This window comes from Chlamydotis macqueenii, chromosome 2 (genome assembly GCF_036417535.1).
Source record: "Chlamydotis macqueenii isolate bChlMac1 chromosome 2, bChlMac1.mat, whole genome shotgun sequence".
Taxonomy (NCBI): domain Eukaryota; kingdom Metazoa; phylum Chordata; class Aves; order Otidiformes; family Otididae; genus Chlamydotis; species Chlamydotis macqueenii.
Window position 1 is genome coordinate 129,274,462 of NC_141557.1, and position 72,089 is coordinate 129,346,550.

The 72,089-nt window shown below is 37.4% G+C and overlaps 1 protein-coding gene across 1 annotated transcript; it reads right to left on the reverse strand.

The window, feature by feature from the left end:
- Positions 1-9,899: 9,899 nt before the first annotated feature.
- TRPA1 (transient receptor potential cation channel subfamily A member 1) lies at positions 9,900-46,365 on the reverse strand. The gene is made up of 27 exons (XM_086742402.1): positions 46,246-46,365; positions 43,465-43,627; positions 41,930-42,105; positions 40,068-40,175; positions 39,124-39,232; positions 38,617-38,762; positions 37,031-37,167; positions 34,756-34,804; positions 30,923-31,022; positions 29,919-30,019; positions 28,456-28,625; positions 28,203-28,367; positions 26,855-26,969; positions 25,927-26,093; positions 24,996-25,089; positions 24,286-24,345; positions 22,799-22,897; positions 21,878-21,948; positions 21,259-21,406; positions 18,401-18,490; positions 18,028-18,197; positions 15,863-15,992; positions 15,552-15,734; positions 14,525-14,593; positions 12,483-12,593; positions 11,864-11,961; positions 9,900-10,131 (listed from the first exon to the last, which is right to left on the reverse strand). The coding sequence occupies exons 1-27, from the start codon at positions 46,363-46,365 to the stop codon at positions 9,900-9,902; spliced, it is 3,381 nt and encodes a 1,126-aa protein (XP_086598528.1).
- Positions 46,366-72,089: the final 25,724 nt, after the last annotated feature.

Consider the following 72,089-nt stretch of genomic DNA (forward strand, 5'->3'; position numbering starts at 1 on the left):
CTAGAGTTGGATGGGCATGATATCCCTCCCTATGACATGCCATGGGTTTTAAAAAAAATGTTTTTATAGGCCAGATCAAGTCAATAAAATAAAAATCTCAGTCCAAAATAAAAACCATGAGGCTATATTTATTTATCTTCTCTTTTTCTTTTTTTTTTTTCCACAAAATACTGTCCCCTGATAGAACAAGGGGTAATTGTTTTAAATTAGAAGGAGGTAAATTTAGACTAGATATATGGAAGAAATTTTTTACATTGAGGGTGGTGAAGCACAGGAACAAGTTGCCCAGAGAGGTGGTAGATGGCCCATTCCTGGAAACATTGAAGGCCAGGTTGGATGAGGCTTTGAGCAACCTGATCTGGTTGGAGATGTCCTTGCTTCTTGTAGGGGGGTTGGACTAGATGACCTTTAAAGGTCCCTTCCAACCCTGACTATTCTGTGATTCTATGATTCTATAAAACCCTCAGATTTCAAAATGAAGATCAATTAAACCTAATGGTTAGCTCTTTTGACTTCAAACAAATAAGAAAATAGGATGTCTTCACAAATTACCACTTTTTTGAAATGTTAGTTTTCTTGTGAGTTTTTTGATATTTTGATGAATAATTGTTTTTTGATAAAAAAAAACTTCCTTCTGTAAAAAATACTTCAAAACAATCCAATGAGCATGTGCTGATGTTTCCTTGCTTAGATCAAGCAGTTAGAAGCAGCAGTCTAACAAAGATGCCATGAAGTAGTGTCTACAAACACTAAGCTTCCTGAGTGGAATTATGTATTTCTTTAAGCATTTTTTTTTTAAAGAACAAAACAGAAGACTAGTAATTGCTGTCTAAAAGACTTTTTCAGGCTGCTAAATTAACACTTGTTATAATTTAGCATACAATAGATGTATCCTGATTAATTGAAACTCAGATTTTTTTTTTTTTTCACTAGCAAGTAAGAGTCTATTCTTACTGTCCTCTCTAGCAGATATCCAATTTACATTTCTACTGAACATTGAGAAGGGGAGAAGAGCATCCCAGGGTCAGTGGTATTGTCTTACATGGGTTGCAGTAGGGAGGCCTTTTATTGTATTTGGTGAAATCCTTATAAAAAGAGAGAAAACTCCTTTTTTTTTTTTTTAATGAGACAAGGAGAAAAACAGTAAACAGAAAAGAGTGCCACTGCTAGGAAATAAAAAATAGCCACAGCTGTGAGCCACAGTGACAGAGAAATATTCTAAGTGGTTTTAATTGCCCCTGGAGATTGTCACACCAAAATGGTGTGGGTGGGGGAGCTGGGTATGGACAGCTTAGGTTTGGCCCAGTCAGGAATGACCTCACCAGCCAAAATCTGTGGTTAGGATAAATTCACAAAACAGAGAACAATTTATTAAGGGTTTGTTTCTACAGTTAGCGAAGACCCGCCAGGGCTTGACATTATGGGTTGACACAGCAGGAGTGGGAGGAGGGCTGGCATTCCAGCTCATGCTCTCATAGGGTAACTCAACCTGCATGGTCAACCAGCTGCCTACTTGAGGCTGTTGTGTGGCTACGGGAAGGGGAAATTGGCTTCCCTGGGGCCTGCCTTAACCTTCTGCAGGTGAACTTTAATGTCTGAAGCTCCCTGTGAGCACAGTGAGGCTCTCTGTTGGGTGTCACCACTCTGGCCAGGGACGAGGGACCTTTTGGCAACCTGGAGCCTGGCCAGGGTCAGAACAGCAGAGAAAGAAATTAGGTGAATCTTCGTCTGCACTGACAACTGAACTAATTTAGGACTTATGAAGAAAAGGCTGCTGTTTTCTGTCATTCTGTCCTTCTTCATCAAGACTTTCTTTCCTTTAGGCTAGCCATGGTATTGACTATGCCTAAGTCGCCTTCAAGTTGCTGCCCACATTGAGCCACAGCTGGAAGCTAACATCAAGCTCTCTGAAGTAAAAATGGATCTCTCCTTTGCTTTCAACGATTTGTGGGACTTGCTGCCATGGTTGTCCCAAAATATGGGAGGGGAATTCAGAGTCACTGGCAGGTTTGAGGGCAGCTACACTGTCCCTCCATTCCCAAAGCTGCGAGCTGTTCTACCAAGTTGAACAACACCCAACGCCAAGTGCCAACACGCGACGTTACAGAAAGGACATCCACAAGGCTCTGCGGCTCTGAAAGCCTCTCAGAAACTACCATATGGCTTCAATTTGGGAAAGATCACACACCACCTGCTATGCGCCACCTGCTATGCATTCCTTGCCAGTCACTGCCTTGCTTTGCCGGTTCTCGTGTAGAAGGTGATCTTGAAAAATTTTCCTATTTTGATATCAGTACCACGGTAAGACATATTCTTCTCCTTACAAACATCCTGAGGGAGTATTGCAGGAAGAGCACAGGTCACTGAACGAGCAAAGCCAAAGAGTTGGTAAAAGTTCAGTTTCTGCAGCAGGTTAGGGCAACCACTTGGGCCAACATGGCTTTTGGAGGTTATTTTTATCCTGGAATACATAACTCGTGCTGCAGCACCTTTGATTTTGTTTTCCCAGCTGCTGCTCTGCCAGCGCACCCCATGAGCTATGCCAGGGAAGTCGGGGGGTCCCCTCTGCAGCACCAGTTGTGCTTCACAGCCCCACGTTTTCTGCTGGTCCTGCTCATGCTGGATAACCTGCTGCATGCCAGGGAAGCACCCAGGGATAGCAGCAACGTCCACATGACACCGCAGATGCCCTGGGAATAATTTTGTGCCATGCCACTGCTGACACAAAGTGAGCTGCCCCCAGCAAGAGCCCAACCAACTTAAATTATGGATAGTGGGGCATTAACGTAAGATGGATGCCACTGACGACAACAGTAATGCTGCCACAACCAGGATGCCTTGTGTCTCACTTCCCTGGGAAAATGATCTTGCTGATAGAAACTGAGAAACAACTGCTGTGCTTGCATGGAGGTCCTGGCAGTACACAGAAATTTGCTGTATTTTGAGCAATGGGCCATATCCTCTGCTCATGCTTTGAGATAAATAGAGGTTTTCTGCTCCTTTGTCTAAGTGGATGGAGCACCTCTCCTATGAGCCCAGGCTGAGGGAGTTGGTGTTATTCAGCCTGGAGAAGAGAAGGCTCTGGGGAGACCTTATAGCGGCCTTCCAGTATCTAAAGGGGGCCTACAGGAAAGATGAGGAAACACTTTATACTAGGGCCTGTTGTGACAGAACAAGGGGTAATCAGTTTAAAATAGAGGGAAGTAGATTCAGATTGGACATAAGGAAGAAATTTTTTTAAATGAGGGTGGTGAAACACTGGAACAGGTTGCCCAGAGAGGTGGTGGATGCCCCATCCCTGGAAACATTGAGGCCAAGTTGGATGGGGCTCTGAGCAACCTGATCTGGTTGGAGATGTCCCTGCTCCTTGCAGGGAGGTTGGACTAGGTGGCCTTTAAAGGTCTCTTCAAACCCAAAACATTCTATGATTCTATGTTTCTAAGAATGTGCTCAGTGAGGGGATTGTGTAACACAGGGCAAAACATCGCTAGTAGTTCTGTTCGGGATGTGTTTAGATACCCCACACATGCTCTGAAAATTGGCATAGTTTGCTGGAAGGTTTACATGACCCTTTCAGGTATTTCCAAACTTTTATGCTGGGAATGCCACACCTGAACTAAGGTGCAACCACCCGTGTGTGTCCTCAGGCAGGGACCAGGATTGTCACCTGCAGTCAACAGGCACTTCAAGCATTTTCTAAATTCCTAGGTGATGTGAGGGGTGAATGTGGCAGGAAAGTAGGGAAGACTCACTGCAAAAAAAAAAAAAAAAAACCAACAAAACCCTAATAAGATAAAAATAGAGTATCTGAAATAAAGGACCCTAAGGCTGTCTCTTTCCATTTGAGTAAAACAGCAGAGCAGGAATATCTCCTACTTGGTGGGGATGCAGGTGAGCAAATGGGCCTGAAGAGCACGGGGGAGGGCTCGGAGCAGGTTGCCTGGGCTGGGTCAGGACTCAAGTCCCAGCACGGTGGTGTGGCGTTCAGCGTGACTGAACAAGAATTACCACCCGCAGATAAGAGTCCCAAAGGACTGATCACCTGACAGAATCTGAGATCTCATGGAAATCAACAGTAGATTTATCACTGAGGCCACTATAACCAGGTCTTTTCATTCCCTCTTTTTATCTGCTATTGTCTCACACAGCACTGTTTAAATGCATACATCAGGGCAGACCAGGAGTTGGGATGACACAAAAGGATTTTGGATGCTGAATCTAGGAATGACCAATCCTGCTTTAATTTTGCTTTAGGCTCACTGAAGCATTTTGCCTTTCATGACCCTAAGTGTTTAGATAGATCATAAAATAAACAAAACATCCAAGCTTAAGTGATGTTTATTTTTATTTTTGTCACCCTCTCTTATTTCCCTCTAGCTAGATGTTTTCACTGTTTCTAAAGCCTAAGAGGAAAGAAATCCACAGGCCTAGAAATGTATTATCACTTGACTTCATAATTCAGGAGTAAATTCTTTACCAATCATTTGGTCTTTATTTAAAGGTTCTTTTGTAAAGTAGGATTGTAGGCATTAAAAAGCAGACTTTTACATCAGAAAATGTGCATGCTGAAGCTAGGAATCTATTGTTTATCTCTAGAGTCATTAAAATATGTTTTATGAGTTTCTCAGGAATACTTTGTGCATTGTTGTGTTTATCCAGATAAGTGGACGATGCTTTTATGACACTGCTGGAAAACAAACAAAACTCCCTGGTGACTCACAGTCCTTGTTGTGGACTGTTGCCTCCATCCTTAATCCCCCAGCGGTCCTTGCCTTTTCTTTCACCAGTTAAACTTAAGAAGCTTTATAGCATTGAAAACTTTGCTGTCCCAAACCCAGGCATCACAAGTGCCCCACAAGCTACCTACACCACAGCACCTTTCATATTGTCTCATCTCCTTTTAAGTTCTGCCGTAAATGCCTATAGCCCCCAGTTTGGGTAAGATATACTTTACATTTGCACCTCCTCCTTCTCCTCATCTTGCCCTCACTACTCTACACTGATTTTTCTTAGCCTCTTTGCCCATATCTAGAGGTTATACAGTTAAGAAAACAGCTCTTTTAACAGTGCATGTTCAGTTGCTTGTGCTCCCCAGAGAAACCCGGCTTGGGCACCTGAGGGGAAACCTCAGCTGTGCCCTGGCCAGAAAGGGGTACTGAGGGGTGGCATCCTCTGTTCCACCCTGTGTCTGATCTTTCTCCATGGTGATGTCCATCACACAATGGATCTCAGGCAGAGAAGACATCACAGATCCACCTCAACTGCTGCGAAGCAGGTAGGAAAGCAACATTTTGGTTTGGTATAAAGGAGGGACAGACACTGGGAAGCATTGGGTCATGGAAGGCTTCCCAACTTCAGGCCACAGCTGATGTAGCTTGGAGGCAGCAGAGATGTATTCCAGTGGTTACCCTCACTTTCTAAGATCCTTTTATAGCATTTAGCAATGCATATTTCTGCCTTACCTTCCCGTAATAAGTTTTTGTGGGAAACACTTGCTTTCACTTCTCCAGTGTTTTTTCCTTGGCTGTAGCAGCCTGACTTTTGGATTGCCCTCAGCCCTTCCCCAAGACCCCCCAGCCTGTCTGATGGGCAGGAGGCTGAAGGTGCAGGCTTCTGATTGTGGTCATCTGTATCTCTTTCATCTGACGTACTTGTAGCATGTATTTTTACACCCCCCAGTACTTATTTGCTTATGTTACAGAATAACTGAGACCTTTTCAAAGCAAAATATAGTTTATTTGAGTCAGGTGAAGGAGTGAAGAGAGTAGTGAAATCTTTTGGTTAGTTTTATATTTTAATAAAGAAACATGAAATAACTGAGGGTTTTTTTTTTTTAACATGTCCAGAAAGAAAGTCTCACTGTAACTAGCAAGGGAACAAATTGTAATGAAATCAGTCCAACACTATTAATTATCCAAGTTTGTTGGGTTGAGGTTAAAGGCTGAAGTAATGCAGAACTCCCTAGCTTTTCCTTTGTGTGTGAAACTCGTTCAAAAAACAGTGCATGCTTTACAGGCATACCAGCTAGCTTTCTTAAGGCAGAAATAGTCAGTATTTAAACTTAGACCAAATTTCCAAAAGGTGAAATGATCTTAACTCTCCCTGTTCTCGATCTCACATGGCTGAATGCAGCTGAATTTGACTTTTTTGTGAGGACCATCATTGTACTCAGACTGGGCCAGTGGTGTCTTGGGGCTTTCAGTCCTTTTTAGCATGATCACACTGATGTCAATGTTACTCCCTTCGTTTTTCCCCAAGTTATTGGCCTGTTTGAACTTTCTGGTTTTGTCAATCCCCGATTTCCTGCTACCAATTGATTCTAGACTGCAGTCACCTCTCTGGATAAATAGATATTAAAAATACTATTACTAATTTCTGAAATGAATAGCTTTAAACTTTCCTCTCCTTTCTAAGCTGTGATTCTCAATCACGAAATGACATAAAATGCATTGCTTCCCATCACTTGCATTACTTCCCATTTTGACTTCTAAACCAAATTGCTGAGATTTCTCCCCGCCTGAGCTACTTGCTCAGCCATCTGAGGCACCTTATCTTGTGATTACTGTCACATTGTCTTTACTGTATTTCTGTAAGCATGCCAACATCTTCACCTAACAGGTTCAAACACGTTTGAGTGGCCTGTGCACAGAGCTAGAAATACGGTACAGAGACGTACAGGTTCACATTAAGCTCTCTTGTCCTTCACATGCCAGTGCCAGTTTAGACTGTGGCACCACCCAGTATCTTTGCACTGCCTGGAAAATGCTGCCTTTAAGCAGTACTTGTATTTCTGGAATAAAAGATTTTCTTAACTCTTGTGCCATCCTTTATAGCTTCTCAATCACTTCAAAAGGAAAGCTCAAAAAACTCTCCTGCTGTCCGTAACTCCAGGGTGAGGTTTGCTACGCTCTTTTGCTTTCTCCATTCATTACTGATAACACGGGCCTAATTCCTGCCCACAGTGAGACCCCTTCTATCAGACAGTCAATGTAAAGATATCTTAGAATTGGTGCGTGCTATGCCTAAATGATTCCTTAGAGTGACAAGGTAGGGTAAAAGGACATTAACCTAAAGGTAAATCTGGCTCTGATTTCTTCTCTTGGGTCCTCTAACACAGATTAAAGATGTTCTCCCCCCTCCCTTTGTTTCTCTCGCTAGATGCTTTGTTTACGGGCATTTCATCTTACAAACCAAAACCCTAAGCAGTTACGACGACCACTTTGTTCATATGGATTTCTCTTCTTCCTCAATACTTGTAGACTCCAAGGGTTTTAAATCCTTCCTGGCTGATTTCAGTGAGGGGCTTCTCCTCTACTCATCCTCTATAATCCAATTTTTCACATAGCAGGTCCTATCTGGAGATCCTAACGGACGACATTTTCAGGTGAAACATTTTACAAAGTCACATCTTCAGTATGCTTTCTGTAAGAAAATTGTATTATACAACAGAGCAACCAGAATGCAAGGCTGACTACTTCTTTGGAGACAAAACGTAGGTCAAAAAAGGACGGAGTCTTACTTACAGAGTGGCTCTGACTTTGTTCCAGCAGCATAAGATCATATAAAGGACACCCATATGCACACTAGACAGCTTGAAGGAGGTTATTTCCTGCCTACTGGGTATTCCAGCCCTCTGTTTTCTTTGAGGAATTGGCCAATTTTGGTTGTGTAGCACCATGAGAGTCCTGCTCTGAAGGCACCCAAAGATGGCTGAATTATCAGGCACTCTCTATATCCCCAACCACCATAACTTTTTCTTCTACCCTTGGTTTGTATAGTCCCACTGTCACCACAATGGAAATGACCAGTTCTCTGCCAGTCTGTCCCAATGGTCATGGTAGTCTCAGAATGCACACCAAACCCAGGAGCAACTACAATGTAACTAAAATAATGTATTGATAGATATAAATATCTATTCAACTATCTTTGTGCAAACTACCCAGTACAGAATGTGTATTTGGTGATTTTTCCTTACATCCTTGAATGCATTCACCTTTATAAATGGTATTACATCACACCGTGGAGTTTGTCAGAAGTGTTTGCATTACCAAAACGACTTCTGTATGCAATGATGTGTGTTCGCTGCTTAATCATGAGCCAATACTGCATCTAGACCCACACTGGAGGTCCAAGCTGTCCAGTCACACTAATTTGTGGAAGTGCATTTCAGCTTTAACAGGCTGTGAACCTGCTATGGCTAAGTCATAGAAAAGAAAATAAAATGAAACCATGCAGCCGAACTATGCAATGGCTTTAGGGTCAGCTTTGGATGTGTGTGTGGGAAGGATGGATATAATCACCCATACTTCCCACCATAAAGACAGCTGCTAAATGAATGAAAGAAGCAAAGCCTGAGAGAGAGGGAGGTGAGGTGGAAAAGGAAAAAATTCTCAAATAATAAGTTAAATGCTCAGAAAACCCGAGAGGCTGCTTTCTATAAATGTCTCAGAGTTCTGTTTAAAGAGGCCTGAAAGGCTCAAACTGTAGAACTACAAATGCTGACTGCTCTGCTTCTGCTGTAGCCATACTGCTGTTCCTCGAATTAAAACTATGCATTTAAGCCCAGCTTACCTATTCAAAAATGTTATCACTCACTGCCATCTAGTGTTAATTGTACAGATTGTCAGGAATTTAAAATTACTTTTCTGGCTTTAAGAATTTAAAAAAAAAAAAATCTCTACATTTTTCAAGTGTAGCCTTATCCTGAGAATCTGGACATTCTGACATTCCTGTTTCCACAGACAGAGGGAGCTGCAGATGTACAGTAACTCAGAAAATCCAAACAGATTATTCATAGGAATAGATCTGAGTTTAGAGGCCAGAGTGTGATTTCAATGACTACAGTTACCTTCAATTTTACTTTCTTGATTCTGTCTCTGCTTACTGGTTCTCTCCCTGTTTCATTGTGCCACGCCAGACTTGTTCTTTACATGAAGAATTAACATATATTAAGTTGTCTTAAAAAAAACATTTGAATTCAAAAGCAGATCATAGAGCGTTACAACCACATATAGTCATGAATAGTTTATTAGCACTTTTTTGAAACAAATATACTCAGGTACTTAAACACAGTTTAATTCATGTTTATTTCCACATTCGATATATTACTGTATATTACATGATGCACTGAATATCCAGTAAATAAATAATAAAACCAAAGTGCAAGTTGAAGTAGCAAGGTCAGGTTTTGGGTTATCAGGAAGGTCAAAATCACATTAGCAGTATAAGGATAGTGCAATATAAATGACTAATATGTAACATGTCATTCTATCATTGCTATATGCATGCTAGTACAAATGATCCCTCTGAGAATTGCATATAGTTATCCACAAAAGAAAACAGTCCTTCCCTTACATTACATTTTCATGACCTTTTGATTTCTTACCTTTCAGGCCTGATCCTGCAGTCCTTACTCAGTAAAATTTCCAAAGCAATCTGTCAGTTTAGTGCCACATTTTTTTCTTTAAGCTACATAAAGCCATCAGCTCTCTCAAAACATCTGAATACTAAATGATTACGAGTTTGAATTTCTAAAAATTCTGAAATTCTAAAAATACTCCTAAGAGAAAATAATGTAATTAAGTACAGACCTAAGAGTATTAGGGCCAAATCCAGGAACAGACCTAGACAGAAGCCTTGGGAACTGCCAGGACAGCAAGGTTGGCATTTGGTGAATTAGGCACTTTCCTGATTAGCCAGCCGCCTTCAGGATCACAGTTTTGGATGTAGGTATCTTCAGTCTTCTTAAATACTGTTTTGGGCACCTACATTCTTTTTTCGGATCTGGCCTTTTTTAATGTTTGAATACATGATGTATCACATTAACATTATGCACAAACACTAAGAGAAGTGACTAAAGTAAAATGAAATGATAATACAACATCGTATCATAGCCATGTCTAGAAGAAGGTATTGTTCTTTTCTGTGCTTGAGTTAGGCACATTTGTTTTAACAGCTTTTAACACTGTATCCCATTTACTATTCTTGTGCTCTAACTGCCTTTTCCTAAACTTGTGTTGAAATAAATCATTGCTGTCTTCATCCTCAGCCTCTGACACTATCTCCATTTTTTGTATAATCAATTTAATGAGGTCATGTTGCTTCTCCAACAATGTTGATATATCTTTGAGCCTAAAAAAAAAAAAAAAAGAAAAAATATGCATAGAGCAGGCTTTGACATTTGTTTGCAAAGGACAATTTAGTCATTAAAATTACAGATGCAAAAGAGCTGATAGTCCTCAACGTCATTCTTCTGCTAACAAATAATATTATCCAGAGCACATTTAATTTTTCAAGCTGTGGTATTTCTCCAGGTTTCAGGAAACAGGATTAAAGAACAAATTCCTGGTTCTTGAGGAAAGTGACTTACTATACTTAAGGTAAGAGCAACTTCACTCTCAAGACTAAAATTCTGAACAGTTCTATCAAAAGTTTTTCCTATTGACTGAAGTAGTTTGGTAAGAAAAAGAGCCAGGTTTGCAATGGCAATTAAGCATCCAGAAACATTTAGTGAACTTCACAACTGCTTTAACAGCTTATAAGAGATACTGATGAGGCACTTACAGATCTCTCTTACAGTGCTATCCAAAGTGCAATTTACACAAATAGAAGAGTTAGCAGCAGTTCGCATCAGGTACACAGAACACAGTATCTGTATTTTTTAAGAAATAATGAAAGAAATGGGAAATATGTCTAGAAAGTGTCTTCTTGAAACTACCAAACAGGCATTTTGAAAATCTATTTTTCAGAATGTCTAGACTCATAAAATTACAGCATGAAAACATATATATAGTGACTGAAAAGGTTCTCTGTGAAGAACAGTTGGGTCTTCTTTAGATGTACTTCCCTTTTTATTTTCTTTCAAAAAAGTAAGTATGTTTTAAAACAAGTGAAAACCACAACAATTAAAACAGTGTAGCAATTACCTTACATTAATATAAAGCAAAAAAACTCCACCTCAAATGAAAACCCAGAATTTCATTTGAGCTCCCATTGCCCCTAGCTTCAGTAGGAACTGAACTATGTCTGACAATAAAAACATACTGGCAACACAGTATTTTCACAGCAGTAAATAAAACTTTCCATAGTGAAAGGGCCAAAAGTTATTCTATTCCATATAATTTTATAATTTTATAAATGATAGTTTTCATCCCTCTTTGTAGGGAAAGAAAAAAGTATGTTCTATGCTGTGGTTTCTAATATATTGATGTAGTATGGATTTGAAGAAAGACTTTTTTAATTCCATGGTTTGCCTACATCTGTAGGGTGCATTCTCATCCCTTCAATCTTGCTGAGTTCTTAATGCAAAAAAATGCTTAATTAGAATTTGTGCAGGGAGACAAAAATTTAGTTGATTAAAAAAAAAAAAAGAGAGAGAGATTATTTGTTCAAAGGAGAACCACAACATTGATCCATTTTTTGGGGAAATAATCTGAAGCAGATTTACCATCAGACCAGTGGAAAGTCAGTTACAGATTGTGTATATTTGCAAACCAGTTGGAATTACATCAATTGTGAGTTTGAAATAACCCTTGAAAACCTCCATACACAAACCTCTAATTCTGAACTGAAAATGCATTTTCCCCATTACTTCAGTTTACTTTAATGAGCAAACAAGCCTGTCCTCTTCCTCTGCCATGGAATAAAAATATTTCTCTGCCACACAAGTATTTGGAAGGTAAATACATTACAGAATATAAAATACTAAGTTACCATAGTGAGAGAGCTTACTTAAAGACACTAGATACAGTGAATTTTACTTTTTAAGTACAGCATGGAGCTTTATAACACTTTTAAAAATAGAAGTATATTTGTAACATTGATTCTACTTATTTTTACAGCAGCAAAATAACACAACGAATACCTGTATTTCTGCTTCAGAACTTCCAGTTCCAATGTTGTATCAGTGCTCTGTGCATCTGTGGTAGAGTCCTCACATCCAAAGCAATACTGGAACACACTCTAAACAAAACACGGAACCAAACGAAAATCAGATATTGTAGTACGAGAATAGATTGAAAAACCCAAACAAGTGAATGGTAACAGTCTCCACACAGTGTTAAAACTGAAAATAGTTTCTGTCATGAAGTTATTTTTTGTATATTAAACACTTGTTTTGCAAAATTTGTTTAATCAGAAAATTCAGTCTACCAACAGCTGCTGAAATGAAAAGTAAATAAATAAAAGAAGAAATGCCAAAAGGGAGTAATTCTATTTTCTATCTGAATAACATTCGTAGCTTCTCTCACTTAATGAAGTCACAGATCACTGAGAATTCATACACTAATTTCATCTGAGTCAGTTATACTGCACTCAAACTTTCTCATTTTCACTGAAGATAGTAAAGGTTTAATCATGATTCTACTGGTATCAGTTAATGATTGAGTCTTATTAATACAATGTTCCTAGCAATCTCTGTACAAAGAAAGTTGATGATATAACATTTTAGTAAGAATTCTTTAGTCTAAGATTCCCCATCTTACCATAAATCCACAGTATCTGGGCCTGTTGGGATATACAGTGATTGACTCCTGGTCCACCCGACTTAAGAACCAAAATGGTAGCTTCTTCTCTAAGTTGGTGTGAAGATTAACCTAAACATCGTTTTGTATTTAGAACAAGATATATTCTCTTAAGATAAAGACACATTATCATGTGAAAATAACAATCATGTCATTATATTCAAATCACTATTACTAGATGTCAAATCTCAGAGGATATGTATGCTGTAAACAATGGTATCGTATTTGAACAGTCCAGCACAGACACTAAAACCATCTAGTCATAGCAGTATAGAGTATCTTAGCAGAATTAATTATTGTACATAGATAGGCACTCTAATAACTGAAGTGGTTCGAAAACTGAGTTAGCTCCTATGTAATGGCTTGAATAGCTCCTTAATACACTGTGGGTTGCAGTGCAGAATTACAGGGCAGAAATGTTCAAAAGACAGAACACCTATGATAGCCATGGGTTTTAAGACCAAATAACAATGGGAAAGAGAGTGATCTTTCTCTCTTTAATTGTGCTAGATCCTTTTATTAGATTATTACAGAGTCAGTATAGATTAAGACTCCAGTGGAATCTCCGTGAGAAAAGGAGTTTTCCCTTAGGTAGAAATTAGTATATTATATATGAGTGCATTCTCAAGTGATGCTACCTTTGCTGTTGTTTCAAATTCCTGCAGAAATACTGAGCATACCTATCTAAGAGAATAGGATGTACAGTAAAAAACCTATTGCAGACAATCACAATCCTGTCAAACATACAGAAGGCTAATGCTTAATGCTTAATAAAGATTTCGTAGTACTGTCTGAAGTTGCAAGACAACATCCTCCCTGAGCATTCTGTTGGCAAAGAAATACCTAAACAGGTGAAAAGCATTAATTACTATAAACTGCCCTTATACCTCTGCTTTACTCATTTATATGTCCAGCAAAAGAAATATCTCCATTCTTCAAATGTGCTTGAACTAAGCAAGTACGTGACTACCAGAAGTTATTTCTGAGCTGTTCTGGTTCTTGGGTATTCTGTCTGTGCACACCTCTCTTTATGCCTAGCCCACTAGGTAGTCTCTGAAAGCTTTTAGAAAAAGCAGAGCCAACAGTGAACATAGGCAAAGCCACTTCCTGCATTAATTTTATGAATGGTCAGCTTTTCTCACAATACAGACCTTCAGAAAAACTTTGAGGAAGTATGTGGACAGATAGTTTCTAAGAAAGCGTTAGCGAGAAGTAATTTTTATTCTTTATTTGACAGCTGTATAATGTGTGTATTTCCACTTGTGAGAGTCAAGCTTGATATACAGTTCACATGGAAAAAAAGCTTTTGAAAACTGTGTGCCAAATTTATAACTTCTTAAAATGAAAATTTTATGAAGTTGTGGTAAGCTGTAAGGACTGTATGTAAGCTGTAAGGACGGTATTTGCAAAAGCTACTTAGAAAATATTGAAGGTGCATATAGTTGTCAAAAGCACATATGTTACTAAACTCTTCTGATTTCAACAGAAATTCTGTTAGGTGTCTTTATACATCTTAAGGTAACTAAAAACATTTAGAAATGTGACGTTAAGTTCCTTAGCTATACCGGATATTGCACAGTATCTCCTCAGTACACAGACTAGCATAAGCCTTCAATATACTTCAAAGAATTTGGTATCCTTTTCATTTCTGTGTATCTTAACCTTCTTTCCACTGCGTCAGTTCTCTCCTTAAAAGCCAACTCTCCAATTACAAACACTGCATTTACTCATTTTGAGATTCTGTTGTTGGAATAACTCCAAATTCATTGAACTAACTGTTTAAGTGTTCCTTAAAAATGCATTTGCTTACACATTTCATTGACAATGACTCACATGACTGCAAATGAGATCCAGAATAGGATGCCCAAGTTCACCCAGTTGCTTTACAGGGATGCTAAGACATTAGTTAGGGATGCTGATGATAAATGAGCTAATTATCTGAATGGTGTTCTAATAATGATATCTACTTCCTATAGCTAGTGCTTCTATGTTATGCTACTTACCTGCATTGCAATCCTCTTGAGTGCAGCATATTTTTGTACTTCAGCAATGTCCCCAACAGCCAAACCAATCTAAAAATAACAAAAAAGATTTAATTATCTATTTTTTTCATAGTTTATTATTTCAGTTGTATTTCTTATTCACATTTAAATCCAAAATTACTCTAAATTTACTTTGTTTCACTTGAACTTGGAAACATAACCCTTTTGTGCGTATTTGGAAAATCCATATTAAGAAATGTTGTGAGCTTTTTTACTGTCAGCTATCTGTACTAGTAAGGCACTAAAGAGCTACTTCAAAGATTCATTGAGAATAACATCCCTTCCTTTTGATTCTTCATTACTGCTGTTACGTTAAAAAACTTGTGGACTTCTTGATTGAATAGGATCATAGCTGCAATAAATAACTTAACCTGAATTGTTTCATTTTTATTGCCCAGCTAATATAAAAACCTGACTTCCTAAAAACAACTGATGTACAAAGAAACATGGCTGAAGATGTGTTACATATTTCCCCCCTTTCTTACCATTATCAAGTTTTCTCATTAATTTTGATCAGGCCAGGCTAATTAGTCAGTTTTAACACCACTGTTGACTGCTGGTTTGTTTTTTTTTTTTTAATATTGTTAGTGCTAGGTTATGATAACAGCAAGTAGCTGAACCATTAAGACTATGTCTACTCTAAGAGGCACGCATTTATCAAAGTACTTCTTAAAATCACTGTTCCCCAATATTCTTTATCAAGACCTCATAAAAATACATTGCAGCTCCAATTCAAATCCCATCACAGTTACTACCTAAAGATTTAAAAGATAAACCTGAAGAGTTAACTGTGGGAAAATAGTGAGAACAGTAAACTGGAGAGAACACAAGTCCAGGGAAAGGCAATTTTTTAATATGCTACTGAAAATATCAATTTGTTCAATAATGACTGAATGTCATAAATCAGCACTAAAGTAATTCTATATGCTAAAATTGTGCATAAACCTGTGCTTAACCCCTTTTGTGTATTATTAAGCAGTTTACTTACTAGCAAATTCATAAGAAGGATTGGAATAAGCAAGGTAAATATAATGAGAACCGTGTAACTCAGGAATGGGTACGGCAATTCATTGCTTAGTAGTGGATCAAGGAATGCATCATGGTAATTAATGTCTCCCAGCATCATTGCAAATGTCTTCATTACAGAAAGCAGAGGTGTGCTATACGTTTGCTGCAAAAAGAAATACAAAATTCAAGAAAAAACCCAAACCGATTAAATTTGTAAATAACCTTCTGAGATTCTTTACTCTAAAATAATATCTATAATGATACTGCGAATAACCATGCCATTCAACTAACCTGTGAACCCAAAAGGACAAAGAAACTCAGTCCGAAGGCCAATATCAGAAAAAAGAAGACGACAGCAATCCGAATCAAAGTCCTCAAAATTTCCCAGAACATCACCACATAGATGCCATAGTTTTCAAATCTAGGCAATAAGTAAACAGAAAAGAAATTCATAATTCAATACTGAAATTAGAGTCCCTTACAGTTATCTATGTAAGGCAATAAGTAATCCTGATTTTCATGTGTAAAAAGACACATTTTGCTTCTCTGAGACTTTCTGAGATGGTACAAACACGTTGTACTTTCATATCCAAAAGAATTACAGTGGTCTTCTTTATAGCAAGTCTAAACTACATAATCTTAAATGTTAATGCACTAGCACAGTACTTTTTCAAGATATTATTTTTCATGGACAACTTTTACTCTCTCCATAGCCACAGACAGTACAATATTGTACAACTGTTGCACTCGGAATAATAACATTAGGAAATTTTCTCATTTTTTGCTGCTTTTCAAAGCAAATCAGCAACCAGAACAAAAGACAACTGTCACCATGATCCACCTAGCAGCCACATGCCTGATTTTAAAAGATTTTGGTTTTTTCTAACACTACAAAGTATGGAAAACAATCAAACAAAAGAAACACATTGCTCAGGAAGAGAAGAGGAGTTGCTCAGTTTTAAGACACTTGTGTTTCCAACAACAGTCCATCATCTGGCAAGCCTCTTCCATTCTTGGCTTAAACAAAAACTAGATCTCAGAACCTGAGATAAAAAAAGTCATAAAGCAGAGTAAGCTACTTTTTTTCCCTACACCTGAACTTGGGAATGTGTGTTTTCTGCCAGATTCAGGGATGAGATGACTGTACTGTGCTATAACAGTAACAACTGAGAAAACCCCTGCACAGGATTTTCCCTCTGAAATATTACATGCAAGGCTGAAAAGATAAAGCTGTAAGTAAAGCAAACCTGACCTTCTACTTATTAGGCATTTAACAGGCAAAACTCCATTGAAGTCAATGGAACTACAGGTTGCTTTGAGAAGAGATGGCCTGAAGGAGTTAGAAAAAAGATGTGTAGAGTTCTGCTGCTATACAAATGAAAAATATTCAAGCCAGGGAAGCACTTCATGTAGCAGAAGAAGGAGGGCTGGGCAATTAGGTTTTACTGTTTAGGTTCAACCCCCATTTTGCTCACAGCATACACCAGAGGAGAGAGGACACACTCATTCGTTAGTCATCTAAGGTCAGACGGTCAACCACAGAGGATGAGGTTTGCCAGCAAAGGCAGTACCATAAAGAAACTAGCTCTTTATGACATTAACTCTGTTTACAAACCTTGTCCTTAAACATCCCAAATGATCCTGACATTAACCAGCAAATGCCATGTTTGTCCATCTGCCAGATATCATGGGGATGAGCAGTGCATATATAAAATAAGAATCAGAAGAGCATATATGCAGTGTTATCACATATTGTCATCCTTATTTTCTGAACAGCTCCAAATCACTTTTTTGCTGATCAGCCACATCTCATCTTTGAGCAAGGCAGTCCTGCTCAGGCACAAACATGTTTAATTCATTAGTCTTAAGCACTACACTCACACTATTTTTCCCTTCACTCAGCTCTCCTGCAATCCATAACTCCTGGATACTATTGTACCAGTGACAGCATTAAGATCATTAATGGCAATAAACAGATCTAATGTTAACTAGAGAAATAATTTAATCCATTATAATTCTTCTACAGGACACTATGGTGTAGAAAAAGTGGGGTGTGACATTTATTCTGTAAAATAAGAAAATAATTTACCTTCTCCCAGGTATTACTTATAAAAACAGACTTCCTTTTGCCTCTTGTAATTCATACTTTTTTTTTTTTTAAGTGACAGTCTAAACAGCATAACGAAACATGTTTTTAAGACATGTGGTAGTTTTGCTTTACTTAACATTAAAATAAATCTCACACATGCTGTGATTCTCCACATGAAAAACACTGATAACTGTTTTACAGTTCTTTAGGTTAAAAAATTGCTATAGTCCTAATCCATAAACTTGTATAGCTTGAAAAAAATAAAAATAAAAATAGGGCTATCAGATTTGATCAGTCACGGTTTAAGATATGTAAAATATCTGAAAATTAAAAGTATTTTATTGCAAAGCATGTAAATAACTTTTACCGTTGAAGGTAAAGCAAGAAGTTCATCCAAGACAAGTATACAGCAATGGCTCCACATTCCCACTGCAAATGAGCTGGTGTATTAATAAATAAAGAAGACACAAAAATTATGCTTGTAGTATAAATTGTCCAGTCCAGTAGATTGGAGTAATCCAACAAATATTTCAATTTCTAGGATTTAAGAGAGATAGATACATATTTAAAAATCATGCATCATTAAAGGACTAAATTCAATATACTGTTTAAATCTTCTCACTTTTAATCTTATATAAATTGGTATTTCCCTTTTAATTAGGGAAAAATCAGATTTATTTCAATATCACACAAACTGCTATGCCAGCACACTGATTAAGGTTATTTCTCTAAGTATTTACCTGCTGAATGAGCTGAAATATTTCTTTGCAGATTCCCAGTAAACTCATAATTAAAACTAAACACATACACACTCTTGTGAAGTATGAATTCTGAAACAAAAATCAGAGCACAAAACAAATTTTAAATTATTAAATGAACATTCATTTCAGCTCTATCTACTACATATACATTATATTGCCAAGTTCAGAAACTGTTAGCTTGCTTCAAATAACCTTATTAATACAGAAACTCTGTTTTACTAATATTTATTGTGAAATCCATGTCATGTGTATCGTGTTTAAGTAATTCAAACCAAGTATGAAAGTTTGAGCCTTCCCATGATGAACAGCTGCTGTGCAGCTTCCTTATTACTACTATTCGAGTTTGGGAACTGAAATTGTACTATTTATGCCACATCTTCAATATGTTTTGCCACTGGTTGAACATAAAGACAAATTCTGTTGTCCATAACTTGCATGACCATATTGCAGTGTCTGGAATGGCAGTACAAGTCTTTGGGCAAATGGGAAGTCCTGGCATCCTTACGTGGCTGCTCCCTTTGATGGTTCCCTTTAAAACCAGAATAGGCAAAGACAACTTTGTTGTGAAAAGCCTTCTATTGGCAAAATAACAAAATCAAATTTAATCTTTCAACTTGTAGAGCTAATTCCCTACCTGCGGGGTTCATTAACTCACAGGCAGACCACAAATTCAAGGAACTCACTTTTCAGTGGTGCTGCAACACACAGCAGCATCTGCCCCATTGTGATGTCTCTCTTTAACCTTGGTTAAGAGTATAGCACCATGTTCTGTAATGCTATGCTCCCTACAGAGATGGCATTCCCCACTCAATTCCCATTACTGGGTTGTTAGAACACTGTCTCTTCCAGTGCATGACATTTCATATACACTGCTGTTGCTCTAGTCTCTCAGGCAGCACCTTCATGGCTCCTATTCAGTGCACTGCTTCTCCACCAGCTGGCATCATTCCTCACTGAAGGACAGGACTCCCTCCTCCAACTATGCTTCCTCCATCCAGTCTCTGATGATTAAAGGACCTGGGTCAGTCTGAGTCATTCCTCTGCCGCATGCAGCTCCTGTCATTCTCCTGTCTTCCATCAGGAAGATGAGTGAGTTAGTGGAGCAGCAGTTCTTCCAGTTCTGCTAGTTCTTCTGGCTTCCGCGTCTTTGAGAATCCTGCACTTACTGGGGTGGGCATGTGATTCTCCAGACTTTCATATATCACGATATCGTCATGAACCTTTTGTATCTCTTGAGTTTGTTTTATTTCATATTTCTACTAGCATATCATTTTTGAGTTCACATTTCAGTTTTATGTCTTTCCTCTCCCAAAAGAGCTGTAAAATATTTTCTTGCCTTTTCTTTTTCTTGACAAAATCCTTAGTTCTAGTGATAAAATCACTGAGTTGACATGGATCATTCGAAAAGCTCGCCACACAACAAAAACTTATCTTCATTAATACCAGTACGTTACTGTTTCAGGGCTAATGACATAGCTGTCTTCTCAGAATATATGACTTCATGTCATGGAGACAGAGCTCTGCGACTCTCCTGCCCTTCACACGGACACAAGAGTGTAACATTATGTATGAGTTATACTCATAGGTTCCACAAACAGCAGAACTAGCAGTTCCTTCTTTGGAAGTCTAGTACAGTGTTCAGCTTAGGGACAACATAGCCATCTTAAAAGACAGAACACTGCTTAGTTTTAACTGCAGGAAGGAAACACTTGCAAAAAAGGACATCAACCAGTTACACCAATGTCTTTCTTTTCTAAACTCTCTTTTTCCTGTAGCAGTGAACCTGGCAAGTCTAACTTATTTGGTTCACTATGGTGTTCTAATTATTCCAGTTCCAGCTTCTGAAAAGAATTTGATCTTTGTCTTTTAACAATTCCAAAGTATCTATGGAAGACAGGCTTATGCTGAGACAGGGTTTGTCTTTACTTGCTTTCCTCATGGCCCCAACCAAAGTATCATTTCCATACAATGCAGATCACGAATGAGATCAATATTAATAAATTACTAGAGTAGCCCCACACCTACCACAGCTGTGACTAAGAGACAAATATTCAAAAGTCACTACGATACATATGTACCTCGCTACCTAATCATGTTTTTAATTTTGAGATATAATTTCAAAATTAGGGTATATCATTCACATTTTAGCAAAACACAGTATTTTCTATTTTTTCGTTTAAGTTTATTAACAAGGATTATAGGAAACATCCAATACACTTAAAAACCTTTCACAGAGTTTTCCATCAATATATAACTGAACCCTGCTGTTAGGTTTTTCACTACCGTTGTACATGAGGTACCTATATACAAACTGGAAAAATTGTTCTGTCTTTGTCTCATAGTTTATGAGACTAGTGAAGAAACACTGGGCCTGCAAAGGAAAGTAATACATAATACAGGCAAAGAAAGATGTATTTGAATACCCCAAAGCACTTCATTATTGACTGCTCTTTCTGTGTCAAATTTCAAATGTGCAATATCCAGTTATTTTGGTTGAAAATTAAAGGACATCATAGAAAACTAAAGAATCTACTGTTTTCTGTCTTTCATAATTAAACACACGTTAATATTTTTCCTTTAACTTTAAAGAAATATTCACTCAGGAAAGAAATTGAAGTAACCATGTACCAGATGTAAAATGTTCAGAAAAGATTAAAAATAAGAAATGAGAACTGAAAATTATCTACAGAAGTTGCTGTTGAATGTTTATAAACATACACTTAAATTCTATTCCTTAGAGTTGTCTATCATAAATAATTCTAGAAAATATTTAAATAATCATACCTTTTTGCTATAAAAAGCCTAAACATATTGTAAATAGGAAGAAAACTCAGTACCTCATATTCTAATGGTCTTGCTTCATAGATCTCTGTTCCATTCAAATGTCTTCCTGGCTGTATGTGAGTGACCAGAAGAGTCAGTGGGATGAGACCGAGAGAATATATGCCTAAATTCATCAGATGTGCTCGAAATCCATAAGCCATCCTTGAAAAAAAGAGTGTTAAATTTACAAATTTAGAAGAGCATGCATTCAAATGTAACAGCCAACAATGTTTTCAAGATGAGGAAATAAACATTTCTTAAAACATCCTTTTCTGATGAATGTGTTCATTGAGCTTTATGTGGACAAAAGTGTATTGGCCATTGAGAAATACTGTTCCTTCTCTTTTTAACTTTGCAGTCCTAGTATATATTTTTTTGCAATAAAGCGGAAACAGAGATAGTAGTTGTCTTTGCTTTAAATATCAAAGAATCATTACTAAATGTTAAGCTACATTTTATATGGTAATCATCAGCACATTCTAAATATGCTTATGAGAGGTTATATGGAAAAGACATTTGCTTCAGTCAACACTATAAATATGTACATCTTAGTAAACAATTCTCAGGCACAATAGCCTTCATTCTGACATGCAATGTTATATTTTATGTACATTAAAATACACCTACACCTACCATTTCATAAGCAAATACTCTTTACACACAGGGTGACTGAGTAGCTCCATGCGATTGTGGCGTACCATGGCCTACAAAACAAGAAAGCAGAAGGATCAAACTTATCTCATCTAGCTAAGTGATGGGCTCACAAAACTGGCTAGGTCACCTTCTCTACTTGAATATTAGCCTAAAGAAAAGAAAAATGTCTGTAAGACATTGCAAAGTACTTTTGTTTTTGCACTCTGGCCCAAAGCTATTACTATCTTGCCTTCTCTGCCTACTGAGGCACCCAGCTTCTCTTGTACTGCTCTGCTAGTCTACTTCAAGCTCTAAAAAAACCGTACAGATTATTGCCGACTACACCTGTGCAATGACCAAGCTTTTCTAGTTACATTTAATGAGTAAATACTTATTTATTTATTATTAGACAGTATATGAAGTCTAATTGCCAACAGAAAGCCCCAAAAGTAATCAAACTAAGCCAGAAAGTTTGTTCTGTAAACATTTTCTGACAGAGAATAAGAGAACAGACCGGCAATGTGAAAGAACAGCAAAATCTGGTTTAGGCACAGGAAGTAATTCGCAGTTGGCATACAAAAAAATCAGTTCTGTCAGGTTTTTCAATGCCTTACATTCCAGTGCCCGGACACTACAATGACTGAGTATGGTTTTCTTTGATGCGTTACCTGCACTTAAAGCATGTTCTCTTGAAACATTCATAGTCATTTAAATGAACTAAGAATTTGTATTTAAACCTAAACGGAATATTACTTATTACTTAGACTGTAAGAACTTTGGCCTGTACTTCATACCAATATATTTTAAATATACAGAGTTATGGGCTTTGGGGAAGAAATATTACAATAAAAATTCAAACCACATGATTTAACCTAAAGCAAGACAGCATGGAATGATGTCAGAGTAAAATAAAGAACTTACATTTAAAGTGGTAAGTGGTTCATAGAAAATGTCTTCACCTTCCTTTAGTTTCTTGTTAAGTGTCAGGGGACACTGAAGATATCTGAAGTTATATTCAATCTGAATAATAAACATACACCAGCATTTAAATGTGCTGAAATTTGATAATCTAAGACTGAGATAATGTGCTTAATTTAAAATAGGGTATCCTTTAGGACAAAAAAAAAGGCATACTGTGTCAAAGTAATTAGAATACTGATGTATACTGATCATTTGTTACTCTGCCAGTGAACACATGCCATCAAGATGCACATCTCTGACGGTAAGATGATTAAACAAAGAGTCATTTTGAATTGTAAAATAAAAAGTATACATTCCCTCTTAAAATACTACAGTTTTAAAAGGTCATTCTCAAAATAGAGGGAGGTAGATTTAGATTAGATATTAGGAAAAAAATTTTTACAATGAGGGTGGTAGAACACTGGAACAGGTTGCCCAGAGAGGTGGTTGATACCCCATTCAAGGCCAGGTTGGACAGGGGTCTGAGCAACCTGATCTAGTCGACGATGTCCCTGCTCCTTGCAGGGGGGTTGGACTAGATGACCTTTGAAGGTCCCTTCCAACCCTAACCATTCTATGATTCTGTAACTGTAATTTGTTTTAATGTTGACTTTCAAGAAAAGCTTGTATTTAAAAGTTACATGGCTTCGATAACACAACATAAAGATAATGTACAGTAGCAGAAAATTTGCAAGTCTTCAGTTAATGATGTAGACATAATCCAGTGTAATAATTGATAAGGTTGTTTTCAGTATGGTTTTAAAGGTAACAACCGTAGAACATTCCTGCCTCCTTAGCATTGTGAAAGCAATGTACTGCTTAAGATTTTGGCCAAGAATTTTAAAAAAGCAGTATGTTTCACTATGAATTATTGATGACAATTGTACTACTTATGACAGGCATGCTTTTGATAGGCATAAATAGATATTATGTTTTCTATAACTGTTATTTTGAAATATCCATAACCTCTGATACCCAGCTTGATTGCAAGAATTAACACAGGAAAGATAAAGATTATAGATCGCTCAAGTTTAATGTTATACTTGTTAAAGTGCATAAGCATGATGATTACAGAAACTGAACTGCAGAGCCATTTAAAGCCCAATTAAGTAATTTCTAAAAGACTTCCTAATACTGAGGAGTTTTTTTGCCAAATATATATCAAAGGCATTGATTCAAATACAGTTACTGGTCAATAATTACTGAATTATTAATAAATCAAGTTAAAATACAGGCGGATTTCAATTCACCAACTATAAAACTACAACTATTAACAGTTAATAGAATTTAGTCCAACATTAGTAGCTAAAAGGCAAGCTGATGATTTTCTAACTTAATTATTATTCAAACAATGTACTGCTGCTAACATATAGCCAGGCACATTGTGACATAATTCCATCCTAGGACCACAAAATGTACTGTCTTCATAATTTTTTTCATCCACTTACATAGAAGTCTCGACTTGTCTTTTCCTCTGAAGACTCAATTATGCAGTTGTCCAAAACCAGCTTTGCAGATGAACAGAAAAGCAAAATAAAGTGATACAGATAACATTCATCAGAAAGAATACAATGTTTGTACCTGAAGAAAGTGACCTTCAAATACAACAGTCATCTAACAGAAGTGATGACTCACTCAGATTTTATGGTGTACGTTTTGAAGACAAAAAACTCCAGACTTTACATGGAGGAGTTAAATAAGGAAACTATGGAGTTTACAAGGCTACCTGCTAGTTTACAAGTACAAAATGTGAAGTGTTTACGAATATGTACAAACCAAGTCACTTGCTATTTTAATAAAAAGCATTTCTGTATTGTCATTTAATAGTTGGCTCAGAAGGTGAAAATACCTCAAATGGTTTTGAACCCAATTCTCTTCTGACTTTCATCACTTTAAAACTCCTTTTTATACTACTTTTATACTCTTATAACTCCATTGACCTCAGGAAGCTAAGAACTTTTTCTAATACTAAAGAAATTAAACTGGCCAAACTGAAACTATCACTAAGACAAATTAAATGAATTTGTGAATTTATATTGTTCCTATTTTATAATAATACGTATCAGTGACGACAGGATTAGAAAAACAATGATAAACAATGCAACATAACTCAGGTGTTTTTGTGCAGTCATTTCTTTAATCTGTGCAGAAAACTTACTTTAAATGAATCAGGAAGATACTCAACCATTTCCAGCAAAGGACACTTATTGGCACTAGAATAATGAGAAAATGTCACAACAGCTTCTTCCCATCTGCAAAAACAAGTAGAGATAATGGAAAGTGAATGAGTTGCTTCTCTTTTAAATTAACTACTTTTAGACTATTTGAATTTTATTTAATATATTACCTCATAAATCACAATATGTAACAAGTTTACACACAGAGTAACTGAGTAACATTCTGGATGTTTCTCTAAGAATGATTCAAGTTTAATTGTTATCTATTAAATATAAATGTTTCAACTCTGCTAAGGCCTTCTAAAAATATGAAACTTGAACTGGAAACTTAAAGCTGGAATCTTGGGTTACATGATAAGGTGAGCAATAATAAACACAGTAAAATACTAGCAGTGTTCCTGCAACTCTTACCAAGACCTGTGATCATTAGGCTATGGTGCAACACTTCTATTTCTGAAGACGGGCTTCACTATATTGTAATATAGAATATTCTAAACTGCAATTGAACTGCCACGTTTTTAAATATTTGCAACACTTAGAACAACAATTTTAAATTAAATCTCTTGAATGGTATCGGTTGTATGTGCCAGACCAAAATTATGTATGTAAGAAGAGGGAAGAGAGGGAAGGATTATTTGTTTCTAATGGCTTCTATGTGTTGCTTTTTTTTTTTTAAATCTGAATACTCAATCTAATATAGAAAACAATATGCCACTTATCTGATGTTCACTACAAATATGCCAGGTTTTATTTGCTCTTGTTAGACACAACATAATCTCTGGAATTATAAAACACGTACTCAATTTTACTTATTAAACTACAGGTTTTCAGAACTTAATCTCAGTTAAAAAACAAAACAATGGAATGTAATAATGGAAAATAAATTCAAATAGCACTTTCTGTGTATCTTACCTTTTGTGCAAAATGACAGCAGACACTACATCTTTTCTCCTGTTGTGTATTGCTTCATGGAAAAAAGAAGCTACTGCTTTGTTGAACAGAATTTTTGCACCATAGTCAAGAAGTAACCTTACTGCTTTTGCATGTCCTTCTCTTGCAGCCAGGTGCAAAGCTGTGTTCTGTGCAGAAAAGTAGTACAGTAATGCATCCATGAGAATCATTAAAAAAAAAAAAGTTTACATATTTCAGTCTTTTCCCACACTGAAAAGCCACATGCTATTCTCAGTTGCAAGTCCTGAATACTTTTACTACCAACATTAAAAAGCTTAATGGAAGCAAGTTGGAAATGGAATAAAGCAATGGAATAGTTCTTTAAAATGACCACCCTATGTTTCTGATCAGGAACTGTTAGACAGGTTCATACAAGAGGTCTCCAATCCAGGAAATGGATTCTGTCTTGACCCAACAGATAACTGCATTTGTCCAAACTTCAGAGCAAGACGGGAGCTATATCTGTTGGATATAGCAGAACAGATGGATTTCAAACAGTATGTTAATAAGCTATAGTTGATATATTTTTTAAAATCTGTATAAGCTCTTTAAATTCAAAATTACCAATGTTCGTACTACATTGTTAAAATACTCTTGCATTATAAAGGGATCAGGAGGGACATGTCTAACATACTGAATATTTTATGTTTTCTACTAGGCTATTCACTTTTTTTTTTGTCTTCCACAAAATAAGTGGATAACAATTGCAGCAATCATATTAATCTAAGCAATAAACTTTAACAGTGGTGAAATATAAAGACTTTAAATCTGCCACAAGGAAATATTACACATGTAATGCACAGTGGAAAACTACTAACAGCATGCTGCTGATGTTTGGTCTAGAAGTAAGAGCAGACAAGAAACAAAATAACACTATGTGAACACATACCCCTTCTTCATCCACTCTGTCAGTACACTTCACATTAGTATCCAGAATGATCTGCATTGTGCGAGTGTATCCTCCGAAGGCAGCATGGTGCAGGGCTGTCCAGCCTTTATAATCACTTACATTTAACAGTACAAAATTAGTAATTATAAATGAAAAACTGTTTATAAATTTAAAGTAAATGTAATCACCTCCTTACTTAACTCAAACATATTTTCTTTGGCATGACTACTGCAGAGAGGACCATGCTTTCTGTCAACTTTTATGTGATTATCAATGCATCATTCAGAATGAAAAGGTTAAACTCAAGAAAAGTATTTGGGTCTCACTCTCTCTGTATATATCGGGATTGTGCCCATTTTCTTTTACGTCCCTCTAAAATGACACAAATACTTGCAATATTCTGTTACTAATACTTGGCAATGGACGTGATCATGGTTGTATTATGGAATTTTGCATTTAAAGAAAGTGAATATACAAAACATTATAAGCACACAAATCTATTCCTATTAATATCACTTCATCTTACTGTAACAATATTCATGAAGGCTTTTATCACAAAGAACCTATCAAGACATTTATTCTAAAAATGCCAGACTGAAGTCTAAACCAAGCCTAAATACATACACACACATATGTGAACGCATACATATACATATACATACATACATATACTTTTATTTTGTGTGTGTGTGTGTGTGTGTATGTTATCATCTCTACCCTTGCTAGGTGTACTTGGGTCCCTCACTCCAAGGTGTAGCTGCAGGGAACTTGGAAACACAAGACTTCAAAGTTAAAGCTCGAGACTACCTTGGAAACAGGACTCTCAACTTTTGGTAGCTTTGGCTTCTGGCTTTACAGGTGTGAGGCTGTAAGTTTTTGTGGAGCTGCCAATGATATGAGGATCTTTGACCCGAAACCAGGACTTAAGAGTGCAAAACAAGTTGCCTGTGACCCACAAATTCTAAGAAGTCCTACTCAAGCCTATAAGTGAAGCTGATGTGATTATAATATTTTCAAACCAGTATTTTTTTCCATCAGAAGGTTCAATATTCTTCTCTCAGTTGGATGTTGAGAAACCTCAGTTTCCCCAACATCAGAAGCCTTGCTTTACAGCTAGTCATGATTCTATGTGCCGGGCTGAAGCAAGGCACAATCAGCTTAGCTTAGTTTTACAAATATTTTATAAATATGCTCTTATATTGTACATTTATATTTGTACAGGTTAATATATTAAATATTTTAATATATTGTATTTATATTTATGTTGTATTAACTTCCCAGCAGATGGATGTAAAATGTAGGGTGATAGTTCCTTTTCACCCTAATGAATGGAAATGTGTATACTTACCAGAGAAAAAGAGCCCCTCTCTTCAGAAGAAATTGAACTACTTTCTCATGACCATTCTGTGCTGCCAGATGAAGAGGAGTCATTCCCTTCTTATCACCTTCATTCAAAAGTCTTGTGTCTTTCATATCTCTTATAAGTCGTTGACATGTATTGATGCGCCCATAGCTTTGAGAGATAAACATAGACATTAATGTCAAAAAAATAGGTATGGAAAAAATGGCATTGATTGCACTGCCTAGACTACACTACTAACCTGGCAGCAAAGTGTAATGGTGACTTCTTGTCCCTGCTCTTAGAGTAGATGGAAACGTTGAGGCTGAGTAAATTATTTACAGAGAGGGCCACACCTTGTCTGCATGCATAATGCAATGGAGTGCATCCTTCATTATCTTCATCCACTACAAGATTTTTAATATGTTCCATCTGTTACCCCCCAAAAAAAAACCCCAAAGCACAGAATTATATTTATATCACTAATGCTCCACAGCTCCTAATAGCTTGTAACAATAGCATTAATACTTTAAAACAATATTTAAAAATAAGAAACAAACTTTAGGAAAAGGAAATTTAGCAACAATGAGCATTTAATGTCTGCTGATTTGTGATCATGATGTTTTCAAACAACTAGTCGTTGAAGAACAGAGCAGTTTGCCACTGCACCCTTACTGCAATCCATCCACAGTACAGGTATAATACAGGAGATTCTTCTTGGATGCCATTCAACCACAATACTCATTGCTGTCAGCAGAAGGCTTGTACAGTATGTAAGGGTAGTCTATAGTCTGAATGCAGTAGCAAAACTTCTGGCTGTCAAGAACCATCAGTTCACTGGTTTACAGTGTAATTTTATTTCCTCCATTTCTCTTTTTCATCTTCACTTCCCTGTTTTTCCTCTGTTGCCTTGTCTAACACTATTCTATGTATAGTCTTTCTTAAAATAACTAAAAATCTCCTCTCTCGGTCTGCTTCAGTCCTTTGTCTGAATTATTATGATCAATAATTAGAAAGTCAATGCAGACAACTGAGAGTTATCAGTCTGGTGTAAAATTTATTCTCTACATCTGCTGAAAAGGGAGATTAAATCCATTCTGCATTACTAATCAAAGTTGTTTACAGATTTCAGCAGATGTTTTAATATCAGTTATACTTGATTCACATTTCAAAGGTTGTTTCTGGAGCTCTGGAGGCTAGCAAATTTAACACTTTCATGTGAGCTTGGCCTCTAGCAATACAAGTGCTTGACTTCAGCATAACCAAATACAAATCCATGTTTGAAACCTTTTTTAAAACTAGATCCAAGACTTCATTACAGTCCAGTCCAGAGAAAGCTCCTGTAGAATATGCTGTAAGCTATTTAAGTCCTAGAGCTTGATTGAATATGAGCACATCCCCTAGCTTTACTGCATGCAAACTGGGAAAACAGAAGTTAAAAGTTCTATATTTTATTGCCTACCTCTTGAGCTATTCAATCCCCCAACAGCAAAATAATTTATGGGATTATGTTATTCCTTTGCCTGGCAATAAGAAAACTGTATTATTGGCTTTGAAATGTTTTCATGAGAGATATGTACCTCTTCAAACTATTTTCTGTGACACTGGGCAACTTAACAAGTACCACAAACTTTTACAAACATTCCAAAATTAAAAGGTAGCTGTTTTTTTCTTTGCATGTTCTAGTAAGGATAACAGAAAGACATAAGTTGATTCTTACGGTACCTGCAGAAATTTCTCATTCAGATGCTGTAATCCGCCAGGCTGCAATACCGTCAAATGCAAGAAATTCCGACCAAGGTGATCTTTTAATGACACATTTGCTCCTAGATAAATATGGAAAAAAATACCAGCAACTTCAAAACTGCTGGCGCCTGGCACTAATTGCTGATGTTTAAGACAAAGGAACAAATGTTGAACAAATGTGTTGATAAATCTATAAAACAACAAATATTTTTTCAAGTCAACATTATAACATTTAATTTTACTTACAAAAAAAACACCTGCTGACACTCACATTCCATTGTTATCTCATGTATGTATGCATTTTATATTTCATTGCAGGACTAAGATTTATGTGGGGCCCTTATATTCAGAAATACTAAGCATCCACAAATCAAAAGGTAATTTAAAAATGCAGATGATCACCTCTTCTAATCTTTTAAAATTGTAATTTTGTTACAGCTTCAAAACCTATTACAGGGCTTATTAACAAAAGCAGTTACATTACTATTAACAAGAGGAAATATAGTAACAATAATTAGCTTGCACCAAAAGTGTAGCAATTGAAAGATACAGCTCAAACATTTTCAAGGTGACTGATTATATAAAATCAAAGGTAACGCTTGAAATATGGGCTTTAATATTTAAAGACTGACTGCTGGTACGAAACATGACTTTGTGTAAGTGGTGTACTTATTCCACAGTTCTGCTCACTTTGTGAACTGCTAAGGAATGCAGTACCAGTACCACCTCTACCTTGAGAAGCATGACACATGGCGCACACATTTTTCTACAGCCTGACTACTCTGTATTAAAAAGGGTGAAATCATGACACTAATTCTTCCTTTATCTCAGGGGATACCAGCACCATGCAGCTGTTTAGTTCAGCTGCTCCTGGACCGCATGCTGAAGTACTGAATTGAAATTGAGAGGGAAGTTAGATAGAGTTTTAACATGTATGAACCCTGCTCAAGGGAGGTATATCATAGGTGTATACTCCTTTTTACCTTTTGAGAGCAGTAAATTCACTATTTTCCATGATGCGCAGGAAGTGGCCAACAGAAGCGGGGATCGACCTTCTATGTCAACACTATCAATATTAGCCCCCTGCAATAAAGAATTTCAAGTTTATCATGAATAATGAATAAATAAAATTTTCAAATGGTGCTGCCCTTTATAAGCATAGCAGAATTACAGGCATTCTTAGTAACTTTGGATGCTCCAGTTAAGTAAATATTCAATATACACATTACATCTCTATATAAAACTACTATGTTTTCAACTATCAGCTACAGCCTAGTCATCTACGCATATAAATTTAGGTGCCTAAATAACAGGGGCTTGCTTCTAGGTAAACTGAACTCACAATTCATGATCTTTTATTAGGGTACCCTTCCATGCATTTAAATACTCAAAATATATAATTCTAACTTGAAGCTCTGGAAGAATACAAAAATTGCAGCCCTTTTGAAAGATGTGGCCTTACCTATCAAACAATTACCAGAACAAGGCCATTCTGAACCTCTGCGCTATATGAATGCTGTTTGAGCGGCAATGCATTCAGAGATTAGTACAGTTCAATCTGTATAGCTTGATCTATCTCAATTTTTATTCTTCATCATAAGCTATGAAAGCCAACTTAATTTTGACTCCAAAGTAACTGTATCAACAGAAGACACATTTTTATTCTCCAAATTCAAGGGATTTGAAACTATCTTCCTTAGGGGAAGCACAAGAACTGGAATGAGATATTGTGGCAAAAACACAGTTTTGCTGTTCTGTCTATTTTTGCACAAGATGCATGTTTGCCAGGACAGTATAGTCACTATGGTCACAGTATCACTATAAGCATATCGGCAAAATACTATGAGCATATCTATATAAAAAATCCTGCTAACAAGGGAGTATGAAGATACAAGTAAACAAACCAATGAGATGTATGTATATTTTATGATGTTTTAGACATATTTTTTCTAGATACTGAGTTGCAAGTCAAATTAGAGGAGTTGAACAAAGTACACACAAAAAAATCTATTTATTTCAGATAATATCCAAAGATCATTGGAAAAAAAAATCAATGAAAGTTTTTCATTAACTTGAATCATCTTTAGGTCCAGTCCTAATTTGAGAGAGAAGAATTAATCATAATCATGAGCAATATTTACTTTCTAGGATGGTAAAACCTATAATATAGTAATAAGAAACATTTAATAAATGTACAGTGATTACTTTACCACGGAGAACAGGAAGCGTGCAACATATGTTGATTAAATGTTTGAGAGTAACACAGGCAGGACCCTGTCCCCAGTAACCTTTCTACAAGGTCAGATAACCACTTAAAAGTTCTTATTCATCAAAGAAACAGAGACCTTTTTTATCCAAGTGGCTCATCGATTTCAGTGAATACAGGGCAGCAATTTCCAGCGAATAATGGAATCTTTAATCAACTTCATTACGCTAATGTCATTGTGCAGCCTTCAGCAGCATTCATCATTATTTATCACAATAAGGAGTAACTTACATTGCTACATATGTTGCCACATTTACGATAGAGCTGAATTAGGAGTTTGGAAATTTAGTTTGTGAACTTCTTTTACTTTTGCATTTATACATTAATATAGATGAAATAAACAGACATTAATGTAAAAATATGATGCAAATTTTATAAATATCAGTTAATATTTATACCAATTTAATATTTCATTTTTTCTTTTAGTGAAGACAAAAGAAGAAAAACGAAGTTAATAAAAAGAAGCAAGAGAATGTGTAAAATTACTGCTTATTTACTTTGAATAAGCACGTTGCAATAAAATTAAAGGAAGTAAACTCAGGAAGCACCAGACACCTCTATGCTAAATTATACGATACACAAGAAAAAAAAAAAACCAACAGTAAAAGATGCAGAGAAATTGCAAAGATACTAGGTAAATCATGAGAGCTTTCCGATTTCGATGTCTTTATTCTTCTTTATAGTTGTGTACATAACTTGTAAATACAATGCTGCCATTCGCATCTACAAACCAGATACTGTGCACCTAATCATCAAATGTGACAATGGCCACTTTGAAATTATTGTTAAAGTCACTGTGCTTCTAACGCTTAGTTTGCACACCAATTTGCAAGTATAATTTCCTTAAAGCTATAAAGTTTTGTAATGTCTAGAAGTTAGGTATATTGAACTAGGTTTCTGTCTTTTGCCTCTTTTTAGGGCTTCAGTTAGCCTTTAGTTATGGCAAACCACAGCTGTACATCTCACCAAAACAAAAGCATGTACTCATTGCCATGTTATGTTGAGGCCAAATGCAAAATAATGAAAAGCTCTGCAAGAAATAGCTGTGGAGTTTGATTCTCTGATTTTTGTGTAGCACATTGACCTACAACTTACAAACAAACCGATGTAATTTAAATGTAAACAGCATAAACTGTGTGCCTGGACAATTGTATTTGCTTTTCTAACTACAAGAGCTAGATTTAACACTGTATCTGTTTACAATGGCTTTCATTTTCAGGTACAAAAAGTACCAAAAATAAGATAAAGGAAGTAACCATTGTAAGTTAATGTGCATGAAATGTGGATACTTAATGTATAAAATAAATAAATTTTGCTCTTTATTAAAACGAGAAAGGCATTCTGAACTGGAATTTGCTACTGCTTTTAAGCAGTACCATTGCTCCACCTTTTCTTTTTCACCTTCATGTACACCACAGCACAGGCGATACCTGGTCATCTTGCCAGGAGTGCGGCATCCCACTAACCCCAACTGGCATATTTTGATCCATTCCCAGATCGGGCAAAGGAAAAGTTCTAAAACTTCAAAACTGACATACTTTATATGGAAAGCCAAACAAACCTGCAGTACAGAGACTATGAAAGAGGGCAAAATAGTAAAAATGACAAGCAACAAAAGGTTGTTCTTAGCAAACGCAGTGTTAAAGACACTCCCCCTAAGACTTTGTGTGCTATACATTTGCCTCTCCAAGCAAAAACTTGTGCCTGTATTTATCAGGTAATAACTTCTGTAGATAAGTTGTGTTGTTAGACATGTTTAAGCAGTCAAACCTCACCATTTCACATCTGAATTAAAAATAAACACAACATCTAGTTCTCACTAAATCTGATCACAACAACAGAGTTTCTGAGAAAAGGAAAGCTGTATGTAGAAGAGAATTTTTCTTAATATAATTGTCATGAAATTAAGTAAAAAACCTAAACATACATAAAATAGAAAAGAAGTTTGCTGACTTCTGAAAATTTCCTCACCCAAGTGGGGCATATATCGGTTATACGAAGCTTAGCTGAATTGCTATAGAAGGACACTTGGAGCACAGTCAGTAGCACCCCCAGTTACATTTCTTCTCTTTCTCCCTCATAATTATTCATTGAAGAAATATAACCAAACTACACAGAGTAAAAAATATTTCTAGATCATTTATATAGAGGTATGTGATCCCAGAACAATCATACGTATATACTTCAAAGAAAGGATTTCTTTTTGGAAAAATCAGATTAAACTCAATGCATGTTTAGCATTTATTTCCTATTTCGTATCCTGAAAGTGAGGATTACTGATCCAGTTTGTCATATCTGAAAAAAGATGTTTATGAAATCTTTCTGAGTAAGTAAAATGGAAATAAAAATGCAAGTTTTCATCCTCTGTAACTGTGGCATGCTATTATGGAGCCATAACTACCACTGTACTGTAACTGTCAATTATGCATTATGAAATACATATATGTATCTCCAAACAACCTATGCCTGAGAACACATTCTCCTATATGCAGACCTATAGTAATAGATAGCAATAATCTCTATAAACATGTTGCTGGAATAAATATTTACCATTGAAATCAAATACTCTGCCAGTTCATAATGATCAAACAATGCTGTCCTGTAGGGAAAAATGCAAAAATACAGTAACATTAGAAAGGACAAAGAAGCTTCAATCCAAAGGGTAGCATTTTTCTTCATTTGCTGCATTTTCTAATATTTTCAAATAAATAATTTTAAAATAAAGAGAGAGAGAGATATCTTTATTGCATAATTCATTTTAATAAACTGTTTCCATTTTTGTAATGGAGTTTTGTTTTTAAACTAAGTTCATTTCAATTAATACATTGAAAACTCCCTGCGGGAAACAAAGATCTCATTGATAGGTCAACAGGCATTTTACCACTGATTTTTAACAGAATTTGTCATTTCATATTTCGGATCTTTCACTGTACCACACAAGGTCAATACAAAATTCCATAAGCTTCAGATTCATTTTTTTCCATGCAGACCTAGAGCCTCAAATCCATTTCATTGGTCCAATCTTCAAAAATAACTTGCTATATATTTTGTGCAATAATGCTAGAGTGGAGTCAAAATGGCAACGACTCCAACAAGTATTCTGACTGTTGCGGGCAAGTCTACTCAAAAAATATGAAAAAATACAATATACTGATACAAATCAAGGTCACATTTATTAATTTACTAAAAAGTATTTAAAAGTCATCTATACACATTAAAAAAATCTCAGGTTTTATTCTACAGTAAGACAGTGAATTATATATTATGGGAAAAAAATGGTCAAAGCAGGAAGTATAGCACAGTTAACAGACTCACAGTAAATGTTTTCAGAAGTCAGACCTGTGTTAAATATTTTGACTCAATGAGCACCGCAGGACAGTTCCAAGGTTGTACTGTATCTCAAAGACAACTGCTCCTTAGCATTATAAGAGGTAACAACGCAGGGTACACTATAGTTAGAACAGATTACTCAAAAGATGTATTTTAAAAAATCACGTCATGGTTCCAATTAAGTAGAGATGCCTCTATTATCTATAGTAGGCATAAATACTGAGTGCTTCTCACACACTCAAAATAAATTCCAAGGTGCCTGAAGAGAGAGCAAAGTAATTTTACAAAATATTTATATGGAAACATGAGAGCAGGATTGTGAATGGATCATGTCCTGCCTATGCTTCAATGCTCCTTGACTTCTCACCACATTAATGTTCCTATTCAGTTTATTCATATTCTGAGATTTGGGTGACTTTCTACCCTTCTAATGATTCTTGATAATATTGTGAGCAAAGGAGTGTCACTCTTTTTGGTCCAAAGCTTTTTCCAAGGACAATCCTTTCCATGAATATGACAGCCAGTTATCTATCAAGTAGTACATTGCGTCTGCACAATTTTATTTGGCGTTCTGTCATCATCACTTTGTCTTCAGAAGTGTTCTATCTAGCATTTCCAAGTGTACCCAAACCTTATCTTAACTTCACAACATACTCCCCTTTTAAATGTCTTCATTTATCTTTGAATTACATTTCATACTGTGTCCAAAGAACAATCTTCTCTACTGCCTCTGACTTTCTACCAGTTATTTCGTATTGTAAAACTTGTAGAATAACACTGTAAAATTATTACACTTTACTTAAATGCAATGAGATATATCTTTTCTGCAAAAATTTATAGATGGGGAAATATACTGTCTTCCATAGAGTTGGTAGCCAGCACATTTACCTATTTTTCTGCTCAGAAGACTGAGGAAACTCCTCCCCAGTCTAGTGCTCTGGTTTCAAATGGATTGTGAAAGACTAGAAGTCTATTACATACACAAATGACATCTGCAAATATATAGTCCTGGGGAAGTATACCAACATGTACTTGTACCTGATCAGGTGCAACATAAATTCTTTTTTGAAAAAAAATTAACTATTTAAAAAAATTGTTTATATTATTTTTCATTCATTTTCTGCAGAACATAAGCCCATTAGAAGAGGGCATTGGTTCCACAGTCTCAGAAGCTGTTAACAATTTCATGAACTTGTTCATCTAGTTCTTTACGGCAGTAAACTTTCAATACAAATTGTTAGTGGCCATTCCTTGACATGGTTCGGTAACTAGAACAATTTTGATTTTGATATCAGCACCAAAATCTTTAACATTCTGACCAAATTACTGATTGTTCCATAGTGTACTAAAATCATGTCCCATCCCATGGAGAAGTTCCAACCCATGTAGAAGGATGTTCCAAAGTATACTATATAAAGTATAACTGGATGTTGAGAATAACTAAGAATATAATGGGTCACAGCATATAGTGAAGTCCTGCAGACCAGCCTCCTACCTGTGAAGCAATGTTTCCTTATTCCCATCTGCAGCATCAATAATGGATTCCTCACCAGCATAGGATGACATCATTAACTTTACAATCTCAGTCGCTCCTTGAGTGGCAGCAAAATGAAGTGCTGTGCATTTTTCATTCTGTACATGGAAAAATAAAACATTTAAACCCCAACAACCTAACCCTCAACCTACTACACACACTAGTGATCTACCCCAGGATTCATAATTCCTAAATGCCTAAATTTCTATCGAAGTAATGAGAATTTAGTCTTTACCAGTGGAACTCCGAAGAGATCTTAAAAGTATAGAAAAGACTGAAAAGATGGTCTTAAGGGAACTTATTTATTATTCATTCAGTCTTATTATTTTATGCCAAGTCCCTAAGATATGAGATAACAACAGTCCTGATTTTTTGTAGTTGAATTAATAAACATAGCACCCTTTAATACAAGAGATGAAGCAAAGGAAAACTACAGAAATCCATAGGCAGACTGGTTAAAAGGAATAAGCAAACATATATGCCCATATAATACAGAAAATGCATTATTTCAAAAATTGTTTTGACTTCCTTAAATGGAATCTTCCTTACATCTTTTCTGCAGGTTAAAAATAACTTGGTCTAATATGTTATTAAACTATTATAAGCCAAACATTCATAAAATTATTAAGCAATAAATAAATTATTAGAACAAGATTTGCCAAAACAGGATTTCTTTTAGCTAGATGGGACAAATTAGCTTGGATACATGCCTGCGGGTTTTGACTTTGTCCTTTTCAGAACAGGAACATTTCAGTAAACGGTTTGGAATGGGTTTTTCCACAATGGCATAAGCATCCTCGAAACAGTCTTACCCATCACAAAATCAGCAGCATGAATAATCTCATTCAAAAGCTGCGTGTTCAAAGAATCAAAGCAATAAAGAAGGCTAAACCATGTTTATCTTTGCTCTCATGAGTTGATTTCAGCCTTGCAAACAATTTGATTAATGACAGATATTTTCAGAAATGTTTATTCTGAAATCCTGAAGCTGGTCACAGGCCCTTACACCAACAGTATCACAGTAGCAGCAGTACTATCACAAATTTGTGCTTGCTTACAGAGAAGATACTGTAAAAGCCAGGGCAAGGCTGAACATAAACAAGAATGATGAGGAAGGGTCAGACTGAAGAGCCCATTTCTGGGAAGGGATGACAGCAGTTGCATAGAAAAGACTCTGAAGAAGGCTGTACCACAGATACTTTTCCAGAGTGCTCTCCCAGACTCTGCCTGTTTATGACTCAAGGACTTCCTGAGCCAGAGGGGATGTTGTGGTATTCAGTAGCTGAGGACAGATTCTTCTTCTATGGATGTGCCCAAAAGCATTTTAAATACATGTAAACTTTTCATACCCACAGCATCCTATGCAACTTGTGTAAAGAAACCTGTTGTTTTCCCTGATTTGAACTAGAGACTTGTTTTCATTTGCTGCTCCCTACGTTATGCATTAGAAGAGACAATGAGCTCACCTTTTTTTTTTTATACCACTGAGAGATTTAGAGATATCTAGGTTTCATCAAAATTATATTTTGCTCCCTTCTGAATTTTACCTGTTTTAGATCAATTTGGGCTCCAAATTCAATGCACATTTTAATCATTTCAAGGTCCCCACTTTGAACTGCCAAATGAAGTGGACTGCACTTTCCATTATTGGTAAAATTGATGTGGGTTTTAGCAGAGTGACCCAATTCTTCACCTGAGAAATGAACATAAATGGAAAACTTTTAAGCAAGAATGACATAACAAAAGATACTAAGGCTTTCAAAACAAGTATATTAACTGCAGAATAATATTCTCCCCCCTCAAGATATGAACCTTTCACATCTATCACTAAACAATGGATGAACACACATTTAGGAAAGCAGTTAAGCTGCTGCTGCAGTCATACAAAAGTTACTAGCATGAATTGCCCACAGGAACAATTGCATTAACTTCTTGTAAGTTCAATCACAGTTATAAGTGCTTGTTTGCACAGTTCTTTAAGAAGTAAAGCAGTAAATTGGTAAAATTACTATAAATACTAAATTTTGCTGACTGCTTGGGAACAACGCATTTACCTTTTTTTAAAAGGATTTCCATACATGTTTTTGCACCTGAAAATGCAGCTGCATGGATAGGCATAGATCCCGTTTTGTTTGGTTTACATATTTTCCCTCCATTTTCAATCTGAAAAATAATTCCTGGATACAGCTTAATAACATACAGAAAATTCAGACTAATGAATATATTGTTATAGATACAGTCTTCTGTATAGCTGTAGATATCTCTTTTTTTTTAATGTTGTACATGCATTGTGAAGTTTATATACAAACATCTTAATAGTGTTCTTTAACTTTTAGCCAGCCCTGAAGTGGTCAGGTAATTGGACTAGGTGATCATTGTAGGTCTCCCCCAACTGAGCTATTTTATTCTATTAATTTTATTCACAAACCAGGCAAGACTTATTCACAAACTCCCATAAACAAGTAAAGGAACTCAGGTATGCTTGACTTTTTTCCAGTTTTCTAAATCACAAAATATCATGTTTCATTTTTTTGCAAAGTAAATTTTTAAGTATCAGGGATTCCAGAACATATATAAGAATTGCTCACACTCTTTTCAAACAGTTCCTAAGCATTTCATTAACAGTTTTCTTCGCGTTTTGTAAGTATGTAAACGAAAATTCTAGAAAAAGAATGACACAGAGGAAGATAAAATACTTCGTATTTCAGACAAAACAGTTCTTTTTGAGCTTTAAATTACATTTTTTTTTCCTAAGGGGTGATCCCTTTATTTAATAGATAGTGATGCTGTAAGGGTATTCACTGAACATTTACTTGCAGTATAACTACCTCATAAAATAAAAAGGAGCACACATATGGATGCACCTATGCAAAGTAACTTGAATATTAGGTGCGTTATTAACCTTCCTCCATTGAACAAAGACAGAACAGTGGAACAGAATAACACTACATCAAGGAAAAGAGAACCACATGAAAAGGTGATGGGTAATTATACCTACCAGGAGCATCAGCGCTTCAGGGTTATCCTTGTAACATGCTACAATTATAGGTGTGTTCCCTGCTTCACCTTCCAAATTAACATCTGTACTACTGTGCTGGACTAAAATCTAAATGTTTAAAAAAACATTCAGTCAACCATAAGCCACATGTAACAGCAAAGGCATATTCCATTACTTCTGTTGTTTATCACTCATAGCACTCTTGCAACTTGTTCTGTTTGCATGCCAACAGTCCAAAACGCACATGCAGAGGACAGACAAAATGCAGGAGAACGTAAAAATACATGGCTGAAAAATGCAGGAGAGAATAGACAAAGTAAAATTCTTTACAGCAGACAGCTGGGTTATGAAGATAAACACTGCACACAGCTGCAGAAGATCTTAAAGTTTTATTTAACAATTTCCCCAGTACTGGTAGAAAATCTTTTCTGCAGCAAATTGCAGATGGGGATTTTCAACTGAAGTTTGTTATAATGTCTCATAATATTCTGTATTCCCTGGAAAGTAGCAATGTTGTAGATTCTGCTTCATCAGGCATCTACTGGAGAGTTATACAACATTAAGGGAGATGGGACTTAATGAAAACAGGATCCTTCCAGCCCTGAATTCCTGCTTCAGTCCCTATGTTAACAGCAAACACTGAGCTACCAGTGTCACCAAGTCCTGCTATGACTGCTTCCAGTGGATTTTGGGAAGCAAAGGATCTGGAAATTATAATGACCACACCACACTGTGTATTTATTCCTCTATCTATATATTTACTAAATTATTTTCCAGTAATTCCAACTAATTGTTAGGAAACTGGCACATTTTCCTCACTCTCAGGCAATTTGACAATAGAAACCAAAGGAGAATTAGCTTGAATAAACAACAGAGTGTGGAAAAAATGAGAGCACATATTTAGTCAAGAGCAGAGCTGTAAAATAATCCAAATCCAGAACTTGCTACAAAGCACATTTCAAAAATGTCACTGTACTTCAGATTTTATTATTATTAATTCACAGTAAATACAGATTTGTTAGAAGGTGTGAGGACAATGAAACTTTTATCACTTAAAATCTCTAACAGATTTTAAGTCTTTAATAGAGGAATATGTTTTTTTTTCTTTTGTTTGGACGATCTAAGAAAAGAGACAGCTATAAAGTGAAAACATAAGCACTGTGGTGTTGTTATATTCACCTAGTAAACTCAAGAACTCTACAAACTCCCAAATTCTATCCAAATGTCACATATGGAGTGAAAACATTCTCATTACACTTGGACAAATTATGAAAAAGGTATGCTGCTTAAAATGTCAATGTTGTTGCTATTCTATAAGGTTCAAAATGGACACCTTAGTAATTTCTTCACAACATATTTTTTGTGATTTGTAATTGCAGCTTTAGCTCTGCTACTATTCAAATGATTATTAAAATGTTTGGTTTAAGAACTACTTTTTCTGACTAATTTTAATCTGATTTTAATAAAAAAACCACACTAGCCTCAAGAAAATTTTGATACTTCCATCACTCCCTACATTTGCAATAACATATGCCTACATGAAGTTTAGTGTTAAAAAAGGTCTTTTAAAATAAAAGCCCTTCTGCTTGGAAAATTCAAAAGACTTCTCTGTGAAACATCATAACTACTATAATAGTGCAAATATCAATATTTATATATATCAGTAAGCTCCTTTTTCCTTGCTGTGCTAAGACACAAACATTTCTACAAGCTTCATATGTTACACATCCTGCTCACTAAACAAAGCATGTGAGGAGCTATATCCAGGATATTGCAAATATAAACAAAGTCTTGGTGTTATGCAAGCAGCTGCTGTTGAGCTACTTATCAAATCTGTATATTTATATGGACTTTAGACTTACCTTAACAATTTCATTATGTAGGGACTGCACGGCCATATGTAAAGGTGCCATCATATTGGAGTTCAGAATGTTTGGATTGGCTCCTCTGCTGAGAAGCAAACTAACACTTTCAACCTGGTTTTTCTTTGTGGCCCAGTGCAGCGGGGTATTTCCAGAAGAATCCATCACATTTAACACTAGGTCAAAGGAGAGAAAACAAAACAAAACTAAAACCAAAGCAAAACCATCAAATGTTCTGATCACACTGAAAACTAAAAAAAAAAAACCTCTTCAATGGAGGTTTAGGTCTGTGCTACTATGTTTCTTTAAAGAGAAAAAGAGGAAGATTGCATGTCATGCAGTGTATTGTGTTAAACTGATTATATATTGTGCTGAATAGATGGTATTAGAGAAAATGTTCTATTAAAAGTACTAATACACTAAAATAGCAGAGAGAAGGTCAGCAAATAGCAATAAAGATTTTTACTAGATCTTTTGAAATTATAACAGTGGAGTGATGGGAGGGGTGAAACATCTGACTATTTCTTCCCCATTATTATATATCTTTTTTTCCTTCCCCAGGAGTTACTTGATTTCCCTTTTTCCTTGCCTCTTCTCTTTCCTGTCTTATTTGACTTTGCAGCTATTGCTTTACAGGCTGCACAGAACAAGTGAGTGTGAATAACTAAAACAAGAGGTAACAAATAAGTGCTTGCAAGTTATAAGAAGACTAAAGACCATATCTACTCTGTTTCACTTAAAAGCACAGAGGTAAATCAATTCAGACTGGTTATAAAACCAGTTTGTTCTACACATATAGTTTGAGCTTTAAAATTTGAACTAAAATTCAACAAATGTTCTCAAAAATTAAGACAAAAATATATAAATTGAAAAGAAAAAGTGTATTTTTCAGATAGAATAATCTAAAATTAGATTGGCTATTGTTAGGTGAAAAAAATGAGCTTTTTAGGACCACTGTATGTTTGCTTAGTAGCCCGCAGTCTATCAGTGGAGTTGTACGTACTTTCACAATGCTTATTAACAGCCACTAAACAACAGTTTTTACACAGAGTGTTCTTCAGTCATTCAAACCCCGTGTTCTCCTACTTAACACTTCTTCCCTAAATTTATTTAGGTAGGCTATGTCATCAAATGTTTATTCTCCCTCCCTACTAAGTAAACAACTTGCATGGCAAGTATGAGAAATGAAATTACTTCTCTTTTACATTTACAGTATTTTAAATGTAATAAAGGACAGATAATATATGTAAGTAAGATAAAGTCAGGTTTTCTTTTTCATATCTGAAGACTGTAAATCTGAGTCCCAAACAAACGATATATTGAATCATTGCATTAGAGAGAAAACAGTCCTAATATAACAAGGGTGACACAAACCACACCTGAGACACTGCAAACTGTGGCAGACAGTTTGAACTATATTTAAGTCTACAAAGGTAGATAACACATACCAGTTCTGCTTCAGTTAAGTAACAAATGCTTTGAGTATTGAGCTTTTTCATACTGTTCAATAAAATAGTTCATAAAACATGTGTTACCTTCACAGGAAGAATCATCTATGATCAACTGCATTAATTCTATTTGGCCTCCTTCGGCAGCATGATGCAGTGGGGTGGCATTTAATTCATCCACTTTGGTAAGCCCAGAACGATTCTTCTTAATGAAGCTCCGTAGCCTACAGGCACTTCCATCTGAAATCACCTGTTTTGGACACATATATTCTCATTTTCCTAACAGGCAAGATGCTAGTAATGTTATAATATGTTACTGTGGGCAAGTTACCACTCAATAATTCTCTCCCAACTGTTTAGTTTCATACAGAAGTACACAAATCCTGATCAGATCGAGTCAACACTGAAGCTGTTTGAAGATTTATTTGATTGATTGCAAAATCAGACCCAGATGAGAAACAGTGTAAAACTAACAAAATCAGAAATTACCTTGAATATATTATTTTGTTTTCTGTAGTGAGCTCAAGATCCTCCTTCCTCAAACAAGCAAATTCATCACTTACTGTTTTATACTCTCTCCAGCTGTGGCCACATCAAATGAACTCAACAGAAAAAAAAAAAATCTTGATAAATTCCATTTCTAGACGTTTCTACAGAGACTGATACTATGTCCTGGGCTTTCAAGTTCAGCCACTGGGTTTCTAAGACGTTCTTTATGTCAGAGAAACCAATAAATTCTGTAATTTCAGCAGTATCCTAAGAACATCTCATGGGCTACTATCTCAGTCTGAAATAACCCAGCACCCTCACAGCATAATACAATAAAACCCCGCCCAACAGCTCGGCCCTCTGACACGTTGATACCTCCCTGGTACTGTGCTCTGTAACCCAAGCGCACTATGGAAACCCTGCTGATTCTTACTTTATGTTGTTCTCCAAATATTTTTATTACAGTGTTTCAAAACCCATACTGGTATATGAAGAAAAGTGATAGAAAAAATTGACTGCAGTAGAATGGGAAGGGATTTAAAAACAAGTTATTAAAAAATTTAAAGAGAATAAAAAAGAAAATCAATTCAACAAAATTGGGAGGGAAAAACAAAGAAAAAACGCACATCAAAAGTAATGTAAACCTTCCCAAAGATGTAAGCAAAAGGTAATAAAGGAAAACATCTAAAATTACTGTTCCCTCCTCAGCTGCAAAAGAAAAGGAAAACTTTGCTCTCCAGGATCCTTTGAGCCAGAAAGAGTCAAAAATGTTTGCTGTCATTAAGCAGATGTACATTATGGGACAGCCCATTCATACACTTAAGTACCTGTTTAACTTCCTTCAGTTTAATAGTCCCATTGACCTCAGTGAGATTACTCACGTGAATAGTATTATAAATGCGTTTAAAGATTTAGAAGACTGCAGCCAAATACAGGGGTAGCATCTGCTTCAGAAGTGCAATTTAAAAAAACGTAATAGAAAACAGGTGATATCACTGTGGAAAGGGTGTTTAAGATGGCTCAACTGTCATAAAACTAAGAGGTCAGTTACATATACAAATATCTATGCAGTAGATAAAGCAGTAAAAAGCTCTTTAAGAAAATCTCATTATAGAGCCCAGTATCTTCTATTTGTCTCATATTCTAACTTATTTTTAATTGCAATTAATTTCAGGTCTTTATATTGATTTTGACCACATTTCATCACTCTCTATGTTGGAATTTTTGGTCAATGTAAGACAAAATGGGGCTGAAATGTGGCACAATGACAACTTCTATCAACAAAAATAAGATTTTTCAGCCCATGCTGCAGTGTTTCCCTAACAAAATAGGAGAGGAAGAAATCAGTTAGGTGTTTTCAGTACTTTGGTTCGTTCAAAACAGCAAAGCAAGCTATTTTAAACAACAGCTCATTTGCACTTCGTCTGAACAGCTCTGTAGTGGCAGATCACCCACCAGAGTGACAAGCGTGTTATGCTGAAGAGGTGTTGCTCAGGACTACAGCTAGCATATAGAAAATAAGTCTGGAAATTATCTCAAGGGATCTTTAAACTCATCCATTTACTTTGTCAAATTTGTTTAGCCTGCTCTTAAAAATCTCCAAAGTTACCTAAGTCATCCATCCCGTAAGCAACCTCTTCCTTTGCTGAATGATTCCTACCGCTGAGAAAGACTTCCCTAATGTTTGGTCTAGCTCTCCCTAGCTGCAATGTGAATACATCACTTCTTGTCGTACTCTCTATGGAAAAGAGAAGGGGTTGTATCCCTCCCGACAGCAATTTTGCATTTGTAGGTTGTGCTGCCAGTTCCCTTTCCCTTTATAACAGTTCCAGTGTTTCTAAACTTTCCTTTTGGGACATTTTTGCTAGGTGGTCTACTCATTCTCATGATGACCTCTGGACTCCCTCTGAGAATGGGAGTCTTTCTGGGGAGCCATGTCCAGGAGGGACATGAGCCCCTGCCACCCACCACCCACCCCTGCCATCCCATGTCCTACTTCACCCACTCTCCTCCCACACTCCCGCTCACCCTGGTCCAGTTTTGGCCACGCCACACCACGCCACGCAACGCCACGCCACACCACTGCTTTCTGTGCCTTCATGGCCCACAGCCTGGGCAGCTCCCAGCCTGGTGCCCAGCCCTCACAGCCCTTCCCTCACCGATCTGCTGATGAGCGAGGGGAAAGGACATCGTGCAAGAGAGGGTCTCTGGGACATAACCAACGCCAAGCCCCCACAGCTGCCTCTGATGCCCCACCTTAACCTTCACTTTCACCCCTCCTTGTCCCAACGCCCCCACAGGAGCCTCAGTCCCGCACACCATCCTGTCCCCTCACAGCCACCACCCAGCCCCCGGGGCCGCCAGCCCCTCCGCACGCACCTTGAAGACATCCTGCGAGGCGACGGAGGCGGCATCTGCCTCGCAGGCGACGCCCTGGTAGGAGCTGGAGACGGCCGCCTTCTCCCGCGACCGGCAGAACCGTAGCAGAGAGCGCTTCATGGCGCCCGCCCGCCCGGCTCCGAGCGGCGCCCGTCCCGCCGGCTCCGCAGACCTGCGAGGCGAGAGACCGACTGACGGCCGCTGCCGACACCGCTCCCGGCCACCCCGCCGGAACGCCGGAGGCAGGAGGCGGGGAAAGCGGGCGGGAGCCTTCCCGCCGCTGTCCCCGGGGAGGCGAGCCGCTCCTCCCGCCCCGGGGCGGGCACCCCGCCGGGCGGCTCCCCCCGGGAGACTGAAACCCCCGTCCCCTCGGGGTGCACCGCCGAAAGTAGCGCGGGGTGGGCGCTTGGCAGGTCAGGGGCTGTCCCCGCAGCCGGCGGGGGAGCTGGTGCGACCGGAGGTGCCGCTGACAGACGGGAGAGGGCTGAGCGATCGCCGTTGGGTTTGTTTTTTTTTTTTTTTTTTTTTAAATGGAATGAAAATGAATAAATGCAAATGCAAAACAGGAGCAGCGAAGTCAGGCACTTCGTAGCTGCCATGGTGCTACTAGTGAGGAGAAAAGCTGTCCTGGCCTGTGCTGGCCTTGCAACTTTAGAAGAGTTAGTTGGGTTTTATGCCATTAACTTCTCAGCTTTTGCTTTGAAGTCATAAAATTTTATTGTAGGATTTGTTTTCCCAGCAAATTTGGAGCAGTGTAGGAAAGCTATAGGAAAAGTATAGGAAGAAGCATCATTAAGTGTTTCAAAGGGTTCATTACTAAAGCAACTTCAACCCATTAATTCTGGCTGAGTCTTTAACGGAAACATTTCTAACTGGGAGCACTAAAAGTTTACTTAATGTGATAAGCACAGCGCTACCAAAGGTCAGGTAGTGGCCAGGCAGGTGCTCAGGAATAGCAATGGCAGGCACGTGGGGGGACGTTTTGCCCTTGTGTTCATGGTTTATGGCAATCGGCAGCTTACGGACCGCCCGAACCAGGTACCGCATCCAGCCCGGCCTGTTTAATAGCTGTCAACTGGCAATTCTCCATTACTTCGCTCATGCCCTTTTTGAACCCTTTTTATACTGTCCATGCCATAACATCCTGTGGCACTAAGTGCCATAATTTCATTATGCGTTTGTGAAAAATGCTTTCTTTTACCACTAGCTTCACTTAGTGCTCCCAAGTGTTTTTATTTTGAGAAATGGAGAACTGTTCCCCATTTTTTAATCCTTGTTAATGCTCATAATTTTGCAAAGTTCTTCCAGCTCTTTACTGGCTGATGAGGCTTGATCCCTTCTTAGGGGTGCCATTTTGTATCTCTGAACATCGTCATCCTTCTACTCTGCATCTTTTCCATGTTCCTTTTGAAATGGGATGGCAAGACCTACATGCTGAAGTCAAGGTATATTCGAGCAATAGTACTAATTTTTCGGGTTTTTATTCATTCCTCTCCTAAGTGCTCATGAAGGTATTTGCTTTTTTTGAATGCCACTGAGCTAACTTTCCTGAGAATTTTTGCTTCTCCACCACAATCCCTTTTCTGAGTGGTGACAGTATAAATAAATAGCACTCATGCTATACTCGCTCATGTGAGGGTAGTCAGGGTTATGTTTCCTCTGTGTAGCCACCTAGCATTTGTCAACATTGAATTTCATCTGACATTTCATTACTGTATCACCAAATCTTGCAGGATCTCCCACAATCATCTGCATTTTTGGTTATTCAAAAAAATTCAATAGCACCTTCCAGATCATCAGAATGTCTTTGCACCATTTATCCCAACACTGACTTTAAGAGGTTCTAAAGAACCTCCCTGCTTTGTGAAGATATATTCCTGTTCTGTACTTTTTATCCCTTAACCAGATTCAGGAAATCCTTCCTGCCTCTCCTATGACAGTTTATTTTCATTAAGAGACTATGAGGAGGGACATTGTTGAAGAACTTTCCCAAATCCACTTACCACTGGCATCATTTGTACTTTTACGGTTGCCAGTTCTTTCAGAGAGTTTCACAGACGTGTGTAATGCCATACTTCTCTCTACTGGTGTTTGTTGTTTTGATCCTAGAACCTGCAACTCCAGAATCATTTATAGTGAGTTGCTGAAGTTACAGAACCTTAACTCAGTAGTCTTAAAATCACAAGATTAAATAGTCCGAAGGCTAAAAAGGTGATTTTAAGTGCTTGTGGTATAAAGCTTCGATCCTATTAATTATCAGGCAACATTAAAAATACAGAACAGAAAATATTTCTTCAGTACGCATTCTGCCGTAGCCATAGGTATTGCATACGTTCAACAGCAGTACATTAAGGTACATTTTTATTGTTATTGTTTTATTGTTACGACATTATGCCATCATTAGTTGTGATCAAAACAAATGGTTGTTTATGCTATAGCAAGAAAGCTATACTCAAGAAAGCTAGCTATTAGTACCTGCAGAGATTCTAATAATGTGACTTGGGATTAAGTCACTGGAGGAGCCCTCTGTATTTCTAAACCCTTTTCCTGGTACTTCCATTAGAAGCAGCCCCAGTTGGTGAGATTGTTCACCTTTGAATTCCCTATCTGACCTTGACCTTTCTGTTGCCCATAGTCCTCTTTATAAGAAATTAAACCCAACAAATAGAAGTCTATATATTGTATAAATAAAATAATTACTATTTTCTGCAAGAATCTTTACCTGCAAGTAGAGGTATCACTGAAACATCAGTAAGCATTACTAAACCTATCAATCATCCATTTTTTCTTAAAATCCTCTAAACTGCAGTCAGAGTAATGCTGTGAAACATAGAGGTTATGAGCCTCAAACAACCGTAGTTTTACTTATTTTCTTGAATCTGATAATACTGCCCCCTTCTTTTAAAATTACTGTTAGTTTTCAGTTTTCTAATAGATATTCAGAAGGATGTTCAGAGAATGAAAAATAGTGCAGAGGTTTTCCATTCCCAGGAGGAATCAAATGGAATTGTAAGTGGGCTGACCGCAGCTTTTATTTCTGCATAGTGATTTGACATAAGGAACTAAGTCACATAAGTAGTCAAAGAGTAATCTTTCTTACAGTTGTTTTTCCCAAGAGTGAATTAAAATACATTTATACCATTTTATTTCAAACATGATCTTGCTAATGGTAGAATTGTGGATCCATTAGTACAAGCAAAATTCACTAAAGGTAATCATAGAGCAGCATTTCATTAAAAATATGATTGTTTAATAATTAAATTGTATATACAGGAAGTATGCACTGTTCCAGTCCTGTAGCCTTGGTAATACAGTACTGCAATTTTGTTAATTTTGCAGACGAAGGAACCGTAAATTCAAGCAAGTATCAGTAATGAAAAGGATGTACTATATGGTTTTGCGCTTTGGAAGTGATTTATTTGGCAACAGTGTTATACAAATTACCATGTGTAAAATGATATTTAGGGTTTTGTATAGTCAGCTTAATTCAGTAAGCAAAATTAATTCATTATATTACTTCAGGTATTGATTACAGTAATCCAGAAACTAATCCAAGCTATTGCCTAAGCAAGCAAGAATGGGTTGTCCCCTACAAGTTTTCAAAAACATGCTTGTCCTTGTGATGGAGAAAAATCCTACTGTCTTTTTAAACCAGCAAGGTGAACTGATAATGGGACAGATCCTCCTAGAAGCTCTGCAAAGGCACGCAGAGGACAAGGTGGTTGTTCAAAACAGTCAGCGTGGCTTCATCAAGGGCAAGTCCTACCTGACCAACTTAGTGGCCTTCTGTAATGGAGTGACTACATCAGGGGACAAGGGAAGAGCTATAGATGTCATCTATCCAGACTTCTGTAAGGCCTTTGACATAGTCCTCCACAACAGCCTTCTCTCTAGATTGGAGAGATATGGATTTGATAAGGTGGACTGTTCGGTGAATGAGGAATTGGTGAGATGGTCGCATTCAGATGGTAGTGGTCAATGCCTCAATGTCCTGATGGAGGTCACTGACAAGTGGTGTCCCTCAGGGGTCCGTACTGGGACCAGTACTCTTTAATATCTTCATCAATGATATGGGCAGTGGGGTCGAGTGCAGCCTCAACAAGTTTGCAGATGACACCAAAATGAATGGTGTGTTTGACATGCCTGAGGGACAGGATGCCATTCAGAGGGACCTGGACAAGCTCGAAAGTGGGCCCATATGAAACTCATGAGGTTCAACAAGGCCAAGTGCAAGGCCATACTCTTGGGTCGGGGCAACCGCCAGTATCAATACAGGCTGAGGGATGAAGGGATTGAGTGCAGCTCTACCAAGAAAGTCTTGAGGATACTGGTGGATGAAAAGCTGGGCATGAGCCAGCAGTGTACACTTGCAGCCCAGAAAACCAACTGCATCCTGGGCTGCATCAAAAGAAGTGTGGCCAGCAGGTCAAGGGAGGTGATTCTGTGCCTCTCCTCCACTCTGGTGAGACCCCATCTGGAATACTGCTCCCAGCTCTGGAGCCCTCCAGCACAGGAAAGACATGGACAAGTTGGAGCAGGTCCAGAGAAGCACCACAAAACTGATCAGGGGGCTGAAACACCTCTCCTTAGAGGAAAGGGTAAGAGAGTTCATGTTGTTCAGCCTGGAGAAGAGAAGGCTCTCCGGAGATCTTATAGCAGACTTTCAAGACTTGAAAGAGGCTTATAAGAAAGATGAGGGAAAACTTTTTAGCAAGGCCTGTTGCTATAAGACAAGGGGTAATGGTTTTAAACTAGAGGTTTTAAACTAAAAGAGGGTAGATTTAGACTAGACATAAGAAAGACATTTTTTACAGTGAGGGTGGTGAAGCACTGGAACAGGTTGCCCAGAGAGGTAGTTCATGCCCCATCCCTGGAAACATTCAAGGCCGGGTTGGATGGGGCTCTGAGCAACCTAATCCAGTGGAAGATGTCCCTACTTCCTGCAGAGGGGTTGGACCAGGTGACCTTTAAAGGTCCCTTCCAACCCAAATTATTCTGTGATTCTATGAATTTAACACACATTTTACACTTATGTCTAATAAATTTTTCATTGCATTTTTTCTTCTTGAGATTTTGCTGTAGTAAGGAGCATACTGCTACGCTCAGGTGAAGGATTTAAGTTATTGGCAGGTTTATTACATGCCACATTTAAAAAAAAAAGAAAAAGGATTTAGAAAACAATCATTCATTCCACTACACCACAGGTCTTTTTTTTTTTTTTGTAATAATAATCAGATATGAAATAATACCTTACAGATTTTGAATCCTACTCTTAATGATTTGGAGAATAAGAAATGTAAATAGATGCCCACAGAGTACAATTTATGCTTTGAAATCTTACGGTTAATATCAATTGTAATAAGTAAGGGAGGTGACATTCCATGAGAATACTCTTGGTATGGATACTTCCCAAGGTGTACAGTTGAGCCCAGCAATTGATTGCAGTGGCTTCAGTTGGCTTCAAGTTAACTCCTACACAGAAGCTTTCAAGTATATAAGCTGGATCTAGAAAAGATTTAGGTGTACAGTAGCAAAAGTGAATGCAATTCCTGTCCCCGTGAGAGCTGGATTCTTCAGAGTGGGGTGTGTACAGGTGAGGAGTGACTTAGGTACCCATTTCAGACAGTGATCCCCCTGTGAAGCTGAGAGCTAAGCTATCTCTTGCAAACTACCTTTTAAGCAAGTGGAGGGCCTCTTACATGCCAGGCATCATATGCCTCCCTCAAACTGAAGAGATTAAAACATGTTCTGTCTACTTCTCGATGAAAGCAATCATGGCTAACAAATGGCAGCTTGCTTTCTGGTAATGATGCTCTTTCCTTCTTCTGTGGAAGCTCTGCCAATTTACAGCCAGACACTGTCAGGGTCAAAGTGGTGAAGTCTGGTACCCTACCACACTGGAAAACTTACCTTCCTGTTCCTGCCTACAGGACTGGTTTTGTGGTTCTACATTCAGCTATCATTTACCTAGCATCTGTGAAGTAGGGACCTCAATCCTAGGCTTCCCCTAACTATGGAATTGAGGAAAAGATGAATTATCAGCCCTCAGAAACTTTCTGGTCCGTGAAGTCCAATCAGACCAAGGCATGCTATATATGCATTACACTGCTTATTATGGACAAGTTTATTTCAGTTCTGGATGTTGTGAAGATATACCTCAAGTTGTACCAACTCTAAAAAACTGGGGAATCTTAATAATTAAATACATAGAATCATAGAATAGTTTGGGTTGAAAGGGACCTTTAAAGGTCATCTAATCCAACCCCTCTGCAACGAGCAGGGACATCTTCAGCTAGATCAGATTGAAGCCTCAGGATACTCATACATGTAAGGGTTAGGCAAGGGTTTGTTTTAGACAAGACACTCCTAGATGCCAGAAGCCTAAATGCTACCTGCAATCTAGTTTAGGTTCTTGCTGACCAATAATACATTCAGAAAACATTATTTCTTATTGCTACTTGATCTTTTCTCATGAGCCATTTTTACATTGCCATTGCTGTCCTAACACACATCCACAAATTTCTCCTACACTATATATATGCTGCTGTGCCTGTCGGGGAACAGCACCCTCATTGCAACAGTGCTTTTAATTCATTAGTCCGCCTACTTAAAAACCCTTTTCTCTTCTGGACATCCTATCCAGTAAAATCTGTCCTCTATAAAGATGTCCTAACCACACAACTCCTACTCTCTTTTCTCTGAAAAGCTGCAAAGAGCCTTTGATGACTTTTTAAATTTCAAATATGGTCTAGTCTCACTGGTGGTTATTGATATTGACCTGTTATTGATAAATATCTTTAAAGATGGAAGTTCTTAAAGACTGTTGGAAGAAAAACCTGTCAGAATGTGTCCTAGTAATTCACAACACACTTTAGGAATATAATTGAGTTTACCATATAGAGTAACGGAAACGCAAAATAAGTAGGAATAATTCCGTATTTCGACCATATTAACTGCTTTATTTATAATTCTGTTGAGTGTTTCTATGAATTCATTATTTCCTAATAAGAACATACAGTAAATTTTAAGCTCACTGTCTTGAAGTTTCCCTGTTTTGTAGGATGTCTGATACACTTTTTTAGATGTAAAGTAAGATACTTTCCAAAAGAAACTTCATTATTAAGGGATTAAAATAGTGATGGAAATAGTTACCAATTACTAGATGAGTGTGAATCTAGCCATACTTATTCATGTTGGTAGAAAATAACTATTATATCAAAGATGATTTTTGTGGGAAAGTGCTTGAAATCAGAATGAAATAGAAAAGTGGAGAGGCAGAGGGCAAGGACCCAAATAAACAGAGGGAAATTAACTAGACTTTAAGATCATAAAATTTGGTAAAATTGTGGACAAATGCATTTCAGCCTTTTCAAGGGGGGCACACTGATACTACTTTCCTCAAAGAGTGCAGTGCGCATCCCACCGCTAAGCCAGAGTGCTCAAACCTTTTCCTGCTCATAGTTGTTCTGGGGAACCACTAATGGAAAATCTCATGGACGTTTCCCCTGTCACTGGTTCACAAGCATAGAAAGCATCGGCCCCTCACTACAAGAAAGACATTGAAGCCCTGGAACGAGTTCAGAGAAGGGCAACAAAGCTGGTGAGGGGTCTGGAGCACAAGGCTTATAAGGAGCAGCTGAGAGAGTTGGGATTGTTTAGTCTGGAGAAGAGGAGGCTCAGGGGAGACCTCATTGCACTCTATAGCTTCCTGAAGGCAGGTTGTGATGAGCAGGGGTTTGGCCTCTTCTCCCAGGCAACAGGCAGGACCCGAGGAAATGGCCACAAGTTGTACCAGAGGAGGTTTAGATTGGACGTGAGGAAAAACTTTTTCTCCCAAAGAGTGGTCAGGCACTGGAATGGCCTGCCCAGGGAGGTGGTGGAGTCACTGTCCCTGGCAGTGTTCAAGAGGTGGCTTGATGAGAAGCTACAAGATATGGTTTAGTAGCTGTGGCAGCAATGGTAGTGGGAAGACAGTTGGACTAGATGATCTTATAGGTCCCATCCAACCATGTGATTCTATGATTCTATGATTCTATGAAATGAAGGGTGGCAACCTCAAGCATGGAAAAGTAGCATTAGTGAAACAATAGTGCACATGATTTCCAACTGTCTTCATGTTGGCATTTCAAACTTAGGTTTATGATCGTATCTCTGTTCTTCCCATGATCTCCTCTCTTGCCTGTTTTTCTCCCTTGGCTTCTCTGTTTATATTTCAAGGCTGCTTAATCCTCTTTCTTCTCTTTCCCTGACATTTTTTTCTTTCTGTACATATTACCCAGCCAAAGCCTGTCTTCTGCTTCGCTTCTACTGACTACACTTTCATTATTTGGACTAAGAGGATTCGCTTAACTCTCTAACGTACAAGCTTTTTCTGAAAGCACTTTGATCATTTCTAATATCTAAGCAAGACACGGATCTTACCTTTCCAGTAGTTAACTTGAACCTCTTGTATAAGTAGCAGGGAATAAAGAATTGAATCTGTATCGCAGAAGCAGCCAACACTGGAAGTCGTCAATATATGCTTTCTATGGATCATCACAGACAGGTATAACTGCAACAAAATATCAATTTTTCAAAATAGAATGCAGTTCCTATTATCTATGTCAGATTATACCTCAGGTTTTCACTTCTTTCAAATATCAATAATTTATTTTGCAAGATGTCTGTATCACTTTTATTTCTTCTCAGTGAATTGCCCATGCAATTGCACTGAAATTGTGAAGCAGAACTTTTGGTGTATTAAACTATATTTAGGGAAAAAAAGACTTGTTAAAACCTAGAAGTATTAAAAGGTATGTTATATAGTGCAAATAAACTATTTTTATATATTTTATTTTAAAATGAAAGGAAACATTATATTGAAAATGGTTACGTATATAATTGAGTGAAAATTATGCTTACATATCTGAATTTTTAAAGTATGAAAATACATAGTTTTCTTTCTAAATTAGTCAGTTTAAACAAATATAATTCAGGAAAGAAGAAAAAGGCCAAAATATCTTAATGAAATTACTTTAAGTACAGTATTGCATATTTTATCTAGTCTTACCGACTCTTGACTTGATTTCCCCACGTGCTGAACATTCCTGTCCTAACTGAAGGATGGTAGTCATATCAAAGTCATTCAGATGTTGCGTTTCATTGACTAAGATTAAGTTCTATATGCTTATTAGATGGAATAGGTATGGGTATTTTTTGGAATATATTTTCTATTTTGTATTTAGTAGATATGAAACTATGACCAGACCATCAGTAACAATAGTCTATTTTAGTGTAAGTAAATAGAACTAAATATTTCGATTTTACAGTCATTACTTAGAAATAGAGTTAATATCTACCAGTAAGGTAAGTGCAATACTTAGAATGATTTTTTCATACAGATCTACTGACGAAAATAAACAGTGTCTGGTGGCCAAAAAAATAACTAAACTGTGAAAAAGTTTTGCCAATAAAAAGAAATGTAAAGTCATACTGAACGTGAAAGGATGTCATATTATTTGTATATTATGTGCATTTTCCTGCTTGGAAAAATGTAGATTTTATTAAAATTCACTAAGAATGTATCATACAGTTCTTCAATTAGCTGAAATTATGCCAAATTTACATTTAAATATGAATTCTAAATATTCTACCTTGTATTTTTAAGACAGAAATCTCCGTAAAAGTAAAAGAAAAATAGACCAAACAAAAATTTGAGCGACAGAATCGGAGCTAGAGGAAAACTATATTACGCTTACCATTCAAGAAGTTTGCAGGTGAATTCTCTCTGAAGCAACACATGTATAAGGAACACAAAGATATGACTATGTGAATGCTTATCTGATGCTTGTATCAGAAAGTTCGTGTGATGTGTGAAGCCACTGGTTGCGTCACCTGGTGGCTCACTCTGTGTAGACAGATGCTTATTTAAAAGAGGTAGGTGTGCATTGCTCAGTGTGGGAGGAGCATCCATACTCATTAAGTGATCCTTGAAGCTTTCTTTTTTTAATAGATCTAATCCAACCCCATCCATTTTAATTTCTGGCTGCAAATGTACCATCCGTACCAGAAGTTTTTTTCTAATGCAATTTCTTAGAGTATTTTCAGTTTTGTTAGGTAGTCACTGGAGGGTACTTGTTTACCTATTTGCAGTGAACTAATTGCTTTTAATGGAAAATCTAAACATCACCGAAGAAGAATACTGTCTACTTGTGAAGATTCACTTTACTAATAAATGTTTCAAAAATTAGAATTGCCATATAAAAAGTAGTGGACTGTGATCAATACCTAATGCAATATGGGGCAGCATAAGAGTTTCATGTGCTTTCTTTTTGAAATATAAGTCATACTTTGTTTTCTGCACTTTATTTTCAGAGTGCCACAAAATTGCTCAGTTCATTTGAACTAATTCTCAGATGACTCTTTGGCCCCATCTGCATTAGACTGAAAGTCAGACTACAAAGTTCCCTGAAGCTGGAACAGTTACTGTGGTCAGCGTTTTGGTGTAGAACAATTTTTCCTTGTGCTAGCACAAATCAATCAAATTGTCTTACCACATATGCTAAACTACTTAATCGTGCAATCTGGGGAAAATAGCTCATATGCTCCAAGCAGTATCAAAAATTTAAATTCTGTGTGATTTCATCTTCTTGCTTCAGAATCTAGGAGCCTTACCTATTTTCAAACGAAATTCGATCTGTGGTTCAGAGAGACACATTTTTGAGCTTTTCTGTGATTTTGATCACAGATAAGCTGGACAACTATAAAATATTTAGAATAAAGTATTCTAAATGTAGATAAAGTTTTATATACATTTATTTTTAACAAAGAAATTTACATAAAGTTTCCTAAATTGATATTTTACAAGGATGGAGCTTCTGATTCTGCAGCTCATCTTTCCCCAGCCTCCTAAAACACACCAAGTATTGTAACTCAGCCAGGCTAGCTCAGTTTGTAACCAGGATAGCATGGCGACTCAAAGAAACAGATAAAAAAAAAGGTTTCTAACCTCTCAACAATGAAGCATAGAATTTTCTCCCTGCAGAAGTTGTCCACCATGACAATATAACATGATGAAGGAAGACATCCAGGGTACAACTGTGTCAGCCAGAGGAGTGCCTAGGCTGTGTACAGTGTGGAAATAAACTTTGCAGCATCTTTTACAGACTTCGTCACATCAGTATTAAAAACATTCTTTAACATTTGGAAGTCATGAAGTGCCAAATTAGAAACAAGCCTTGATCAAATGAGTGGGAATTAGATGCTTAAATATCAAAAGGATCCAACCCTGAATCATTTAACCATTTAAATAATTTATTTTTTAAGACTGACACTAAAGGATTAGGAAGACTACCTGTGAAAAGTTTATTGTTCCATTGCAGGAGTGATACAAGTCAGAGAGAGTTTGTGGAGGAACTGGCAGCACTCCATAAATCTTGTGGCAACTGCTGATAACATACACAGAGAAAAACAGAAAAGGACAGCTAAGTACACCATATCAGAGAAAGAGACTAGATGGTATTACAGAATCAAAAGCAGCAGAGAAAGCAGAGAGTGAAAGTTAAAAAAAAAATAAAAAAGATAAATGGAAAAATATTTTAGTGAAAATATCTTCCATAGAATAGAGAAAGTGTGAAGCACTGGAAGTGGTGAAGTCAAAGTAAAGATTTTAGATATCATATCTAATGATTCCAGAGCTGACATTAATTAGAGGGGGGAAAAAGTGAAAATGTGATAAATAGAGAAGCAGGAGAAGGGGCTTTTAGAGGCTGTCTTCATATGGTGGTACCATGAGACTGGAAGAGTTGAGAGTAGTTGAGAAACTAGTAAAATACTGTTCAAGTGTTTTCTTTCTTGTAGGCAACTTGTGCTTTACTGGGATTCATTCTTAACGGAAAATGAGGAAACATGCATAGTTCATGCATAATGTCAAAACACATCAGGAACTCAGCACTATAAAAGGTGAAACCACTTGGCAGGTTCACAATTAGATTTTAATCAGAAATATTTTCCAAATACATCCAGTTGAATATACCCTGGAAAATGTGTTGATTTTCCTTCAACATTTTCTCTGCCTAATGACTCAATATCTGTTCTCTGGAACAGAGATACTGCAGTAGATTTCAAAACAAGAAGCAAGACTAAGGTTGCTAAAATAATGTAGAATATCTATCTAAAGATAAAACCTGTATTACGTTCATGCTTAGTGTTTACACTGTGCTACCTTCTCAATGAAGGTGTGGCTTTCATGAAAAGAAAGATTTTTTTTTTATGTATCATTTCATTATCACCTCTTTTAATTAAAATATAGAAGTTAATGTCACGTTACAAACAATGCATTACACCCTTGCTTCATGTATAGATATTTATTTTGACCTACTGAAAATTCTCATAACTGTGGACACAACTGACTTCAGTGCAATAACAGTGTGCAGTATTATCCGGTATATTTAAGACATTAGTATGTAATTTAAAGAATTTTAACACTTTGACAGAACTACTTCAGTACAAATCCTTATGAATCACCTCATCTATTCTTGCCAAACCATAAGATACCTTTCAAATAAGTACAAAACCCTTCATTTCTTCTCCACTGTGATTTCTGGTGTATATTAGAAGAAAGGAAAGTTGTTCCAGTAACACACTGGCTGTACCAGTCTTTGAGCTACTGGTTCAGCACCAAGAACATCAGCATGCTTTGCAACAGCCCTGGGAAAGGGAACTGGCATCGAGCCACTCCTTTCCTAGCATAGGATTCTCAAATACTGGGTACATAAAAGCTATGTCAGCTGTATTTTTTCAGTTTCACAAAACCAGCAAGGCATAATAGGATGCCTTCAATGGAAAATGTGTCCCTTTGATTTTAAAACTAAAGAGGTTCAAGCAATGAGATAGGATGCATTCCTTAGTTATATAATTGTCTTAGTAAGTTCTGTAATTGTCTTGGTACTTGATAAATAGTTGAATTTTTTTTCAGATATTCTACATTCAGTGCTAAACAAGTGTGAGCTATTGTGAATTTCTTTTCCTCTTAACTCTAACCGGCTCATATGCTTTCCCTGAGTATATTATATTGAGTCTCAGACAGATTCTGTATTTATACTCGGGAATTAGCAATCAATGTATTTTATCTAGTCTTCTTTACGAATGTGCTCATTTTGATGTAAGAACATATGCAAACTTCTATTTCAAAATATACGTATGCATTAATCTGGATGAAATATGATGTGAAAAGAGAACTTCAGAAAAGCTTTGGTTATACTTTATGATAAGACAAAGAAGGAGGTGCTGTTTCCAGTATTATTAACCATTATATTTACTGTTATCAAAACCTGTAGATTTCATAGGAATGCTTATAATGGGAAAAGCATGTGTCCTGGTTCTGGCTAGGATAGAGTTAATATTCACCTGAGCTGGGTGGAGAACTGGAGCTGGTAGCCCCTATGGCTGGGGCACCCAGCTGGGATAATTAACTAATTAGCTAACAGCTGGGGTTAATTTACCCAAATTAGCCAAAGGGCTATTCCATCCCATCTGACATCATGCTCAGTATATAAGTGAGGGGGGTGCTAAGGGGAGCCTCCTGCTACTTGGAAGAAACTGGGTGTGGAGATTTGTTGTAAGCTATTATACTATATTTGTATTCCATCACTGTTTTGTTTTCTTCTGTTATTGCTGTTAAATTTACTTTTTGTTCAATCTCAACCCACGTGTTTTTGCTGGTTTTTTTTTTGTTTACCAATTCTCCCTTCTGTCCCACTGGAGGCTGGGGGGAGTGAGAGAGAGACTGTGTACTCTGGTCCTGATCGGGGCTGAACTGTGACAGCATGTATTAACATTAAGTAATTATTTAATAAATATTTATTAAAACTCTAGATTTTGCTAACAATCACTGTTTAGTTGCTGGAAAAACTATTAGGTCCTGTTATAGTGCATCCTTGTAGTCATTGTCACTGAAATGACAGTGGATTTTCAGATGAAATATTTTACTGAAATAACTATGATAATCTTTTTCATTTTATCAGAAATTCCATGAAATAACATGTGAATTACACAGAACTAGTAGGGAGTTAAGTTTGTGTCTTTCCTAAGCTCATAGAAAACCTGAGTTTATATGTATAATTCCAGATATTTCTACAATGAGAAGAAAAACTGGCCCAAACCTTATGTCAGGGAACAAAACAAGGAAAGAAAGTGGGGGAAGAAGGGCTGGGAGGCCAAGGGAAAGGGAGGCAAGCAGAAGACAGGAAGGAGAAGGAGGCAGGCAGTGGAGGAAGGAAAGGAGAACTCTTGGCCATTACTGTTTCTATACTGTCTCTTCCTCTTTGGCAATAAACAAGTTGATTTGTATGTACATATAATTTTTTTTAATAAATAGTTCAACTTGTTGAACTTTTGTGGTATTTTTGCATCTATGACAGTAGCCAGTTTACTGTTATTTCCTAGTAGAACATTTCAGATTCCCACTGCAGTAACTACTCTGTTAAAGTGTGTTTTGTAACTCTTAGACGGTCCAAAATTATTTACCCTTTTACAACATTTGTCAGCTTTTCCCAGTGTGTAAAACTTCCAAATGTGTGTTTGGAGTGGCCCCAGTGATTGCATTACTTACATAGAACAACCAATAGGATGACAGCCATATGCCAACCAATTAGGTTGCGTAGGAAGTCACAAGATAGCAGTATGCTTATGTCTGGTAATGAGCAATACTACATCCGTTAACATGACTCATTCTGTTTATTGAGAGTCATAAGCCCTTTGAAAAATAATTGTTTTCCTAAAACTATTGTTAAAACTACACCAAGATAATTAATCACTTTGTCTGAAAATGTCTTCCCATGATAAATGAAAATACAACTGAAAGCTGCTGAAAAATAGGACTGTGTTAGAAGGGTTTGCAAGGTGTTTGTGTCTAAGAGTCTCAGATATACAAGCAGAAAGCCTGAAAGTGCTGTGAGCCTTTCAACTGGCTCATGGTAACTGAGACATCAGATGATGGAAAAATGGGCTGTGTAACTTTTCAATCAGAGCTAGGTCATGCCTCACCTGTGTCAAAAGCTGGCTCAAAGACTTCAAATACTGTCTGCATCTGCCACCTCCATATACCCTAGCTTAGGCTGGAAAAGGATCTCTGTGATTTAAATATTTACACTGGGTCCTTTTTTTTGTGTTTATAATGTTAGTAGAAACTTTATTACATGGATTGTAAGTTGCTGTAAATATTAGCTTGGATATTAAAAGTGTTCTTGCAAAGATGGTAAATTGTGACTTTGTTTACTTCCCTATTCAGTCTAAATTAAAAAATGTATTGTTGGAAACAACACAACAAGAAGCAGATCACAGCTGATGAAGCGTTCAGTATATACCCACAGTTTGTTTCTACACTTCTTTAACGACAGAAGAGAGAACCTGACATGCAATTGTGCAGAGCCATCAGTCTGCTTATGCCACTTACATTGAGCTGATCTAAACCAATTATCAGCTTTGGGGCAATAAAGCTGATGAACCTGAGTTCAGTGGAATGTTTTATTAGTTAGTGAAAGCAGCATAGTCGTTACAGATGATGCTTATGGCTTGGACAAACTGAAGGAAAAAGGGGAAATAGAGTGAGGTAATTATAAAGTAATACAAGAAAATAACCTCAATTATGCAGTCCAGTTTCAAGAGTAAAACCTTGGCTGTTGTGAAATAGCTACTTAGAAAAAACAGTATAACATGCATGACTGTCTCCTCATAGAATTCCTTAAGAACAGGTCCCACCTACCAAGTGAATTTAACTAGTTCTTTCTCAGTACCATTTGCCCTAGCAAATGGGCTCAGCCTTTCCATTTTAAAGCCATTTTAAACCCCTTGATTTTGTGCAATATGATGTCAATACACGCAGTCTGCGGCTGTTTCTTGCTCAGAAGAGAAGAAAAACAGATCTCTCAGAATCAGTGGCCAAAATTCTCAACAGTTAATGAGAACTATATTCAATATAGTTGCTCAACAAAAAAAATTTATTGACAGACGTGTGCTGACCAAAGATTAAAATGTGTAGAGATTTAGCATCCAAAGCAAAATACTATGCATTTACAAAGTTATATTTAGCTACATATTTTTTTTGCTTTTAAAAATGGAGTCAAGATGTGTATTATGTCATACAACTGTGTATACCTGAGTATATACACCTGGTACTCAGGTATAGTACTCAGCTCCAAACTAAGTGATAAGATTGTCTAAGAAAATTAAATATTGTTTTTAAAGTTCTCCAGAAAGGCAGAAGAAAATCTCAAGAAAAGAAGGGAAACAATTTGTGTTTGCATGAAAAAGAGTGATACTAACTCTATATTTAGGCCATTCTGCCTGTGAGAGTGGGAGTCTGATTTACCTAGTCATCCAAATTAAAGGTGTACTATAGATATGATAAGGAGATCCTCAGGTGATGAAAACAGTCATAGGTTGGCTGAAATAGGATCAGAGTGCTTGGCTGTAGTACTGTCACAATATATTGTCTTTTTATTCTTCTCCAGAGGTCTTAGTGCCTTATTAGTAGAATTACAGAATGGTTTGTGTTGGAAGGGACCTTTAAAGATCATCTAGTCCACCCCTCCCACCCACCATGGGCAGGGACATCATTCACTAGATCAGGTTGCTTAAAGCCCCATCCAACCTGACCTTGAACACTTTTAATGATGGGGCATCCACAAATTCTCTGGGCAACCTGTTACAGTGTCTCATGACTCCCACTGTAAAAAAATTTCTCCTTATTTCCAATCTATATCTACCCTCTCAGTTTTAAACCATTGCCCCTTGTCCTGTCACTACAGGCCTTGGTAAAAAAGTTTCTCTCCACTTTTTATAAGCTCCCTTATAAGACCATGTTATAGTTTAGCCCCGCTCAGGACCAAATGATGCTGTTTCTCTGTCACTCCCCCCACCCTCCAAGGGAATAGGGAGAGATAATATAATAGGAAAAAGGCTTGAGGTTGGACATAAGGACAGGGAGAGATCCTTAAAGTTACAATTATGGGCAAAACAGACTCAACTTGGGGAAAGCTATTTGTTTATTATTAAAACCAAAGCAGTATGATGAGAAAGAGAACAAGATAATGTCCCCCCACCCCTCCCTCTTTCGGGGCTTAACATTATCTGTACCACCTTACCCCACACTGAGCGGCACAGTGGGGAAAAGGGAATGGGGATTACAGTCAGTTCATCACACATCGTTTTACGCTGCTCCGTCCTCCTCGGGGGAAGAACTCCTCACATTCCTCCCCTGCTCCAGCGTGGCGTCCCTCCCACAGGCTACAGTCCTTCATGAACTGCTCTGGTGTGGGTCATTTCTTCCACAGGGTGCAGTCCCTCCAGAACTGCTGCCCCAGTAGGCCCTCCATGGGCCACAGCCTCCTTCAGGTATCTGCCTGCCCCAGCGTGGGGTCCTCCATGTGCTGCAGGTGGATCTCAGCTCTTCCGTGGGCCTCCATGGGCTGCAGGGGGACAACCTGCTCCACCATGGTCTTCACCACAGGCTGCAGGGGAATCTAATAGGAGTGACATTACTCCTCCTTCTTCACTGATCCTGGTGTCTGCAGCCGTTCCTCTCACAAAAAAAAATCTTCACAATTGGCTCAGGCAGACGCTTCTCAGGTTCTCTTCACATCTCGTCTCCTCTCCACTTTTTGCAGCTGGGTTGGGCTGAGTTGGGCCCAGATGACCACCTGGTGGGAGGCCAGAGGGTGAGGGCCTCAAGGCCCACAAGCCTCGCGCCTCCCCCTCTCTGCATCTGCTCAGCGTCTTCACCTCTTCTGTTTTTTTTTCCAGTTTTCCCCTTCTTAAATATATTATCACAGAGATGTTATCACAGAACATTCTGCTACCAATTGGCTCGGCCTTGGCCAGCAGCGGGTCCGCCCTAGGCCCAACTGAGTCCACTGGACAAAGGGGAAACGTCTAGCAGCTTCTTTACAGAAGCTGCCACAGTAGCCCCCCCACCCCCCAAAATAAAACCAGAACAGACCATATCAAAGGCCTTACAGACGTCTAGCTAGATGACATCTGTAGTTCTTCCCTTGTCCACTGATGCAGCCACTCCACCATAGAAGGCAATTAGATTAGTCAGCCATGATGTGCCTTTGGTGAAGCCATGGTGGCTGCCTCTAATCACTTCCCTGTCTTACAAATGTTTTGACATGTCTTCTGGGAGGATCTGTTCCATGATCTTACCAGGCACTGAAGTAGGGCTGACTATTGGGTAGCTCCCAGGGTCCTCCTTTTTACCCTATTTAAAAATGGACATGATGCTTTCCTTTTTCCAGTCACTGAGGATTTCATCTGACTGCCATGATGTTTCAAATATGATTGAGAGTGGCTTGGCAACTACATCAGCTGATTCCCTTAAGACTCGGAGATGCATCTCATCAGGTCCCATGGACTTATGCAGGTTCAAGTTCATCAGGTGGTCTTAAAACTGATCTTCTCCTACAATGAGAGGGAATTCATTGCCCCATCCCTGCCTTGAGGTTCAGGCGAATGAAAGATGTAGGAACAGAGATTACCATTGAAAACTGAGGCAAAAAAAAATGTTGAATTCCTCAGCCTTCGCCATGTGAGTTGTCACCAGTTCTTGTCTTATTTATCGTTTTCTTTAATCTTCTTTTTCTGGCCAATGTACTTGGAGAAGCCCATAGTATTCTTTGCATCCCTTGCCAAATTCAGCTCATGACTCACAAATGACAAAATGTTCAAAGCCCAAATCCATGAAGACACTTTGCACCTAACATCACACTGGCTTCAAAGTGACGTCACTGGAGTTAGGAATGGACTTATGTTGCTAATATTTGGTAGAGATGAGTCTTTGTCTTTGTCTCATATATTATTAATTCAACATAATAAAGAATAAACCACAGAACTTTAGCTATTAACTTTTTTTAATCACTTTTATGTATTGTCTGGAAAAACATTTGAGTATTCTGCATTAGTAGATTCAAAACACATTCTTACTGCCTTTTCTTCCAGGTTTTTCATTCTGCATTTCAGAGTAGTTGAGAATTTAGTTTTATGTTACAATGTTTTTCCCACTAGGTATTCTAAGTAATTTTAGGAATTTAAATACTGATTCTGAGGTACTTATGTGGGGAAATGTAACATTCATTATACTTTCTGCAGTAACTTGAGAGTAGCTCTGGCCATTAAATGTCATTTTATTGAAAATTTGAATACAAACAAGGGCACCATGGCTTGTCGTCTTTTGTGCATATTCTATAATTTAGAAGAAGTGAGTGCTATCAAACCTGGCATTACTGAGAGAGAGCTCATGCAGCCTTTGGATGGAAAAATACCACACATCATTTGCAACTAGGATGAACAGGTATTGGTGCAAGCTGCTGTGTTTAGATAACAGTCGTGCACAACTGATTATGAATGCAACTGAAAATATTTTAGCTGCAGTGAATATGAAATCACAAAGCTCTCCTCTATCACCAACTCTTCACTTACCCACCATTACAAAACTGTTTTGTCTCTTATGATTTGGGTAGAAAATACTTATATGCCTTTCTCATGGGGTCATATGAGAAATATTGTGCAAGTTATGTAGATGCTACTTTTTTCACCATGCCTTCTGAAAAGTTTGGTTTGAGTTTTTTTTTTCACATTTGACTTTCTAATGTAAAGCAAAAAGTAGCAAATCTATCTCATAATTGTTTGATTTTTAACATTATGACCTACCTTCAGCAAAGTACAGAATTAAACACAGAGTTAAGTAATTTGAAGAACTGGGGTAAAAAAAAAAAGCAATTGAAATTAATGAAAAATATATATTGGGCTAACAATATGTAAGTGTTTAGTGCATGGCACTAGCAATATATAAGTACATTTATAATGCTGTCAAAACAAAATGATCTGCTGGTGGTGCAGGCTCTTTCCAGTTCTGTTAGAATTTCTTGAATGGTTGATCCTGTTACCATCACGCATGGATCCTCCTTTTTGCCAGAACCTCTGGTGATGCTGACATGCCATCCCTTACCGTTACAAGGTGTGATGTACCGAGCTAACAGATAAGCTTTCTGTCTTTGATACTCTTCACAGCATCTAACACAGACCAGTTTCCTGTATTTTGCTATCTCTGCAACGCTGTTGGTGCAAAAGCCCTAACATGCAGAGAACCAAACTGGTTGTGAATTCTGTAGGTGTGAGGAGCTCTAAACTATCAAACCCTGACCTTCATCTCCACTGTGGGAAAGACACTATGTTACTGGAGTTAGGGGCACTTTAGCAGCCTGTAGATGACTTATAGTCACTGGTTTTGTAACAACTCCAAAGATAAGTCCCAGTCTGGCACAACCGCTTGTTCTGTGATCAGAAGAATTAATGTATTCAAAAGTCAGAGAAATTCACAGAGAAAAATTGCATTGGGAAACCCAAACACAGTAGGGATAAGATAGAATGCTTTGGTCCTACGGTTTTCATTCAGCAAGTAAAACACACCTCAGATACTTCAGATTCTTGAATCTCCATCATGCCAGTGTTGAAATCTGGGAAATAATAAGTCTGAGTGTAGAGAACACTCCTACTTCAAAATGGTTTAATCTCCAAAAAAAAAAACCTGGATTTTGTGATTATAAACAAAGTGCTTTCTGAATTTTTTATTATTTCTTTCAAAAAAAAAATTAACAAATGTAGAGGACTAAATTGAAAAAAAATGCTCTCTATTGTAAGATTAAAATTGAGCTCTAATTATCTCTTCACAAAAATAGTTATTACTGGTTTTCTTCATTTGAAATTGAAAAAAAAAAATCTACTTAAATACTTACTGAACAGGAAAAACATGCCTCAAGTATCTGAATTCATCATTCCATTGTAGATGAGTTGCAAAAGAACTTGGGTCACTGTTCCCAAACCAAAGAGACCAGGAGTGATCAAATGAAAACAGAGAGCGATGTCTCTGAGCATGAACAGAAGCAGGACACAGGTTCACTCTCTGTCTTCTGCCTACGATGGGGAGTTGTATTCATGCTTAACTGGTTTTTCATTCAAAGTAATCAACAAACATAGAGTAAATCAAATATCATAGTGAAACAGGGAGCTGTTATTCTCCCTGTAGGCTGTACATATCGCCTGTCAGAGGGCGGAGAGCCCTCTTAAACAACTTGCAGAAAGCCATGGAAGGAAAAGTGTTCCCCTCAGAATTAGCTCTCAGTCCAGTGCTCAGACAACTAAGCTATCCTTTGCAACTTAGTTTACTTTTTTTTTAACATATCTATAAAAAACAAACAAGGAAAAGCACCTGTTGTTTTCTCATTCAGCCTCTGAATGAGAAAAATAAGTCACTGCTCTGCACACCTGGTTGCATATTTTTTCTCTTCTCATATTTATACTTCAAAACGTCTGTTTAAATACAGTGAGATTATAATGCTTACATTAGTGCCAGCTGTGACGCGCTGATATGTTATGGTGGAATAAGAAAGGCAGTAAATGTTCCTGTGCTGCCTTTACTGTATGTTGTTTTGACATTGCTTGTTTGCAGGAGCCTGACCTGCTGCTTCCTACGTGTTTGAGTACAAGGGAGGCAGAGCATATGTTCTTAGAGATAGGAACGTAGTGAAAAGATGCCATCCTTTAATCTAGGTTTCTATTCAGTTGTTAAATCTCCTTCCATGTTCTCATCTCCATAGGCTTACTCTCAGAACACTCTTTATCTTTTTGTAAACTTTTTGGAAACAAAAAAAAATATCAAAATGCATTCCAGCACAGCAAAAGTCATATCCATATTAAGTGCACAGGTAGGAAAGTGCAAGTATGAAACAACGTTGCCATTCAAAAGAAGCAAAATGGAACATCCACACAAGACCTGTCAAACTTTTAGACACAATTGATGCTGCTGTCAGTGGAAACAGAAAAGCAGAAGTACATCTCCTGTTGTTCATTTACCGTAGTATCTGAGGAATGGAGCTGCTGTGTCCACAGTAAAACTGAGTTCACAGTATCCATACTTTCCTTTCCCCACCTCCCCCCTGTCGTGAGGAGGAAGACTGGACATTTTCAAACTGAAGAGAGGGAGGCTTTCTTCTTTCCTCCTGAGGAATCTTTCTCAGAAATGCAGATTAAACTTCAGGCCTTGTATTTGTGTCCAATCCTTCTCTTGCCTCCATAGGCTGTACAAAACTGAAATTGCTTTTTTTTTTTGACTGACAATCTGAAATGTGCTGAGAAAGGAAATAGATTTTGAACCATAAATTGAGTCTGCACTTGTATCTAGATAAAAACGGATATTACCTCCAACCTAAAGCACTTCAACATATCTAATGTTTTAGTATTTATAACATCCACCTTTTTAAACATGCCTGACTTTCAAAATGCCTAAGCAGAATGACTTTCTGTAACTTGATGTCAATGGATTACCATGGGATTTGATCATAGCAAGGTTTACCATGTACCAAATGCACAAAGGTAAGGCGATGCCGAAACTGAAGACCAGTAGATGAAGTAGAGTTCCCCAGTGCAGATATATTTTCTAGTAGAAAGACTTCTCTGTGCTTCCTTAGGGTCTGGGAGGAACAACTACTTCCTACCAACTTCCAAGGTCTTTTGACCTTCCTGACTACACTACGAGCTCATTCTTTCATGCTTTTAATTTTTTTTTTAGATTTAGAAAGTGCCTTAAACTTTTAATTCTTTCAGTGCCAAAAGTGTCAGACTCTCCAGGATAAACTACCTCCTGTCACTTGGTTATGATGCAGTAGGACCTGTACAGAAGTTCAGTAAAAGTATCTTAGGCTTTCTGAAGAGATCAGCTTCTTGTTGATTCATAAATCCCTAATAATAATTCTAATCTATACTGAATAACATGAGAGGAAAATCTTTCTACAGGGTAAAAGTTAAAAGGGGCAATAGATACATTCCTGGTACCTTCCCACTGGAGTTACAAAGTAGATTTTACATATAAGATTTGTGGGGAGTAGGTCATGTGTCCGACAGAGAGGAGGCAAGGCTGCTGTGAAAATTTGCTAATGGTTTAAGTAGCATTTGAAATTAGATTATTTCCAGGATATCCTGTACTCTACAAGTTGAGTTCCTCCTAGAGAATTAGAAGGAATAGCTTCAGATCCACTCAAGAAGAAGAATACTGCAACTTTAGGACCCTCGTATTCTGAATAAAAGCCCTAAAAACTGAGACGTGGAAAAAAAGAGACACAGCCACTGCAGCTGCCAGCTTTTTGTGCAGGCCTGGCATTATGAAACATGCTCTAAGGACACCTATCGGAATGAGCCTACGTAGCAAAAGCTAGATGGATAAAGCGTAGCTTAAGGAGTCTTCCACAGCATGTAGGCTCTTTTTCTACTCCTGTCACTTTTGACAATAGACCCTAGGCTCTTCTGGAATGAGACAGCAGGTTTTTAGGATATAAATTTTGGTCTGAGCTGCTGAAATTAACATTTTAGCATTTAGCCCTTTAGTGGATTGACACACTTTGTACTGAAAACTTCAGAGTGAAATTGGATATGGATGAAACATAAAGTATGTATATTATACTTCTACCCCTTTTAAAATGTCTTTAAAGTGCTTCAGCTCTATGGGCAGAAGAATTTGTATTCTCCTCTGCAAGCAATTCAACAAGGAGCCCAGAGGATACTTGCGTCCTAACTTCCCTCTGGTTTAGCAGGTTGACACATTCATGAAATGTGAAATATGGCTTTGGACATCTTCTGCATTAAGACAGAACTAAATGCAAGCTTCTCACTTTGTGTATGGGTGAGCTAATAAAAAAAGCTAATAATTAAAAATCAGTATAATACATACAGTACAAGTAAAAGTCATATAATATATACAGTACAAGATAGAGGGATACAGCTTCAAATGAAATGGGATGTGACAGCAACATTTTATAAGGAAGCCAGGGTAGCCAGTGCTGAGGATAGCCCAAACTCGCCTCCTGGACTGGGTCAGCTGCAGCAGATAGGCAGATAGGTGTTTAAACCAAGTCTTCTAAAGAAGTTTACATGAGAGACAAGGCTGAACGCCTCAGAGCATGACAATGGGAGGGCTGTTTTGGGCATGTGTATGAGCAGACGTCCTGCCAGGCGCCTACCTGTGAGACAGGCACTTTGAGGATCTTTCTCTTGGACATGGGATGCACTTAAGAGCCTAAAGCCTTTGGTTTATTGACCCACTTCCATTTTGACAACAGACAATATTTTGTGGACTCTGCAGTACATTTCTTTCTAAACATTTTTTCTTGCCCACTCAAAAAGGAACCATTTCCTGAAGTAGTTTACAATTGTCACGAAAGTCAGGAAGACACATCTGCTTGTGGCTGAAACTGTCAACCTAAGCTATTAAACAAAACCTCAGTTCTCTAAGGCAATACTGGGATTAGTTGCTTTTAGTGTGCAAGTTTGAAATGTCTTTCTTAAAGCTTTTAATGCCAGTGATCTTCTTATAAAGCAGACTACTTGCTGTACTACAGAACTTTGCTTTAGTTTTAAAATGCTTTAAAATGAAATATATTGAAAATATCTGGCCTACTACTCAGTAAAAAGAAACAACATCATTGACCACTTAAAAATGTAATTCTTACCACAAGAAACAACATCCTTATGGCAAAAAAAAAAAAGAATTTAAGGGACAGTTATTATCTGAGTAGTCCTTTTTTCCTCCACTGTACAAGAAGTAAGTGGTGTCTGAACTTCTGCATACAGAGAAGAAAAATTAGAAACTTAGTCAGTATAATCCTTGCTTTGCTCAGTGGTGAAACATAATTATTCTGCAAACAATTAGGATTAAGGCAAGGGCTGATTTTAGGCATTATAAATATAATTCATTTATGCTCATTCATTATGCTCTATCTGGCCTCAACGAAAGATGACAGTGTTATCCATTTATGACTTTAAAAGTTTCTTTAATATGGAAAGAAATTATAGGGACATCCTGTATTTAATTTTCTGTTTCAGTTCGTTACTAAGTAGTGTTTTACGGCAACTATCGTTATAATGAAGAAGATGTGATATAAAAAGATCTGGTTTTAATACAGAAGTCTGAAGAGACATTGCCTTCTAGTATATCAGGATTTTTATGTGTCTGGTTTTGTCTCCGTTTTCATGGTGTGATGCAGCAGTGTTAGTGCTCTCAGATATTCCCGCATGCGTTCACTATTTTGCCGTCGTGTTAAATTTGCTGCCAACTCCATTCCTTTTCGTAGCAGTTTGTAAACATATCTGTCCAGCAGAGAGAGGAAACAACCAGCAGTTCATTTCACATACTTCTAACAAATGTTCAGAAAAATGTGACTTATATTCAGTATTGATCTAGCCTGGACTCGGATGACATTCTGTTTGGCAGTGACAAGTATCCTCTTTTTTTCACTCAAAAGATTTAAGGATTTAAAGACAAAATAACCAGAGACTTGACTGCCAGATAGGAGGTGTACATTTTCCTATAATGTTTCTGTTACAAGAATGAGTATATTATTGAAAAGATATCCTAACTATTAGCAAAGATTTCTAAGACATAGACCAGCCAACTGCCAGTAGGAACCAGCACAGCTCTACTAGTTTAAACAGTATTTTATATAAGGCAATTGAACTCTTTATGTTTCATTCCTAGTCCTCAGAACGGATTTCTAAATGTATAACTAATATATCTTCTCGTGAGATGCCACTTGGAATACTGCATCCAGTTCTGGAGCCCCCAACATAAGAAGGATATGGACTAGTTGGAGAGGGTCCAGAGGAGGGCCACAAAGATGATCAGAGGGCTGAAGCACCTCTCCTACAAGGACAGGCTGAGACAGTTGGGGCTGTTCAGCCTGGAGAAGAGGAGGCTCCAGGGAGACCTTATAGTGGCCTTCCAATACTTAAAGGAGGCCTACAGAAGAGACTGGAAAAAC

What these genes read in the sequence shown, in the direction of transcription:
- TRPA1 (XM_086742402.1), bottom strand. Translation starts at nt 46,365, where the DNA reads ATGAAGCGCTCTCTGCTACGGTTCTGCCGGTCGCGGGAGAAGGCGGCC. An exon ending in CAAGACCATTAGAATATGAG is followed by an intron (nt 18,491 to 21,258) that starts GTACTGAGTTTT and finishes TTTTTGTTTCAG; the next exon opens with AATTCATACTTCACAAGAGT. An exon ending in TATTTCAGCTCATTCAGCAG is followed by an intron (nt 18,198 to 18,400) that starts GTAAATACTTAG and finishes CTTAAATCCTAG; the next exon opens with AAATTGAAATATTTGTTGGA.